The sequence below is a fragment of the Prionailurus viverrinus genome, chromosome A1 (assembly GCF_022837055.1).
Source record: "Prionailurus viverrinus isolate Anna chromosome A1, UM_Priviv_1.0, whole genome shotgun sequence".
Taxonomy (NCBI): domain Eukaryota; kingdom Metazoa; phylum Chordata; class Mammalia; order Carnivora; family Felidae; genus Prionailurus; species Prionailurus viverrinus.
Window position 1 is genome coordinate 236,045,451 of NC_062561.1, and position 69,697 is coordinate 236,115,147.

The 69,697-nt window shown below is 51.5% G+C and overlaps 2 protein-coding genes across 5 annotated transcripts; one reads left to right on the forward strand and one right to left on the reverse strand.

Moving 5' to 3' along the window:
- Positions 1 to 659: 659 nt before the first annotated feature.
- On the reverse strand, positions 660 to 26,550 carry SRD5A1 (steroid 5 alpha-reductase 1). 4 transcript variants are annotated; one of them, XM_047853511.1, is made up of 5 exons: positions 26,067 to 26,550; positions 14,076 to 14,242; positions 9,891 to 9,992; positions 8,272 to 8,422; positions 660 to 2,386 (listed from the first exon to the last, which is right to left on the reverse strand). In XM_047853511.1, the coding sequence occupies exons 1-5, from the start codon at positions 26,345 to 26,347 to the stop codon at positions 2,305 to 2,307; spliced, it is 783 nt and encodes a 260-aa protein (XP_047709467.1). In that variant the 5' UTR covers positions 26,348 to 26,550; the 3' UTR covers positions 660 to 2,304. The 4 variants fall into 4 exon arrangements, with proteins under 4 accessions (XP_047709467.1, XP_047709474.1, XP_047709460.1 ...); XM_047853518.1 differs by having other exon boundaries at positions 660 to 2,564; XM_047853504.1 differs by lacking the exon at positions 660 to 2,386 and adding an exon at positions 2,577 to 3,425.
- Positions 26,551 to 26,615: 65 nt separating this feature from the next.
- Positions 26,616 to 54,414, forward strand: NSUN2 (NOP2/Sun RNA methyltransferase 2). The gene is made up of 19 exons (XM_047853490.1): positions 26,616 to 26,950; positions 27,068 to 27,225; positions 27,819 to 27,923; positions 33,000 to 33,105; positions 35,436 to 35,507; positions 36,248 to 36,332; positions 37,430 to 37,622; positions 39,569 to 39,643; positions 40,711 to 40,841; positions 42,912 to 42,985; positions 43,570 to 43,700; positions 44,325 to 44,421; positions 46,830 to 46,981; positions 47,234 to 47,326; positions 48,080 to 48,215; positions 48,894 to 48,974; positions 49,229 to 49,367; positions 50,453 to 50,492; positions 53,660 to 54,414. The coding sequence occupies exons 1-19, from the start codon at positions 26,861 to 26,863 to the stop codon at positions 53,934 to 53,936; spliced, it is 2,235 nt and encodes a 744-aa protein (XP_047709446.1). The 5' UTR covers positions 26,616 to 26,860; the 3' UTR covers positions 53,937 to 54,414.
- Positions 54,415 to 69,697: the final 15,283 nt, after the last annotated feature.

Here is a 69,697-nt window from a genome sequence, read left to right on the forward strand (position 1 = left end):
CAAGAGAAATATTGCAGATTTTTTTTTTAAAGCAAAGAAACAATTCCATTGGCTCCAGTAGAAAACAGACCAATGACCAAGTAAGAAAATAAAAGAGACGTTCTAAACCGTAATCTCACAGAAAGGCACTGCTGTTAAAATCGCACAAGAATCCTGACAATCCCCTTTATTATTCAGCATTGTTCTCGAATTTCTTGTTACTATAGGAAGCAAGCGACAGCAGAAACAGCAGCCTCAAGTACCGCTAAACAAGAACGTGACAGGTTTGCGGATGGTGGGACGGTGATGCTCCAGAACCGGAGCTTAACCGGAGAGAATGGCAGGGATGCACAAAATGCCCCCAGAGGCTGGGCTGGCAGGACAAACACGTGAACACCGATGGTGCTCATTTATCCTCGTTACAAAACGTGCTTGGGGACGCACTGTCATCCACAATGAGCAAACCGTCAGATACCGAAGAACTACCTGAACAGGCAGGCACGGCATTTACAGAGTGTCCCTCAGCTCTGCCGAGGACCAGAGACGCGTCATCATATCTGACACGATGGAATGGGGACATTGAGGAGAAGCAGGTGTCCGGGCTCAGCACAACGATACGGCGTGAGTTTGTGGAGTGAAGACGTGCCGAGACACTGCAGTAACCCTGAACACAAAACGACTGGGCTTGAAGTAATTTTATTAATCTCCTTGTTATGATTAACACAGTAATTGATGACAATTTGCTAAGTGGCAGTTTTTAGGAAATGGATGGAGGGCGGAGAGACAAGATGGAAGATTTGTTCCTATCAATCGTCCACCCAGTGCGGGCGGGTGAAAGCATGAACCACACATCAAAGCCTGAGTCAACCCAAGCATTCCTTCGCTCGGGCCGTTCACAAAAGGAGAAAAACATCACAGCGAGCTTCTCCGGCTCTCAGACTAGCATCCTTCTCCCGGCCACGTGCGCCTTCCAGAGCACAGCAGCCCAAATCCATCGTGACTTGCTTGGACTTTTGAGTTTTCCCGAGGAGATCCAAAATATTTATTGCTTCGTGTTCTCAAGTAATTGGAAAAGGCTCAGAAAAAGGAACGAAGTGCATTGAATACCAAAATTTCTCTTCAAAAACGTCTGTCCCCAGTTACAATGAAGCATAGCTCCATCGGAGACGTTGGCTGCGTAATTCTGAAATCAAACGAAAACTCCACAAATCACTAACACCGAGAACATGGCTCCTACATAAAACCTCGAGAGGGGCGAGACCGTGGCTGCGAAGGTCAGCCAGGAGAGGGGTCGGGGAGCCCATGGGGGGCTCTGGGGCCGCACATGCTCTGGATGCCCCCAGCCACCCACCTAGCAGGTCAGCAGATCAGCGTGAACAGTCTCCTCCTTCCTCCCCTGCTCCTGCAGATTCTGGCTCCACAGACGCGGTGGCCACTGAGGCACTGCCGCCACAGCCAGGAGGGGACCTCCGCCACCGGTCCCATCAGAGCTTCACAGAGCGGCCCAGAGATTTAGTAGCCTTCTGTTAGATTTCTTTTACAAATTCTCAGCCTTCTGAGCTATCTTTTACATATCAGGCAGTATGTGGTCCATTTTATTCCTATGATTTACCTCCGCGGACCTCTCAAGGGCATCTAGAGTAAGACATTCTGTTTCAAGACACTGTTTTGGGATACTGAGGGTACTGAGAAAAAAGTGCTTTAAAACTTGCTAGTTCTACCTGGAAGGAAGAAAAATCATCTTAAACCAGAGACTGCTGGTGCCTGTGGTGATCAGCACAAGGGGGCTCCCTGCTCCCACCAGGGCCTCCAAGAAGTCCTCTCAGTGGGGGACAGAGCGCCTTACCCCTCACATGAGTGCACACAGCCCCCTGCCCTGTAGTCTAGTCACCCGGGGAGCCAGGGTGCCGCAGGTGCCGGAGGCCTCTTGTCCAGGCCTCAGCTGGTCCCGTGTCTCCTCTCTCTGCCCCCGAGTTCTCTGCTGCACAGCACCCCAGTGAGAGCCTGGACGTTTCCCTGGGGCTGGGACCACTCTGGGTGCCCCCCTGGCCTCGCTGACCCAGCGGGGTGAGCGGGACCATGGAGACAGTTCTGCCTTTATCAGGGGAGGGGGCGACATCACCTCCGGCCTTGAACTGATGGTTGGAATGGGTAGGTACAGGGGCAGTGACATGTTTCGGTCCACGGAGGCCGTCAGAAATGGCTCGTATTCCTGGTCTTGTGCTCACTTAGCTGTATGCAGCCAAAAGAGGAGACTCCAAAATCCGAGAAGTGGTCAGCGGGAATGACCCAGAGCTGCAGATTCTCGAGCCGGCGTGCAACCCGCTACTCCAGCCTGCATTTCAGTCTCATTAGCTTGGTGTTAGGCAGCTTATGCACTTGCCAGGAACACATTCCTAGAGCAAATCTTGAAACAGATGAAGGAACAGGAAAATGACAGAAAGCAATTCATTTACACGATCCCTAGAGAAACATCACTGAAACGCGGCAAGTCGGAGACCATCCACTGACAACAAATTTACAACAAAAACGGGATTATAATTTTCCTGAACTTTGGATAATCTTCAAATTTCTCAAGGTACCACCTAAAATCAGACAAAAAAGAAAACACACTAAGAAAAGGAAATGATTTTGTCACTTTTCATTATGCAGGAGTACAGAGATTTTTAAAAGTAGTAATAAAAAGTTCGGCATTTCAGGTGCACAGTTTGATTCTGCCTGTGTCGCGAAAGCAGGATTCATGCTGGCCACGAAGGTTACTGGCGTGTGAGGGTGCCGATCAATGCAGCGGAGGGGGGGGGGGGGGGGCAAGGTCTGCAGACCCCGGGAGCATGCAGACTGGGGCAGAGGACCGGCACTTGTGGTGACTCAGATTCCCGCAGGAAGTCTCCCCAGGAGAGGACCGTGCCTCCAGACCGGGGTGGGGGAGATGTGCGCCCAGCCACGCACCCGGGAGCTCTCAGACAAAGCTGGGAGAACGCAAAGGGACCCTGCACTCGGAACAAACAGGTATTTTCAGTTTTGGTATGAAGGACACCAGCCAGGCTGACACCCGTTGGTTCCGAGGTACTGGCTGGCTGGGGAGGGCGGCGGCTAAGTGGATGGAGTGAAAACTTCAAGTAACTTGAGGAGATGGAGAAATGGGCAGAAGAGAAGGAGTTTCCATAAGCACAACAGATAAACTCATGGTGGAAAGCGACTGTTTGTTTACAGGGCAGAAACAGGTGGCAACAGCCAGCGGCCAGGGAATCGGCAAAATCTGCCGGTTTCAGGTAAGTTTCACAGTCAGTCTGCGAATGGGGAGCCCCAGCGTGTCTGCCTGCTGGGTGCGCTTCCAACGGCCGGAAAGCCACCGAGTGGGAAGCTGGTGGGTGGACTCTGGAGCAAGCGTCACTTCTGTCGCGAGGCCACGGTCACAGCCCTTCTCTTCCACATCAGTGACCTGCCTGGAGACAAGGGCGCCTGCCTCTCAGCGTGGGACGCTCACGACTGCAACGCCAAGTACGGGAAAAGGTGCCGCATGCTCTCTGGTTACCCTCAAATTCATATGTTGTGGCAGTATTAGGGGGTGGGGCCTTTGGGAGGTGGAGCCTTCAGGAATGGGATCCTGTCCTCCGGTCCGATAAAAAAGCCCCCCACCACCCACCCCCATCACGTGAGGGCACAGAGGGACGGTACCCTCCGCAACCCAGAGTGGCCTTCACCAGAACTCCACCATCCTGGCCCCTGACCCCAGACCTCTGGCCTCTAGATCTGCGAGAAATCTACGTTATTTAGAAGCCAAACGGACCACGCCTGCTAGGACCTGGGACCTTCAGCAGCGCCACGCACTGCGCACGGGAGCAAAGGGCAGTTCAAAATCCGCGAAACCAGGGCAGCGAGGCCCACGCACGCCCACGGGATTGTCGCATGAGCGGCTGAGCTCCGTATGACGTCGGACTGCGTCAGACTTTTCTCCCCCGATGAGGACGGGCGGGTTTGTCAAATGTGTTAAATTCATCTCACAGAAACCAACATATAGAAATAAAATTTACTTTTAATTCAGCTTCTCTCATTCGCGTACATCCCTGGGATCTTAAATCCACCTCGAGAGACTGTATCTTAAGATACATAGACGTGCGTATGTATCAGTCTTTTTAAAGGGAGGGCAACACCATTTCTACTCTTTTTCTCCCTTGTTGTTCTGTCCCTAGAATCGAAGGTGTCGCTTAGGTGACACCGACATGAATTTTTTGTCTTGATTTTATTCTCGCGGAGCCCGAACTAGGGTGGAAAGTGAGATGCCCCTGACGAACGGATGCCCACTGCATCACATTTGGCGTCTACTAAGTTATTCTTTAAAGCATTGACTGTTTTTCCGGCTCACAAACAGCCAAAGTGTCCCCAAGCTCCTCTCGAACAAGTCTTCCCCTGGTGGACATAGGCCACTGACAAGACAAGAAGCGTCCTCCAAGTGCTCACAAGTCATGTCTTCTGTTAAAGTCTGGTGATGGGAGCTGTGAGAGAGGAAGTCTTTCATAAACATATTCTGGTGTGTCCTTGTATGTTTAGGTCATTATGTCATCTGTCATAGTGTCTTGAAGACGTGCTGACTTCATTTTTCTAAGTGACATTAAATTTAATGGGATGAGGGCACCTGGGCGGCTCAAAGTCCAACTTCGACTCAGGTCATGATCTCACAGCTCGTGGGTTCGAGCCCTGAGTTGGGCTCTGTGCTGACAGCTCGAAGCCTGGAGCCTGCTTTGGATTCTGTGCCTCCCTCTTGCTCTGTCCCTCCCCTGTTTGCAGTCTCTCTCTCTCTCTCTCAAAAATAAATAAATATTAAAAAAAAAAAAAAACGTACTGGGGAAACACTGCATATTTCTTTATTTTATTTCAACAGAGTCCCTTCTCCAAGGCTGCCCTCGACGGCTGGCCTCCAACTTGCAGGACTTTGGTGTGAACAAGCAAACATCTGCACACAGGCTAGCACACTTGGCGGGACGCGGCAGAAGCTTGGGCACCAAGAACGTCGCTCCACTAATGAGCACGGCTGCTAGGGGCTGGAGGGGACGAGAACGGTATGAAAACAGTCGTCTTTCTAATTCCTCGACATTTTGCCCTCAAAACAGTTTGCTAGCAACTCGGCACAGCTGACCCGATGTTTCCAACCTAGAGCTTAATTATCGGTAAATTATCTGTGAATTTAAATCCCTCACATCTAATTATAGAAATAAATTCGTTTAGTAAAATACTGCTTTGAGAACATTATAATAAGTCAAATACAGTGCTCGGAAGGGCCCCATGGATTGTTTTCTTTTAGTTTAATTAGCTGGGTTCATTGGATTATTAAAGGAAAAAAAAGGATGGCTTTTATTTTGTCCTCAGCTTATAAATCCAACATTTCTGAACATACTGCCACTAAGCTGAATTCATTAGTTTTTCAGCAATTAAAATCGGGTTTGCACTGACATCAATATAAGTAAGTAGCGAATGAATGAAAAAGAGCCCTTTCAACTCATGAAGCTTTCCGCCAAGAATACATTTGGGTTTTTAGTACCCTAGACTCTCATTTGGAAAATGAAATGATTTATTTCTGTTTCTATATGTTTCCTATTCAAATGTTGAAGAGAGATTTTCCTGTTTTCATTTGAGAAAACATCTTTACAACTGACTTGGCATGCTCTTTGTTCAATCTTCCTCTGATCCAATTTCTTAAAATATCAGTATTATCTCATGTGCTTCTACTATTAGAAACTAGCCAATATTTGCTTCTTACTGTCTAATGTAACAAACATTCAAGAATAGCATCTTCCTCCAGAGGTGATGCTGCTCATGAGAAGGTGGTCTCGGGCCCCTGCCAGGGGAGAAGGAGGGAGGGGAGGAGGGGGAGAAGGGGGGGAGGAGGAGGAAGGGGAGGAGGAGGAGCGGGAGGAGGAGGAGCGGGAGGAGGAGGAGGGGAAGGAGTGGAGGAGAAGGGGGAGCAGAGTGGGGAGGAGGGATAGGAGGAGGGGGGAGGAGGGAGGAGGAAGAGGAGGAGGAAGGGAAGAGGAGGAGGAAGGAGGAGGGGAGGGGGGAAGAGGAGGAACAAGGAGGGGCGGAGGGGCGGAGGGGCGGAGGGGCGGAGGGGAGGAGAGGTCCCCAGCAACACAGGACCATCAGGCTGGGCCAAGATCCACTGACTGTTGTGGTCACTGTTATTTTTGTACGAAATGCTTTCTACGAAAGACGCATTCTGCATCAGCACGAGATCTGAAGGCATCCTGGTGTGGCATCATCGGCAGAGGAGGAAGGAGGGCTTCAGAACTCATACGTGTTGCCTTCAGTTCTGGCCCAATTGATTTTAAATGGCTGAAAGGCTGGTGTCCCATTTCCTGGGGCTTCTGTAACAAAGGACCACACCCTGGGGGGCTTCAAGCAACAGGAATGTATTCTCTCCCAGGTCCGGAGGCCAGAAGTCTGAGGTGGAGCGGTGGGCAGGACTGTCCTCCCTCCCAAGCTCTGCCTCTTCCAGCTTCCGGCTTCTGGCAGCCTCGGTTCGTGGTGTCAGCGCATCCCCTGCCTGCACCCTCCCACGGCCGTCCACATGTCTTCACGTGACCTGTGTGCGTGTCCTGACTTCCCTCCTGGTAAAGTCACCAGTCCTACTCCAGTGTGACCTCCCCTTAATGAATTACATCTGTGACGACCCCTATTGCCAAATAAGGTCACTTTCGTGGGTTAGGATGGCAACCTATTTCGGGGAGGGGGACACACCACTCAAGCCATCATAGCAAATCATCCTGTTTTCGGCCACTTTTCACAGTGCGTCCCCCTCCTGAGCCCTCCATGGTGGGGGCTCTTCTCTGCCCCCGTCCTTCTCAGCAGCTCTGGATGAAGACGGGTCCTGGGCCCAGGTCCCTGCTGTCGGTATGGGGCACAACGGAGCACCTGGCCACGTGGGGTAGTGCTCCTACGATCTCAACTCGCATGCTTCTGGGGTAATGTCCACAAATATTAGCTAAACCGACAGTCCGGTTCTGCCCGTTCTCGTCAGTGTCTCCAGTAATAATCCTCTGCATCTTTAAATACGTGGTGAGCCTGGAAAGAAACCTGGGAATTCTGGCTCTAAAAAGTCTGTGTGTTTTCCACTATGCCATGATACCAATCTATTCTTCTGTTGGCTTTTTCCTTCTTCCTCATTCCCAAGCGGTGACAAACGCCATGAAGGAAGACAACATTGCATCTCTATGGATGACTGCCAGCATCAAAGGCCTCCAGGAAATGTTTTTGGGTGAATGAAGCCAGGGAAGCAGGGCAGCGCCCTGTCTAGCTCGGAGGGCACGAGCGATCGACGTGGGCACCAGGGTGAGTACCTGTGCCATATTTCCATCATCGCTGTGGCATCAGGGGAAGGCCTGAGATCTCTCCCTTCTAATCTTTTGTTTTGTTTTGTTGAGAGAGAGAGAGCATGAACAGAGAAGAGGGGCAAAGGGCGGGGGAGGGAGAGAGAGAGAGAGAGAGAGAGAGAGGGAGAGAACCTCAAGCAGGCTCCACACTCAGTGCAGAGCTGGACATGGGGCTCAATCCCATGACCCTGGGATCCTGACCTGAAATCAAGAGTCGGATGCTCAACCAGCTGAGCCAACCAGGCGCCCCCTGAGATGTCTCCCTTCCAAGAAGCCTGAGGCTTCGTTCACGGAGCCTCATCTCTTCACGTGTTGGATGGGCAAGGCTCTCCCTAAGTTCACGTCAGCTTTAACAGCCTTAGACTGTTTTATATGCATTCCTGTTGGTCAAATGGTGACAGGCCCTTCTGGGGACTGGATAGAGGTTATGGCCCTGCACTTTGGAAAACCACGTGATTTCGAGGGTGCACAGAGCCCGGGAGCCTGACAGGGACCGCGGGGCTGCAGGGCACAGGACGCTTGCATGAAGGAGCCGGGTGCATGGCCAAGTCAGGCTTCCTGAGCACGGCACTCCTCTGCGCCCTGTCCCTGGCGGTCAGCATTCTCTACCGTAAACCGCGGGTTCCCAGTCAGACCACGGGTCCCCTGCCTGACATTTCACTTGACTATCAGGCCCAGCGGCAAAAATTCGAGGAGGCTCAGAGTAGGGGCGGAGCAAATAATGATGCTGACGTGTACCTGTCGGTCCCTCGGAACAGGTTATTCTTGGGACGTGTGCGTGGTTTTGCGCTTGGTCGGCTAACCCACGGTATACGCTAGGCTTTGGCAATTCAAACGCACATTAACATTTCAAAGATGGAACTGAAAATTGTTAGAATGAGGCCCGAGAACAGACGCAATGTGCCAAGAGTGTTTTAGAACTTACTGGTGGTGCTGCTGTGCTCGGGAGACTAAAATACAGAAGGTAAAGGCCGCGAAGGCCCCGCCTTGAACGGACCAGCTGGCCAGGGCGTAGCCACACCACTCGACCACCTCCCCAAAGTAGTTGGCTGCTGTTACGTATTCAAATAAGCCTCCTGCAAAGACACACAGGCAAGTGGGGCGTTTCCGACAACGTGATACGTTACTGACCTACGAGGCAGCAGTGGATACGTACCTGGAGAACATAAATCCAACTCCGGGAAAAACAACTCAGAGAATTTGAGTGAATGAAACACCCAACATTACTAGTTTTACTGTCTCATACCACACTCTCTGGTGGCATAAACCTGTATGAATAGCTATGCATTTATCTGAATATAAAAAACTACCCTTTTAAAATCCCTTCACTAGTTCATGAATCACACTGGTAACACCCAAGTAAACACAGAGAACACAGGATAACAATTAACGAACCAGCTTAAGAAGACGGACCTGTACAGGGCCCTGGACCCAAAGTGGAAGAAAATAATAATTTTCAAGGGCAGACTCCTTCCTTCCGTCCTTCGTTCATTCCCTCCTCAATGTTCACAGACCCTTCAATCTACATCACAGACCAGGCCCTGCTCTAGGTGCTCGGGGTGAACTGGGACAAGACCCTGCCTCCCGTTCTAGAACATTAAACCCCAACGTGATGCACAAGGAAAGCGTGGCATACAGCAGGAGGTGGGCCGTGAGGAGGACCAGAGCAGGTGAGAGGGGCCAGAAGTCAGACTGGGGGTGGAGACAGTCCTGGTCATGGGCCCTTGGCATTTTAGTTTTACCTCCTGAGTATTTAACATTTTTCAGTTTCAGAAGCTGTCTTGCTTTCTGTCTTGTATCTACTTAGTTCTTTCTATCGTATATTACTCCTTTTCTCATAAGGTCAATCCCTCTTAGTTATTAAACGATTAGGTAATCACTTTATGATCTGTTTCTATTAACTCTAAGATCTCGTGGTAGCACATGTTCTCGTGGGTTCTGCCACTTTTGAGTGTGGCCCTTACTGTGTGGCATGTGGTCCATCGGGCTCCCTGAGGCCTGGGTTAAAGGCAGGTCCCCTGAGGGATCTGGGCTTGTACAGGCTATGTGCATGAGGCACCACCTCCCTAGGGTCACGTGGGTCCTAATTCACGGCTTGAGGTGCACGTTTGGGCCACAAACCTACGTGAGGGCCGCTGGTGGGTATGGACTCTCACGAGATGTGCCCTGGCCTCCGACATTCACCCAGGTTTTGCCCTCTCGATGATTATGACTTCCTTTCTACCATCCTACCGCGTGGATGCATTTTAAAAGATGAAAAAAACACCGTTACCCAATGATTTTAATTGTTTGCGGAGAGAGGACTGGTTGTCTATAGTCTATGCTGTCGCACAGATAGGACTAGTTTCCTTTTTCCTTAATAACCGTTCAGTTCGCCAGAATCTGATAAAACAACGGTCACAGCGATTGCCATCAATACTTGTGACTCATGTCAAAAACCTGCAGCCAATACTATGCTTTAGTTATTGGATCCTGACAAAACTGCAACAGCGAGGCATCGTGTGAAATGACTTGAGAACCAGTTCTCCATTTTTCAGTACGTACCCCTTGGTATTTTATATCCAGTCTCCCCTGGTTTCCGGAGATTCCTCAGGATATGGTCGGAATGGATGTTTATGAGCATGCCTATTAACCATAAGCAGAAACCTAAAGATAAGAAAATACGCAAGAGTATTATGATCAATAAACTACGAAATTCACAAACCCAAGCCTGAATGAACGGTGTTACTATAATCTGTTCTATTCACTATTAGCAAACCACGTTAGCCACAAATGACAGTAAAAATCATTATAATTAATATGATGTTTCATTTAGAAAAATAATTTACACAGCACTGCTGTTAGGTCTGCTAAATAGAGTTCTGTTTTTCCTTAAAAAAATTTTTTTAACATTTATTTATTTGTGAGAGACAGAGAGAGAGCAAGAGTTGGGAAGGGGCAGAGAGAGAGGGAGACACAGAATCCGAAGCAGGCTCCAGGCTCTGAGCTGCCGGCACAGAGCCCGACGCGGGGCTCGAACTCACGAACTGCGAGATCATGACCTGAGCCGAGGTCAGACCCTCAACCGACGGAGCCACCCAGGTGCCCCTAGAGGTCTGTTTTTCTAATACCACTACTGTGTAATCGAACCTGCCCTAAACACGAGGACCTCGTGGCCCACGTCTAAGGGCTGGCATGCTTGGACATGACCTAGGACCCCGGCACAGGGCTCCTTTCCAGGGAGAGGTAGCGTCGCCATCCGTGGGGCGGCCCACAAGATTCACTAGGTCCTCGCGGAAAACACGCGCGGTGTGGCCGGCCTCCTCGTGTGGCACACGCCGCCCCCGCCCCCGACGGGCTAGCTGCACACGGGCTCCCGGGGTGGTGGTTCCTGGTAGCTCATTTCCAGCACTCCACTTTTCTTTCTCTATAGCCCTGTTGGAACAGGTTCCTGCACATCCACGGCCTCGCCTGCCACCCACCTGCCCACTCGCCAGTCACACCCCCTGCTCCCCACAGCATCCTCTGCTGCTGGCTCCACGGCTACTCTGGACATCCAGTAGCGTCCTGGGTGTTTCCTCGCTGGCTCTGAAAAGCCTTCAGAGGTTGTTCATCACTTAAAAAGGAGATTTATTGGGGCGCCTGGGTGGCTCAGTCGGTTAGGCGTCTGAGTTCGGCTCAGGTCATGATCTCGCGGTCCGTGGGTTCAAGCCCCACGTCAGGCTCTGTGCTGACAGCTCGGAGCCCGGAGCCTGCTTCGGATTCTGCGTGTCCCTCTCTCTCTGCTCCTCCCTGACTCATGCTGTCTCTCTCTGTCTCTCAAAAATAAAATAAAAACATTAAAAACAATTTAAAAAAAGGAGATTTATTAGTATCACGTGTCTTCATTCCAACAAGAAGAGGTAAAATGCCCAATAGTGTTTTAGAAAAGGAATAACTTGGGGCGCCTGGGTAGCTCAGTCGGTTAAGCGGCCGACTTCGGCTCAGGTCACGATCTCGCGGTCTGCGAGTTCGAGCCCCGCGTCGGGCTCTGGGCTGATGGCTCAGAGCCTGGAGCCTGCTTCCGATTCTGTGTCTCCGTCTCTCTCTGCCCCTCCCCCGTTCATGCTCTGTCTCTCTCTGTCTCAAAAATAAATAAAAGTTAAAAAAAAAATTTTAGAAAAGGAATAACTTGACTTAGTTTGATCACTCTCTGACACTAGAGAAATGCGAAGGTGGGACGGTGCTTATTGGTGGAGTTCAAGTCATTGTCAAGGAAACATACAACTGGAGTAGCCTGGTCAGTAATGAGTCCCCAGTCATCCTAGTGGCATGGAATCATCTGTCAGTTACAACAGGGACACGTGACACATTCTGGTCCACAGCCAGGACCAGAACATTTCTGGAATTTTCTGGAAAATTTCTTCCTTCCGATTGCACCAATTGTAGGCAGGTTTTTCTTTTTTTTTTTTTTTTTTAACATTTATTTATTTTTGAGACAGAGAGAGACAGAGCATGAACGGGGGAGGGTCAGAGAGAGAGGGAGACACAGAATCTGAAACAGGCTCTAGGCTCTGAGCTGTCAGCACAGAGCCCAACGCGGGGCTCGAACTCACGGACCGTGAGATCATGACCTGAGCCGAAGTCGGACGCTTAACCGACTGAGCCACCCAGGCGCCCCTGTAGGCAGGTTTTTCTATGGAGTTCATACCAAATTTTGCAATATGTATTATAAGTCACTTACTAGATCCATAAATTTGTAGTCGATTCGATACCTGTCTTGCATTTCAGTATGTCACCTCCAGGTGACCTGTCCCACAGTTTGTGGTTCCAGGAAGAATTATGTTCTCACAATTCCATGTTTGACTATATTTCTCTTCTCGGAGATAAGCTCCCTTTATCACCCAGGTTGTTAAGAAAGCTAGTATTTGCGCTCATCTAAGCTACACATTGAACTGTTTTTAGGAATCGTAAAGTCTTGGTATGTAATCTTTTACGTTAACCACTTTCACTGCTCTGAAAAACTTTTTGTTAGGATATTACTATTATTGCTATTTGCTTAGTTCTTCATGGTAAGAATCATAAATGCTGCTAAATATTCACGTCATTTCATGTTTATCTCCTTACAAAAACTATAAACTCTATGAAATAAATAGAACACCAAAAAAGTAGCCCTGTTTGTTTCCCAACCGTTACATATATTTTTTTCATTTCTGATTCCTTCTGTTCAACGGTAGAGAAGCTGAGAGGTTTGCATACAATTTAGTGGAGTCTTTAATTTTAGACCAGCTTCGGCGACACCTGCAGGTGACGGGGTCTGTCTGCCCTGCTATTGCAAACGACACTGAAATTCACATACCAAGAGGATTCTTTGCTTTGCCGTGGTTCATCAAAAGTAGCCAAACAACTCATCACAGAAATGATTTGTGGGAGAAACTCAAATAAACGTTTGAGTATCCCTTTGTTAAAACTTCCCTACCCTTGTCCCTCACCGCCTGCTCTGGGGGCACCAGGACAGTGAAATGGCTGAACCCCGGGCTCCGCTATTTACTCAGTTTAGATCTTGAGCAGGTGTTTAGCCATCGGATCGTCCCTGTGCGTGTGAAAGGACCCTAATCTCTGCCCTTTCAGGAACGTGGGGCGGCAGGAAGCATGTGTGTGGCTCCTGGCAGAGAACAGGATCTTCTCCACAGGGCGACCACAGCCCATTCTTCCTCCTTCTCTTGCTGGTTGGGCAGAAGGAAATCAGGTAGTCAAACGGTGGGTGAGGAAAGCAAGCATCTGGGGGCACTGCACCCACAACATAACGTGGGTCTGGCATTTCGTGGAGGCACAGGCTTGTGGAGCTGCCGAGCCCCTCGGGGACTCTCTTGCCCATCCTTCATCTGGCGGGGTTGGGGGGGGGGGGCACACGCCCACGGCCATGATGCCCAGGCATGATGAGCGAGAATTTCAACTCACAGAAAAAAATATGATCGAGAAACATAAACACGCCTCGTCATCAACAAAGCAGCACCCCAGCGTGAGGCTCTCCATGATCAGACATTCACGCAGAGGCCAGTGGACAGGGAAGGCCGTGTCACGGGGCTGGAGCCGGGAGCCACGGGGCGCTCTGAAACTTAGAAGCAATCTCCTTATACACAAGGGCCTCGAGAGGACGTATTCTTTCACACGCTTGCCAATCTTTTTGACTGCTGCTGTTTTATTTTCCTTTTGGCTCAGAACTTACGAGGTTATAATTAGGACTTGAAAATGTACGGTAATTTACATTCACCGATAAGGACGGTAAAAAATTGAAAACTTCGCAAACCTAAGAGTTTATTCAAGTTAGTATAATCAGAAAACTCTTCCTGCCTCGTTGGAAGGCGACCCGGTCTGACTTCTTCTCGTGTTTTGGAGGAAACCGTGGGAGGCTTGATTTGACGACTCTGTTGGATGACATGGCCAGTTAGCGTCCACGCCCCACAGTCGTAGTCTGCTGTTCTCTCTGCTGGAGCCTGTTGCCCGCTGCTATTTTCAGGCTCGCTTTAGGGACAGGTATCTGTGCTTTTAGTGCCGAGAGGGCGATGGTACCAGGCATTTGTGTCACATGCTGCTGCTGGGACCGCCTGACTCTCCCTCCGGCGCTCGGCCTCCTTGCCGCCAGGTCATGGACCGTCACAGACTTTTCTCTCGCTCAACAGGCGTGGGCTTTCTATCTAGGAGCCACCGGGACGTTACAATCCGAGTTATGACTCGAACGACAGAATGCATCACCGGGGCGACACTCACCTACTAGAAATCGGGGATCAGTGACCCAGTCATGCGCATACACCGCATACTGACTCAAATATCTGCTCTGCAAGTAGCCGTTATAGACACAGAACGTGAACGCCAACATACACGTGTACAGGGGCATCGGCTTTCCTCCTCGGATGAGAAACGGGAAAATCAAGGACCTTAGGAAACATGAAACAGAAACAAATTTAAATAAAACACAGACCGATGGTCCAGAACATCATTTCCGCAATTCTCTTTAAAGTCTTGGGTTTTTCATCTTGCTTCCTTCCTTGTACATAAGTCATCGTCAGTACTACTGGTCCTCATTTACTATGTTCAAAGCAGAATTCCTCAATCAAGAGTTCACCATGTTCCAGTAATGCTCATCACGGTGCGCAAACTCAGGATTCTAATGATACAGAATGGGAAACAGACACGCTGAGAGAGAACCGAAGGCTTCCAGAGGCTCTCGCAATGTGCACGATCCTCCCTTGCTCTAGTCTGAGCAGTGGGATGTGGGGACACCATCATGTCATCAGTCAGCACATTGGCTGTATTCACTGAGCACTCACCACCTCACTCACAGCACTCAGAGACACCCGCACAGGAAACACCATTACACCTTCTTGGTGGGGGCGGGGGGAGGGTAGGGAGATAGAACGGACTCACAGCGGTTAAGCAATCGGTCCGAGGTCACAGAGCTCAAGTGTAAACCCAGGTAACTCAAAGGCCACATTCCTCTGTTCCAGCACACTACTGAAAGTTTAGGGAGAGAAAACGTAAGGACAAGAAAGTGACCCTTGTGAAGAAAAGAGGAGGCGATACTGGAGTGTGAATTCCTTCTGTAACATCAATACGTAATACACCGAAAGGGGCCGTCACTACACATCCCATGGGCCTTAAGAGGATAGTAAAGAACTGTCATCTACAACTTTATGCCAATAAATGTGACAATCTGGACAGCATACACAAAATCCTTAAAAGGCACAGGCGACCAAAGCTGACCCAAGGAGAAACCGACAGGCTGAATAGCCATCTCTTAAGGAAAGAAACGGAAGCAGACTTAGGAAGTTGTAACAGGCACATCTGGAGTCAGGGGAGGGGGATGGCTTCGGAAAGGCACGGGGACATTGACGGGAACGCAGCCGTTCTGTATCTTGAATGTGGCGATGATTACACGCGGTCTACAATCCTCAAAATTGACCAAACCACAACATGGCCACGGTCACTTGCTTGGGTCCTGCCTGGGGCTGCTCACCAGCTAGGCCTGCAGACCCGGGGACGGGGGGCGGGGCTGGGGGGGGGGGCACGCGGTCTGTGGTGCGGCGTCTCAAGCCTCACCTGTCCGCGTCCCTGCTCGGAGCGCCGCAAACCACCGTGTGGCGGCATTCTGAGCGCCGCCTGTGTCCCTGTACCCCGCACCTTATTCTCTTACCGGCGCACACGTGTCCCGCACAGACAGGGAAGCGGGCTCTTCGTGCTCGGGAGGTACGGCGGAGTGTGGCTAAGTTTATTACTGCTCTGGACAGCAAAGTGGTGTGGTTCACAATGACGCCTGGGCTCCTCTGGGAGACCCCGCCAGAGGTTGGCACGACGGGACTAAGAGGTCACTGCCGCGTTGTCCCCGACACGCGGGAAAGCGACGGTCAGAAAAAAACGGAGAACTGGAAACGGAAACGCGTGACACAATTTTACAGAAGAAATGCAAATGAGGCCGCAAGCACCGAAGCTGCCCGGTGCCCCTTCGGTTAGCCGAGGAAAGCCGCGTGCCAGCCCCGAGCTCGCCGCCTGCGGCCAAGAAGCACGTTCAGATGGCAGAACGGCGTGCAGCGTGGGCTCGCCCTTCGGTGAGGACGGCAGCTCCAGGAGTCTGGACGCCAGGAGTGAAGTTCAGCAAACCGTCCAAAATCAAGGCCCACGTTTGAGCGAGCCGTCTTCCTGGTCCCGGGTGTTGCCTGTACTGCTGAGCGGTGGGGGCCGAGGCCGAGTTGGCTCTAAATGGTCCTCGAGCAGCAACTGAGGGTGACAGTGTCTCCGCCATTGAGGAAACACTGACTCGGTACAACCCGTGGTGGGATCCGCTGGGGTGTTGTAGCTGCTGGGGGTGGAAACGAACTTGGCAGACTTACACAGCCCGTGCCAATGTCAGGTGTTGAAAGCCACCCTCTGGATCAGCAGGTACTTTGCCTCCCCCCCCCCCCCCCCCCCCCCCAGCCTCCCGGCAAACTCTATTGCGTGTGACTGAATTAACAGTGTCAGCAGCGAACCTGATGGTCCCTCCCTGGACCTAACCACCATTTTCAGTTCAGAGCCAAGACTGAACGTTTTCTTTATGAGAAAAATGGCCCTCGACCACTATTACTGCGTTTCGAAGGGCTCTGGAAATTAGCCTTTTTTGCTGCAGAGTTGATAGTGTTCCTCAGGGAATTCGACCTAAAATTATAAGGCAAAATATCACTTTTGTGCAAAACCTATGCTATGTTAGTCACTTCAGCAAAAACGGATGTTGTCTGAACCACAGGTCATGCCAGACTACTTTCTGTGCTGTTGAAATCAAAACCGGCAGCGAGATCTCCATTCTCACAGAAACTTGAAATGGATGTGATTTCTCAGCTCAAACCAGAGCTTAGAAATCCAGTGTGTTTTGAACATTTCAAAACCTGTTTCCCTGTATAATTGAGGAGCTTCCACCAGCCAAGTGGAAGAGACTCATCTACGATGTAATGATGCATGGAAGGACAAACCTCAGCAAAAGAATCTAGAATTCGGAAGGACAACCCTCGGCAGAAGAATCTAGAATTCGGAAGGACAACCCTCGGCAGAAGAGTCTAGAATTCCAGAGATGCCTTTCGAGCAATCTGAATATGTTAAATTAAAATCAGAAACTTGGGGCGCCTGGGTGGCGCAGTCGGTTAAGCGTCCGACTTCGGCTCAGGTCACAATCTCGCGGTCTGTGAGTTCGAGCCCCGCGTCGGGCTCTGTGCTGACAGCTCGGAGCCTGGAGCCTGCTTCTGATTCTGTCTCCCTCTCTCTCTGCCCCTCCCCCGTTCATGCTCTGTCTCTCTCTGTCCCCAAAATAAATAAACGTTGAAAAAAAAAAATTTTTTTAAATAAAATCGGAAACTTGTCGGGGCACCTGGGTGGCTCAGTCAGGTAAGTGTGATTTCGCCTCTTGATTTTGTCTCAGGTCAGGATCTCATGGTCATGGGATCGAGTCCCGTGTCGGGCTCCATGCTGAGCGTGGAACCTGCTTAAGATTCTCCCCCTCCCTCTCTCTATGCCCCTCTCCCCCCTGCTCGTGTGCACTCACTCTCTAAATAAATAAATAAAGTGAGAAACTTGTGGACTGAAATTAATATTTGGTAGAACCCACACACGTGAAGACATTTTCAAAGCTAGTCTCATTGCCCATCAGCAGTAAGGGGTGAATGCTTACTGTGGGTATTGGGAAGCATGCACACTGACTCTGAGGCCAAAAAAGGGAATGTGACCCCTCCCCCCCACCAAATAAAGAATTCCATGCTCCCCATCACACCTGTGTTACAAAAATCACACTAAGGTAACAGAGCGTGAATTTTACAAGTATACGTCTTGTGAAATATCTCTTTCTCAATATCCCTTACTTTGTCCCTTGGTCCATAAAGCTTAGAAAAAGCACTATCTGGCCCTTTCCAAAAAAGCAGTTTTGACCTCCAACTGAAATGAAAATAGGAGTTACACTCTGGAAACGTCACTTTGCCTTCCTCAGAAAGCTCGCTTCCTCCACACCCCAGGACTCAGGTTGCAGGCAGCCAGCCCCTTGGGTCTGGGGTCCGTCTGGGCCACGAGGTGGGGACAGCACGCCTGTGTCCTCAGCTACGCATTGGGAGAGAGAGTCGCACTGATCTGCTCCAGAGAGTGTCCTGGGGGAGCCCAGAAAGGACGTGCGTAAAGGACCCGGGGAGAGGATTCACTTCTCTCTAGTCTCAAAGAAGGTGAATTTCAGAAAAGTGGCAAGGACTGGAAATAGGGCCTCAGAAAGGTCGACACAGACCTCTTCTGTTTCTCTTATCTCTGCCCTTGAGGGGACAGCAGTGACCCGGACGTCCACAGGCCTGGCCATAAAACCACCGAGGTCAGGAGAACACGTTGGCTCAGGCGATGCGGCCTATGCCTTCAGACCTCAAGCGGGGAGATAACATCTCCCCCCCCACCCCCGCCTTCCGAAAGGCTCCGTGCACCAGCGTGGGTCAAGTGCTCCTGGCCCTGAGGTCTTCAGATGCAACGCACCTTCCCAGGCGAACCACTCTGCTCGATCTTGGTAGTTTTTGGATTGTCTTTCTCCTTTTAGGCTATTCCTTTCAGCTCTACTTCTTTTGCCTCGGAAGTCCATGCAGCATGTCAGAAAGGGTTTCCTTTGTTTTTGTTTTAAATAAATGTTTATTCATTTTTGAAGTGGGGAGCAGAGGATCTGAAGCAGGCTCTGCACTGTCAGCACAGGGTCCGATGTAGGACTCAAAGTCATGAACCACGAGATCATGACCTGAGCCAAAGTCAGACGCTTAGCCAACTGAGCCACCCAGGGGCCCCTAAAGGGTTTCTTTGAATTGGGCCCACTAGGAACCAAAATGGTGGGTGGGTGTGGGGGCTTCTGGGCATGAATTTTACCTGAACCTTCATCTAGTCTCTAGAGGGACAAGGGCAAACCAAGGGTTGCAGTGGACCCCAGGCATAGGATCTCTTTAAGATGCGGGGCCGGGCTCAGTGAGGAAGGTGGACACGTGTGCTGGAGCCACAAGGCACTTGTCGCGAGCCGGTGCTCTGGAGCCCAGGCCGCCTCGGTGATGACAGGCCCGCGTGTCAACAGCCCCTCTCACACATCTCATCTGCGCACACAAGCACCCTTCCGCACGGAACCGTGGGGAATGAACACTACCCCTCTTCGAGAAGAGGTATGAAGTCAGAAATTGAAAATCCCCGAACACCGAAATCATCTGCAAGACAAACTGTGACGTGCTCAGACTTAAAAATACTTTATTTTGGTGATGTGTTACACAAATCCACGTTCAGTTCTGATAATGAGCTGAAGGATATGAAACGGTAAGGTCCCAGGGAGCTACAAAGAGATGCTGTTTTCCAACTCGTCAGATGGAGTGTGGGACTGAATCTGATGCTTTGTTCTCCACCATGTAACAATATCCTATTTATTTTCTTTCTTTCTGTCCCGTGTAAAGAAACAGTACTTACTTTCCATCAAGTTGTGTTTAGCCACGGAAACGTGCACATCTCTGTGGCTGTCGGGCCACCAGGGCTGTGGGACACGTCTGACGAGGGGGCTGGACAGGGAGCTTTCAGAATCTCTGTGGGGCTCCTGTCTGTCTCCCACTCGGGCGAGTTTACAGGCTTGGGCACAGAGCATGATGTACGTGTTTCTCACTGTTCCCGGTGAAACGTTCCTAGTAACTCCTAATCCTATACAACATGGTTTTGTTTTTTTTTGTTTTTTTTTTTTGTTTTTTTTTTTTAACACTTCAAACCTGTTACTATTACCCTATTTAACAGATCGGGACCCGGGGGGGCTCAGAGGAGCACGGTGACTTTGGTGACAGACCCACTCAGGCAATGTCACCTTCCCAGGTGTTCTATCTACTGCATCCACAGGACACACTGAGAAGCAGGACTGGGGTGCCAGGGCCGTCCTTGCCTGGCCACCCCACGGCACATGACACGGTCGTTTTCGTTAAGTGTTTCTACTGAGCCAGAAGGACACTGCTGTTATTATACTGATTGACAAAGGGAGGGGGTAACAAGATTGTGCGTTTATGCCTGTATACATCCTTACTGCTTTGAAAAGACAACCCCAAACCTCCTAAAGACAATGGCAGACGGGGGAAAAGGATACACTAGAATTCTGTCAGCATTTTAAGTGATGCAATTTCAAGTGGTTTTTATTTATTTATTTGTTTATTTATTTATTTATTTATAAAAATTTTTTTTTCAATGTTTTTATTTATTTTTGGGACAGAGAGAGACAGAGCATGAACGGGGGAGGGGCAGAGAGAGAGGGAGACATAGAATCGGAAGCAGGCTCCAGGCTCCGAGCCATCAGCCCAGAGCCCGACGCGGGGCTCGAACTCACGGACCGCGAGATCGTGACCTGGCTGAAGTCGGACGCTTAACCGACTGCGCCACCCAGGCGCCCCTCAAGTGGTTTTTAATCGCTTCCTTCGATTCTAAGTCTTCTACAAGGAGCACATACTTCGACTGCAGGTTTATTTGCATGTGATACCAGCATGGATTGCAAGTCCTGGCCCCTCATACGTTTGGAACAGACCAGAGGAGTAAGAGGGAGAGAAATGAGGCTTCCCAGGCTGAAGGTCTGTGATCGCCATCGGAAGAGCTCAGGGAGGATCGGGCAAAATTAACTACAAGTAGACACGCAGAGTGTCTGCAGGTAAGTTCCCGGATGTTAAGGAAAACAGAAAGTATTCTGTAAACACCTGGGAAGGGAAATGGATTACCAACAAGAACAAAGGTCACCAAAGCTAGCCTGTGTCACTGTGCTTGCTGCACAGTGGTGACCAGAGCTCCGTGCTCCTCGCCCTCTCAAGCCCTGTGCTGCATGGAGTGTTTTCTTGGGCTACAAGCCAGAGAGACTGATGCCGTACAAAACCCAACTCACTGGTCAGTAACTCCACGCCCGTGTGCTAGGTGTGGTCTGCTCGGAGGGAGAAATACCTGAGGGAAAGCATCCCCATCAGACGTCAACACTTGGGCAACAACTTGGAATCACGATCCTTTAAACTTTTAAGGTACGATTTTCAGGTTTCTAAAATGTTAAATGTTTCTTTTCGGACATAGTTATTTACTATTTTAATAGTTTTAAAGTTTTATTGATTTGTTCATTTGTAGAGAGAGAGAATCCCAAGCAGACTCTGTGCTGCCAGCCGGGAGCCCGACGGGGGTCTCGAACCCACAAAACTTGAGATCATGACCCGAGCCAAAATCAAGAGTCAGACGCTTAACTGATGGAGCCACCGGGGCGCCCCTGATTTTCAGGTTTCCGAATCCAGATATGAGCTGTGGGACCACGTAATTCACAAACTGAACTATGAGAATTATCTCCTGAATGTTTTCCCAGCAAACTAGAATAACAGCATGTAGTTATTTTTGCAAAGAGAAACAGCATGTTCATCCAGCAAGTGATTTGACTCTCGAAATAAAAGCAATTGGACATCATGTCCCAGGTACAATAAAACACCCCTTTTGGTGATTTGGCAGCCATTTAGGTAACAGTCGACTTAATCATTTTAGACGTTTAAAACTGAGAATGGTTGTTCATTTTAATAACAGGCTGTCACCACTTTTTTTTCTCAACAATTCGACGTCACTGAATTCTACAGCACCTCCAAGATGTGGATCAGTTCCTGTTTGGGTTTTTTTTTTCCCCCTCTGGAACACTCTTTTGCAACAAACTGCACAGATCCCTATAAGGCCACATACTTAATTAAGCTCTGTGCGCTTTTAAGGCAAGGTTACAGACACGATGAATATTTCACTACCTGTAATTCTATACTTTTGTATAAAAGGTTTTTTTCTCTCAAATTATTTGCGTCCACAAGGCAAGGGCCAGGGGTTCGGTGTATCCCCCACCTCCAGTGTTTTCTGACATCTTCTAACATCACACACGCCGTATGCCACGTTTATTTACTTATTTTTTAAATGTGTATTTATTTTTGAGAAAGAGAGACAGAGTGCCAGCTGGGGAGGCCAGGGAGAGAGAGGGAGACACAGAATCTGAAGCAGGCTCCAGGCTCTGAGCTGTCAGCACAGAGCCCGATGCGGGGCTCGAACCCACAAACCATAAGATCATGACCTGAGCCAAAGCTGGATGCTTAACCGACTGAATCACCCAGGTGCCCCAGCATATGCCACATTTAAAAGTGAGGCTAGGGCCTGGCTCTCCCCAAGGGGCCACCAGCAGAACAGAACAGGAGAAAGGATGAGTCGATGTAGGGGAGATTCTTTGGGGATCACAATCAGGGGTTAACAACAGAATCAAGGTCCTGCAAGGTCACAGATCTGGCTGGGCACAGACCTTGGGATGGGTGTTAGGATGACGAGGGCCTTGTGGGCATCTGAAAGTCTGCCCTCCGGGGGCCATCCAGCTCTCTCCCTCTGCCTCAGGGTAAAGGTGGTCACTGGGGCCTCGGTGGTAACCAGCGCCATGTGCTCAAGTGGGACTTCCTGACAACGGTTAAACGGGCAAGCGAATGAATAAATCCAGCAACTCCCTCATTCACTAACTCACTGCCTGGTGGGAAGCAGAAGTTCATGAGCAAGGGCAGCCTTCGGCTCAGTGAATACTGAAAAAACCTGCTTGGCAGGAGAGAGAGCAGCAGAACAGGAGGGCGGAGGGCAGTCTAGGGAGCCATACCGAGGGACTCTGCAGACGCACGGATGCTTGGTGAGTGCCCGCAGGGAACCACTGCCAATGGCCAGCGCGCGCTTGCCTGCAGGACCCCAGGCACCGCTCCACGCACAGCAAAACCAAGGGTGGTGTGAGAAGATACCACCCGAGCCCTCAAGGACCCAGAAGCCCTGTGATCGGCGTGGGAGCTCAGTGCAGACGGGATTCAGGTGCACACTGTAACCATCCAGGGCTGTGGGACTGTGCTGTCTGCCAAGGATTAAAAATGCGCCTACAAATGTCCTTTCCTGCCTATGGGGGAAGTGCTCAGGGCCGCGGGACGTTCTTCCCCACACCTATCCCCTCTCCCCCTCCTTCTCTGACTCTTCTGCCAAGAAGATCCTGTAGATTCTTCTGTCTTGCGTTCCTGCACTCCTTAAGGAAGTATCTTGTCTCTACATCCCCAGTAATGAGTATAGTGCCAGGTATGTTAATCAATCGTCAGAAACGTGTGCCGAATAAATGCATGAAGACACATGGGCTGCCCCTCTCCTGTAAGCAAACACCCCCTTTCCCATTGACGGTGGGAAAGCCTCTGCACCTGCCTTTGGTCCTCCCCACTCCTTCAGGTGGCTAAAACTTCCCTGGGGCAGGGCCCTGCCTCACTCCTGGGTGATCTCAGAGCTCAGCATAGGGCCTCCGCAGCTCACAGTGTCTGGTCTTCCTCAGTCCTGTGTCCTGGGCAGGGCCCCATGCAAATGGCGGGGTTGCACAAATGCTGGCTGGGTTGGCCAGATGCTTTACAAGTGCTAAATGCTGTTTGCGTTTCTGTTCCGAGCTCTCGCTTAGGTCAAATGACCGTTTAATAAATTAGTTGCTTGAGTAGAATGGAAAACAAATGTCCCTAAACCCACAGGCTATAGATGTACTATAACATGTAGGACTTGAAAATATGGGCTCTGTGCTGACAGCTCAGAGCCTGGAGCCTGCTTCAGATTCTGTGTCTCCCTCTCTCTGCCCTTCCCTGGCTCGTGCTCGCTCTCTCTCTCTCTCTCTCTCTCTCTCAAATAAACATAAAAACAAAGTCGGGGGGTGGGGGGGTCGGGGTGTGCCCAGGAGGCTCAGTCAGTTAAGCATCTGACTTCAGCTCAGGTCATGATCTCACTGCTCATGAGTTCGAGTCCCGCATCGGGCTCTGTACTGACAGCTCAGAGCCTGGAGCCTGCTTAGGATTCTGTGTCTCCCTCTCTCTCTGCCCCTCCCCAGCTCACTCTCTCTCTCTCTCTCTCTCTCAAAAATAAATGAACTTTAGAAAGAAAAGAAAAAAAGAAAAAGAAATAGCCCAGCCGGTTAAAAACCCATGCCTGACCTAGCAAATTCTCTGGAGTCGTTTTTAAAACCATTGGAATCAGGGCTTAGTCTCAACACCCTCTTGTCCAATAGCCTCCGGTAAAACACCCAAATTCTGAGTCTCAGTGGCCTCCCCTATCTGAATGGTCTAGTCAAGCTCTGTCATGCTCAAGGTGACTCTGGCCCCAGGGGACGCTGCATTCAACCAGTCTCCCACTACAGTGAGCTCAGAAACAATTAAACATAATGTTTTAAGTTAAAAAGCTCAACACAGGCTTTCAAAGTTCTGTAAAGTGTTCCCTTTACACATTTTCAGTGTCACGTCTTCAGAAACTTCTTGTTGGTACTTGAGACTGGCCGCAGGCATCCACGAACAATATCTGGAGTACATGTACATGTGCCCATCTGCAGTGATATGGAACGGGGTTGCTAACTGTCTACTGAGCATTTAGATTTGCCAGCACTGTGCAGGCATTTTATGGAGTTGTCTTTATTTAAATGCATGCCGGTCCCGCGGGCTGGCACCATCACTGTGCCCATTTCATTGATGGGAAACCTGGTGCAGAACAGCTTTGTAACTTATCCCATGTCCCCCGGTGATGTGGTTGGGATCTGACCCGACCACATAGCAGTCTGACCCCAGAACTTGCTTTTGGCCATTAGAAAAACGGACGGACACGTGTTCCAGCATGTTTATGGAGAAACGTAGGCAGACATGAGAACTGTACCGACGTTCAAACTGCAATAATGCTCAAACATGTTACAAAAGAAAACTAGCAGTCGGACGACAATTTTGCTTACGGGAATAATCGTGGAGAGTCAGGAACACAGGACTCAGAAAGCCTCTGTTGAACATTTGACTCTGCCTGTTTAAAGCACCTGCATAAACGCAGATGGAGAACACACTGAACCAGGGACTCCTGAAGCGAGAACAGTCCGGAAGATGGGCACACACGGATGCTTCCTTTTTCCTATTTATCAAGTGGGTGTTGTGAGGTGGGACCCAAAATCAGAGAGGTCAAGTCAACTGCCCCCAGTTACAGAGTAAGTGAACCCAGCTCTCTCAGATGCCGAGAACATCCTTTTAAACTGTGCAGCTGTTTGAAGTCTGAATGAAAATTAAAAAAAAAATGTTTATTTTTGAGAGAGAGAGAGGGAGAGATCGTGAGTGGGTGACGAATAGGGAGAGGGGGAGACACGGAATCCGAAGCAGGCTCCAGGCTCTGAGCTGTCAGCCCCAACGTGGGGCTCGAACTCATGGACCGTGATCATGACCTGAGCCGAAGTTGGACGCTCAACCGAGACACCCAGGTGCCCCTGAATGAAAAATTTTAAATTTTGAGTTGAAACTTTTGTTCAGCCATTTGTTTTAGCTGTGTAAAAGTCAACACTTAAGAGCTGGAGAGAGCCCCAACTTACTGGGAGACCTGAAGATTTCAGGCACGGCCATTTTAAATTACCAAAACATTTGGAAATCTCCTTACAGATTTTACGTCTTTAAGGTCATTGGCTGGAAAGCTACTCCCACAGTCTTGGGACCCCTTGCACAATGTAGGAGTGAAGGTCCCTGCACAGGATGCCTTCAAGTGCATGCAGTCCATGTATGGTAAAGGGGGTACCACCAAGCGTGCAGTTCTAGAAAACTAGGCTTCCAGCTCGCAGGTGATCACTTGGCTGGATAAAAACAGCTCCACCCACTACAATGAGACCAAAATGGAAAAAGCACAAAAAGGAGCCAAAAACCATTGCCTAAGATAATTGGAGGTCATCTGCATTCACCTTTGGGTCAGAGAATCTCGTCTTCATAGAAGAGAACACGGACCAGTCTTACCGTGTAACACACCCATTTCTCGACCAAAGTTTGGCAAAACCAAAACCAAAAGCAAAAAAAGCCCTTCTCTTCTTTCCAGTCCTCTTCCCTTTCCAGTCCTCTCTACCCGTCTCCCCGACTCTCCCAGACTAACAGCGCTAAAGGAACCGTCCGCACGCACCGGGGAAGGAGCTGCAAGATGCGGGGTAGAGGGCGAGGGCAGCAGGGACGGAGAGGGGGTCCAGGCGCCCGAGAGGACACCGGGGGGGAGGGGACAGCAGGGAGACAGCACGGGAGGGCGAGCGGAGAGGTGCGGCAGGGAGGGTCGGGGAAGGAGGCACCGGGCGGAGGAAGGAAGGGACGGGGACCAGTGAGGAGGGGACCCCGGGAGAGGGCGCCGGGGCTGGCACAGGCGGCGAGCCGGGCGGAGGGGCGCGGGCCGGTCCGCGGTTACCGTTGCGCGTAGTGGACGAGGAACATGGCCAGGAGGACGCGGTTGGGCGCGTGGCGGAGGCGCTCGGCAGCCGTGCGGGCGCACACCCAGAGCGGCACGGCCAGCGAGGGCAGCTCCTGCAGCGCCCAGGCGGCCCGCGCCGGCAGGCGGCAGGCGGGGCGCGGAGACGCGTAGCGCCCGTAGGCCGAGCGCACCAGCTTCAGCAGCACGGAGCCCAGCAAGCCCAGCGCGCACTCCAGGTAGGCGAGCGCGTCCAGGTGGGAGCCCTCGGCCGGCTCCATCGCGGGGGACAGCGGGCGCGCCCCATGGCCCGGCGTCCGCACCGGGCAACTTATAGGGCGGCGGCGAGGGGGCGGGAGGTGCGGTTACCTGAGGCCGGCGCGGGCCGCAGACGCCGGGCGCCGAGCCCCACCTCCGCCCCCCGCGGCCCCGAGGGCAGGCGCCCCGCGCGGGCGGGTGGGACTCGACGCACCGCGCCCGACGGGCCCCGCCCCCGCGGCCGGCTCCCCGCCCCTCGCCGCTCTGCGCACGCGCGACCGCGGGCTGTCCGCGAAGCTGCCGGAGCCGGGACTCGCACCCTGGGGGCTGCGGTTCGGAGGCGCCTCCCCCTCCCCCTAGCTCGCGGCTCTCCGGGAACCCGGGGACCGGCGCTTTGCGCTTCGGCCCCGCAGGCCCCCGCAGGCCCGGGGGCGGCGCAGGCGCGGAGCCGGGGTCCTCGCGCCCCAGCCCGGAAGTCCGCGCGGCCGACGGTGGCGGGGCGCTGTGTGCGGGCGGCGTGCGCGGCCGCGTGGGCCATGGGTCGGCGGGCGCGGGGCCGGCGGCTCCAGCCGCGGCCGCAGGGAGCGGAGGACGGCGCCGAGGGCGGCGGGAAGCGCCGTGAGGCGGTAGGAGTCGGGGCGAGGGCGGGCCGGGTCCCCCGTCCGCCGCCCGGCCCCCGAGGCCCGCGGGACGGCGCGGGGCGGCTCCTCCGGCCCTGAGTAGACCCCTCTTTCGTTCCTCAGGGCTGGGAAGGCGGGTACCCCGAGATCGTCAAGGAGAACAAGCTCTTCGAGCACTACTACCAGGAGCTCAAGATCGTGCCCGAGGGAGAGTGGGACCAGTTCATGGAAGCTCTCAGGGAGCCCCTCCCCGCCACCCTACGAATTACTGGCTACAAGAGGTAAGGGGCCGCGCCCAGCCTTCCTGTGCCGGGGGAGTTGGGGCTGGCTAGAGACACGGGCGCCCCCGTCACCCCGATAAGTGCTGCGGTGCTGGAGAGCTGCTGCTCGTCGGCGCTGTGGACCCGAGGGTCTGCAAACATAGCACGGAGGAGGGAGCACGAGGGTCGGACCGAACAGGCCGAGGAGGTGTTGCAAGGTGGGAGGCTAGGATCAGACGTGAAAGTGCGATCCGAGAGGGATTCGTGAGCTGAGGACGCCTCCCCCTTTGCAAGGCGTGAACGTTAGTGGCGTTCCAGAGTTCCTGTGAAACTCCGCGTCTCTGTCCGTTGCATCTTTCCGAGAGGAGTTGCAAGCAAATGAGAACCTGTGGGAATGTTTAGGAGGGAAGGAATGCAGGTAGTAGTCCCTTTAGCTTATCGGTTAGCCAAGGAGCAGCTCGGATTGTTTAAACTCTGAAGGAAGAGGAAAAGGCCAGGATGCAAGAATGTCTTCGGCGCTAAGATGGTTTTTGTTTTAAAACACTTGTCATCTTAGATTCATTCATAGTAGTCTTTCCGATGGGTTTGAAACTTACTTTTTTTTTTTTAAATAGCCATGCAAAAGAGATTCTCCATTGCTTAAAGAACAAGTATTTCAAGGAACTGGAGGACCTGGAGGTGGACGGTCAGAAAGTTGAAGTTCCCCAGCCCCTGAGTTGGTAGGTAAAACAAGTCTTCATCCTGTTGGATGTTTCTTTGGGATTTTAGTCTTTGTCGTTTGGCTGCGTCTTTTCTGGGCAACGTGTTTGTTAGGAACGTGCGAGAATCTGAAGGTACTTTATAGACACCCTTGTGTTCTTTTTACGCGGTACTTTCTATCCGTGTTACTTTATACTGGAGTATATAGCTTTTCACGCGTGATTTGCAGCTGTCCCGGAGTCATTCAGTTCAGTTAATTTTTCCAAGTGCATCAGCCTCTGTCCTTCCATGATGGACACTTCTACCTATTTTCACCTGCACCCCTTGTTTTCTCACGTCAGAACTGCTGCTGTGTGGTTTCTACCTTCAGCAGAAGGATACAGTCCACCTGACCAGGGTCGCCACGGACCAGTCCAGCTGATTGTGGATTTCTGCTGTGTCCAGCGCTGGTGGGGACTCCTGCCCTCCGTGCTGACCCTTTCTTTACTTGCCCTGGAAGTATCCTGTGGATTATTTGCTCCTCATGGCCTAGTTCAGGTCTCAGTGAAGTGAAGGCAGTCCCAAAAGTCTTGGAAGGTGCCTGGAGTATTCATGCACAGACTCCAGAGGCGCCAAGCCCAGGGTAATCTGTAAACATAAAAGTCATTGAATTGTTAGAGTTCCACATTTCGGATTATCAACTTTGAGGCATTGTGAGTCCTCCCAAAGCGATGATTTTAAATGATTGCTGTAAAAAGCTGAATTTTCTCTTCCAGGGGTCATACGGGTTTTCCAGTGGCCATATCACAGATGTGTGCAGCACACACAGTTGGAGTGAATGCAGACTGGCCAAACGTTTAAGTCTGCATTCAGCCAAGCTCAAGAGCAGATACACCATTATAGAATGCACTTCTTGGATATGAAAATAAATCTATGGTTTTAAGCCAAAAAAATACCATGATGGATTTTGTACGAAGATTTTAAAAGCTCAAATGTTCTAATGCAGGAAATGACTTGAGTGGTTACTAGATGCATGGACCCCTGTACTGAGGTCATTAGAAAAGGAATGTTTTTCCAACTGCTGTACCTGTGACATTGCTAGGTCACCTCGCCTTCGCATAATCCAGCTTCCTCTGCTGTCTTAGTAACCAGGTTACAGACTTAACTCCCCCCAGTGCCTTGGTTTGGAGATTGGACTGATGTTACTGGTGTTTGTAGCAGGGGCCATCTGATATTTTCAGAAGTGGGTTTAAGGTTGTGTTTGTGTACGTTTCTAATAGTTCTGCATGTGTTGACTGCTTCACATAATCACCTGAAAACATTTGTTCCTTCAGCCTTACATTTAGAAATGAAGTTTTTTGGAAGAGCAAGTCTGGCCCGTAGGAGGAGCTGAAAAGCGTGCATCCTGTAAGGGAAGAAGTGCTTCTGGGTGGGTCATTGTGGGACTTCTCTTCTGCAGGTTCCAAAAGATCTATGAGAATTAGTCTTGCTATTTTTATCGTTTACTGGAAACTACAGTTAAAATTTTGTTTGATTAGCCCTTTTAACATTTTTTTTTTTAACGTGTATTCATTTTTGAGAGACAGAGTGCAAACAGAAATGGGGCAGAGAGAGAGGGAGACACAGAATCCGAAACAGGATCCCAGGTTCCGAGCTCTCAGCACAGAGCCCGATGCGAGGCTCGAACTCAGACCATGAGATCGTGTCCTGAGCCACCCCAGTCGCCCTGCCCTTTTAACATTTGACAGACACTTTTCCATCTTGATTGTTGAAGAATGGCGATGGGTACCTGAAAAGGCAGATCTCCAACATCTGAGAAAGGTCCTGTGGGTTGTTTGGTTGAAGGATGAACGGGAGTGATTCTAGTAACTACCAGTCATTCTCCACTTTCATCTGAGCACACAGCTAAAGGGTGTAAACAACTCAAATACTGCCCTATGTGGGTTCCTAATGGTCAGCTTTTCCATGATCTGTGACAGTTACATGACAAGTTGTACTGTACAAACGTTCAGTCACAGTCACTCGTCAGGTGTAGGCTACCCATAGATCTCTCAGCAAGCAAGCAAAGAAGACACTTCTGGTGGTTTTCTGTATGGCTCGAAAAACAAGTAGGTCGTAAAATATTCTAAATTTTTTGGTATATGGTAGAATTAAATTTAGGAAAGCGTTTTGGGGAGTCATGATATTTTTTTTATTTTTTTTTTTATTAAAAAAAAATTTTTTTAATGTTTATTTTTGAGAGAAAGAGTGAGCAGGGGAGGGTCAGAGAGAGGGAGACACAGAGTTGGAAGCAGGCTCCAGGCTCTGAGCTGTCAGCACAGAGCCCAATGCAGGGCTCGAAGTCATGGACCACGAGATCATGACCTGAGCTGAAGCCGGACGCCCGACCAACTGAGCCACCCAGGTGCCCCGGGGAGTCATGATATTTTAAATGATTTATTAACAAATTTATTTGAGAGAGAGACACAGGACGGTCAGAGAGAGAGGGAGGGAGAGAATCCCAAGCAGGCTCCACACCGTCAGCGCAGAGCCCAACTTAGGGTTTGGACTCACAAACCATGAGATCGTGACCTAAGCCAAAACCCGAGAGTCGGGACGCTTGACCAACTGAACCACCAGGCACCCCAAGGGAGCCATGCTTTTCTTGAAGGAATATTAAGTATAGGACGCATAGCTCGGACTGATTTCTTTTTTACCTTTTTGTAGACTCAGAACTGTAAGGAATTATCCCAAAGTATTTTTATAAAAGCCTCTTTTTGATGATCAGTTGTTGAGAATACACCTTATTGTCATTCTGTTTGTGTCCTTTTCAGTGTCTGGATTGAAGGTGACTTCTCGTAAATGTTACTTTTCCCTTGTAAGAATTCACGAGGCATAAAGATGACAGTGGTGCTTTTACTTTATCCTCAGAAGACACAACAAATTTCCAAATAGGACTTTAAAGACTGAGGAGTTACAGTCAAATTGTGTTAACTAAAAACTATATTAGTGCTTTAAAGATATTTTATTTGATGTTAAAATCTACAGAGGTTTTTTTTTTTTTTTTTAAATGGTTTTATTTGTTTTTGATAGTGTGCAGGAGAGGTTGCAGAGAGAGAGGGAGACAGAGAATCCGAAGCAGCTCCAGGGTCCAAGCTGTCAGCACAGAGCCGGATGCAGGGCTTGAACCCATGAACTGTGAGATCATGACCTGAGCCGAAGTCAGACGCTTAACCGACTGAGCCACCCTGGTGCCCCTTAAGTATTTTTTTTGTGACATTAGTAGCTTTCACGACCTTAACCACTTGGAGAAGAATTTTGACCTTAGTAAACTTAACGTTTTTTAACTATTGGAAATTCAGTCTAAAAGGCACGTAAGGAAATGTTTGCTCTGGCTCTATCTGGACTGTTGACCTATATTTGAAAATGAAAATTCAGCTATTGACGAATAATTATGGCGTGTGGCATTCAAATTTATGATGTGTTGGTGATTTGCTATGGCAGTCCCTTGCAAAATTCACTGTCTCTGATAGCAGGCAGTTCAGGGTTGCAAGGAATTATATAAAACGAAGTGTCTGGCTCTCCAGTCTTGGAAGGGTTGCGTTGGAACAGCAGAACTTGCAGACCCTGCAGGGGAAGGCACATTTGAATGTGTTCCGCGCTTCACCTCCAAGGAGGCCAAAGGGAAGAGTTCAGAGTAAACGCTTTAATTGCCGAGTAAGTATGATTGTGTTTTGGTTTTAGGTTTTTGAAGCAGGTTAAATACTGAAGAAGGAAGCAGGCATAGGAAATAGAGACAAGGTGCTGAGACACTTGGGGGGTGGCCACAGAGAGATTCAGCCAGTTTAATCTTTATTACCTGGTGGAAAGTACTTCTCAAGACATGTCCCGTAATCTGACAGTTGGGTCATGTCTTAAAATCTCAAGGCCTGAGTTTCTTTCAAGTAATCACTCTGCTTCATGGGAGTCAGATGTATTGTTTTGCCAGTGTTCTCATTTCACTTTCATGGCTGTCACCTTAGCTGCAACTGACACGTGGAAATATTGTCATCCTGCATTGTTAAATTGAGCTGGTTGTTCCCTTGAGACTGAGCTGTAAGTACTAAGACCGCAGTGAGACCACCGAGTACCATGTTGTGTGTAGCTTGGGCCTGGGTCCTTGGAGCAAGGCTCTGTGTCACAGCAGTGTGCCTCCCGGAGCCGTTGGAGCTCAGTGATCAGGGCTGAGCCACGTTTGAAGAGGTCTGTGTCCTGGGGCGCCTGGATGGCCCAGTCGGTTAAGCGTCTGACTGCGGCTCAGGTCTTGATCTCGCGGTTCGTGGGTTCGAGCCCCGCGTTGGGCCCTCTGCTGACAGCTCAGAGCCTGGAGTCTGCTTTGGATTCTATATCTCCTTCTCTCTGTCCCTCCCCCGATTGCATGCACACACACGGTGTCTCCCCCCCCCCCCTCGCGCGCGCTAAAAAATAAACGTTAAAAAAGAGACCTATTAATCAGCGATGTCATCATCACAGAAAGTTTAAACGCGTGTATGGAAACGGCAGGAGAAGTTTCTTCATTCTCGGGTGTGTGTAAATAACAGCCTGGCCGTGCTGGTCAACACAGTGGCGCTAAGGTTTTCTGGTGTATAAGACAGTTGAGTACGTTATCGGGCTGTTTTGTTTTAGACGTGGTGAGAGATACAGCGGGAAAGGTTGCAATTACGTGTTCGCCAGGCCTTCTGATGGGTCCTCGACTGCATTCTTTGATGGTGTGATGTGCGTTTCTTCAATTCGTTACGTCTCTTCCGACAGCCTCTCTACCGTCGTTAACATCGGCGGCGGAGAGCAGAGCAGCTCTTTGTCGTTTCCTCTTGCACGTTCGTCATCGTGGGTCCATGGTGATGTTGTACACATCTCTCTCAAAGCCGTCAGCTCTGCTTTTACTGCCTGGGCCATGATAAGGTTACAGCCGGGCCTCCTATGGCCTAGGGGGCCCCGTGCCGTGCTCGCTGGTGGCCTGCGAAGACCACCAAAGTGAGGAACCGAGCAGAATTGGGTGTCTCTGGTTGCAGGATCTGTGTGAGCAAGGGGTTGTCAAGAGAGCACTTTGATAGATTTAAGCCGTAAACGCTTGCTTTTCCTTCTTTTTGTTTGGTCAGGTATCCAGAAGAACTGGCCTGGCACACAAACTTAAGTCGAAAAATCTTGAGAAAGTCTCCACAGTTGGAAAAGTTTCACCAGTTCCTGGTTAGCGAAACCGAATCTGTGAGTAGATTTCTTTACATCTGTTGGTTTCCTTAAAGCCTTAGCCGCACGTGACTGTCACGGGTATGTTTTCTCCGCACGCGTTCCTGGGAGCGATGAGGTAGATGGGGCACACAGAGAAGCGTGTTTGTCGCCGTTCGTTTCCAGTGATCCACACAGTTGCTCCCTGGTTTGGCTCGTGTCCCGGTGGAACGTAGGGAGGACGTTAGGGAGGACGTCAGGGACGCTTGTCCGCTGGGCGTCCTGTCTTCCTGCCTCTCTGGGGTTTTGGCTGCCACCCAAGCGGACAGAGCACGGCCCTCCGCGCAGTAAGGTGTCCTTCTGGAGACAGCTGTCGGTCTGCTCTCGGTGTATCATCTCTGTTCCTTCCTTGCTCCTGTCTGTACCCCACCTTTGCCCCAAAAAACAGGACCTGAATTTGACGACTCAGGTTCTCCTGTGTGATACCGTGCCCTCGCCCAGTCTCTTTGCCATCCCGAGTCCCTCGATTGTGGGTCAGTGTGTGGACTCACCCTCAGCATCAGACCTCCTCTCCCAAAGTAACTGTGCCCCTCCTGCCCTACGTGATTAAACAGACACCCCTGGGTTTGGCTGTTGTAAGACGAGCTGCTTCCATCTTGGTTTTGGGAATCGTTACTCTCCTGTTTGAAACCAGGGTTCCCCCTTCCTGTCCTCTAGTCTGCTTTCTCTAGCCAAGGAACCCTCTGTGTTTCCCCACATGACGTTTAGTTTTGTTCACTCTGAGCTTCTGGGAACACTGGCAGGACCCCTGTGCTTCCCACGTGTCTCCCCTTGAAGCCGTGATCAGTCTAGAAGCTCTTCACCTTGCCCAGTCCTGACCTCTGCTCCACCTGCAGCTCTTAACTGCCACCCTGGCACTCTGTCCGAGGAGGAAACCCGCTGCCCAGGCTTGTGTTGGCCAGGCTTTCCCCCCACCCCCGTAAGGGAAAAAAACAGGTGCTGCCACATTCTTGGCTCTTCCCTTGCGTGGGTACAAGCAGGGACCGTCTGGCTCTACTTTCGACCTGGGTGGAATGTCAGGTGAGGAGAAACTCAGAACAGTTCCAGTGTGAACGTCAGCAGAGCAGAGGGTTTGTGGGGAGGTGGGTGTCGAGTGTGGGTGGCGTATACGGACCGTAGGGACCCAGTATGGATTTTGGGCCGGGAGTCCGTAGGGTGAGATTGTGCTGGGGTATTCAAAGCTGCCCGCAAACCGCTTCCAAACGTGTATGGAAGAAGTGACTGACTGCCAGGCTGTCTGGTCGGGGACTGTGTGTCCCCATACTACTCAGATGCTTTGAACGAAGACTTGGATGAGGACAGGGCAGACTTACCAGTATCGTACGTATAACCTGGAGCCAGGAGTCCGCATGCCTTGCGAGTGATGGGGAGTCAGATTGTCTTCAGAGACCCCTTGCTGGCCAGAAGATCGGGTTCGGTTGTGAGTCTGTATTTAGGTTCGGACAGATGCTAAGTGTGGGGTAAGTGAAGGCTGCTTGGATGGCTGTTCCGGTACAGAAGACCCAGGTTGTAATGGAGCCCAAGTCTCCCGGCAGCCGAAGTTTCACTGCTTCTTAAAGTACTGTTATCTTCGAGGCGTTCAGTCTTCAGGCTGTTAAAATAGAGTGGTGATTGAGGCGAGTGCTGGACTCCGTCGTGAACGTTTGTCTGAACGTGGAGGGGTCGTCACAGGTCCCCTGAGCCACCAGCAAAGACCTAGAGGACCGTTGGCGTCGTGAGAATGGTAGATCCTGTGTATCTTCGAGGCGGGGAGATGGGAGCGCCGGTCACTGTGTCCATCTTTTTGAGGGGCAGTTAGTTCTCAGGAGTAGAAAGCAGACACGGGCTGTTCCTAAAACCAGATGAGGACTAGAATGGAAGGTACAGGTTTAGCTGAGAGGGAAGGCCCTGCTGGGTGGCTCTCTGTCCTGTGCTTGCAGGGATCGCTCTCTCTGTTGCTGCCGGTGCCTTAGCGCCATTGTCCACCTTTGAGAGTTGCTACCCCCAGCTTCCATTCTTGATGGCGCGTTAGGACCATGTCAGCTTAAATCCTCATTCCTTATAAAATTGAGTATTACACCTGCCTTTCTGATGTCCTAATGGTAAGTTTTGCCATAAACGGCCCTTCTTTGGCCTTGAAATAGCAACCATTTACCCACTAGTATGAAAATATGTCCTGATTACATCATGTGCTGTGTGATAGTATTAGCTGTTTTGTTTCACGTGTGGTGAATAAATGGTCTTTTTTTGTTGCGTATGAAATAATGCCCAATATTGAAATTTTTCTGCCTTTTTAAACATTCTGGTTTTTTTTTTTTTAATTTTCTAAGGGAAATATCAGTCGTCAAGAAGCCGTTAGCATGATTCCACCGCTGTTACTTAATGCTCACCCTCACCATAAGGTATTGTGGATTAGATAGAAAGCACCTTTGTTTATTGACACTTTTTTTTTCTTCATATAATCTTCGGATTTTTCCCGTTTACTTTTGATAGAGAACGCTGTGTATTTTGTTTCAGGTTCTGTTTTTGCATTTTTGTCATATTTAAAATTTACAACCCATAACTTTTCTCCTGTTTTAAGATTTGCTCCCTCATTTACTTACTGCACTGTTTATCTTCAGTGGCCTTGACTGAGTCCATCAGCTTGAAGATCGTAATGGGCACGTACTGAGAACTTGTTACAGGCCAAGCGCTGCTCTGCGCTCTTCTTGTGGATTAATTCATTTTGTTATCTGCACGTCCCTGTGAGGGTAGATGCTGTCACTTTCCTGTTTTTCCAGATGAGGGGAAGGAGGCAAAGGAAAACCAAAGCAATTAGCTCAGGGTCCTGGGGCCAGAAGGGGCCAGGCGGAGATTTGAGGCCGGGTAGTTCTGTCCCTTAGCAGGCTGTCAACAGAAGTGCTGCTTGCACTTTGTGGCCTTGTCCGTTCACCCCTGAATTTATTGCTCCCACTGGTTTCTAGTGCCGTTCTATGCCTGTGATCCCCGGAGGTTCAGTATATCACATTGTAGATTCGTTCTATAAAGAAACGTATTTAGATCTTAGAAATTAAAATACTAGAATGACTCATAAGATTGTTTTAAAGTGAGCGTAGAGTATTTGATATCTTAAAGACGTCAGCCATTTCTTGCTTTTTCATAGATCTTAGATATGTGTGCAGCGCCCGGATCAAAGACCACACAGCTCATTGAGATGTTACACGCCGACATGAACGTCCCTTTCCCAGGTACGCGCTGGGCTGCCCCAGAGGGTCAGTGTGCTCCTGGGCTGGGGTAGGTGAGGTAGAGTGGTGACGTCACTTGTGGGTGGGGTCCTGAAGCCTCCTGTGACAAGCTGATGGCTTTCTGTCTCTGAAACATTTTGCACGCCACTGTGACCAGTTCCCAAGCCACCGTGCTCATATGTGGGGGTGGGACGGTGGCTTCACTTGAGAATTCTGTGTGTCCTCTGAAAGCAGGTGGTGTTTCTCCATTAACTCAGTAGTAGGTAGATTGCAGTTTGAGTTTCCGGTGGTAACATTGTCACGTTGGGTTTTTGTTTCGGTGGGTTTTGTGATGACTCCTCGGCCTCACGAGAGGCTGTAGAGCGTAGTTAGGAGCCGCTATCAGCTGCCCGAGCTTCCCGCCCCCCGCGGCATAGGTGACAGTGTTAGCCCTCGCGCGTCACGTGGGCGTCAGGCCCGGACTCGTGGCTGTTCTGAGCCCTCGGAGTGCTCAGGCCGTTGTAGCATTGCTGGGGCTCCTTCCCCGCGGCTGAGGAATGCTGTCGTTAACTCTCGTGCCGTTTTACGTCCCTCCCTCCCGGCCTTCCCCCTTTCGTGCAAGCCCCCTGCTCCCGCTCTGCTCTAGTGGGCCTGCTTGCTTAGCTTTGTCCTAGGCGTTCTCTTCTCTGACTAATCGCTTTGCTAAAAGGGCTTCCGATTCACAGGGTCTGCAGTGGGGACCCAGCATACAGGTGCAGTATTTTGAACACTTGTCGGGTGATTCTTTTGTTTTCTACAGCTTTGTCTCTCCCCTCAGCCTCCATTTTAGTTGTTAGTGAAGATAATGGAAAAGATGCTTTTGGCATGATAACTGGTACAAAATGAATAGTTGTTGAATAATCGGAAAAATAAATCTTGCGGTTTGGGAATCCTAGGTGACTGTAAAAATCTACGCTGAGCCACCGTTTTGGAGTGCTCAGATAATTCTGGCAAATCTTAAGCTTGGGTGTTACGTTTTGGTGGATTGCTGCTTCTCACCGGCCAACCAGGAGGTTGAGTATTGTAGAAAATTATCCTGCGGGTGCTACATTTCGCCTGACACTATCATTTCATGTTCTCAGAGGGGTTTGTCATTGCGAACGATGTGGACAACAAGCGTTGCTATCTGCTCGTGCATCAGGCCAAAAGGCTGAGCAGCCCCTGCATCATGGTGGTGAACCACGACGCGTCCAGCATACCTCGGCTCACGATAGATGTGAACGGGAAGAAAGAGATTCTCTTCTATGATCGCATTCTGTGTGATGTCCCTTGCAGGTATTTGTGTTATTAAGAGGCCAGAAAGCCGGAAATCCACTAAGGAGATCACATGAGGTGTGGCCTAGATTAACTTGGACACGCGCGCGCACACACACACAATTGTAGGCGCCGTTCTCGGGGCAGCTGGGAGGAGGACAGAGACTCTGTGGCCCTGGACCGTATCCTCACGGTTTTAGTGATGGACAGCACAGCAGAGATAGGGTCCCAAACAAGGAGGTACAAGGCGGGACGGTTGTACAGTCTTCGCAAGAGTTAAACTCCCCGAGAGAATGACAGCAGTGACTCTCGCCGTGGTGGATGTCAGGAATGATTTGTTTGACCCCGTCACTCCTCTTCACACGAGCGGTGACTATGTAAAGCAGTTCGTTGAGGAGCCATACCTAATCAGGTTGGGTTTTTATGGCAAGTCTTAACGTCCTTCGGCACGCTGCAGTTCAGGAGTTGACGCCTTGGAGAAACTTACTGTAATTGCGTGTGTACAGTTGTGTTTGTGCACTGAAGCCATCTTTTAAGTTCCCAGAGTCAGTGACGTAGGTGTTTAAGACTCTGAACACATGGATTTGTCTGTCGGAAAACTCCGTCGGCCCAGAACGCAGTGTTTTGAGTACAATGGCCGATCTCAAACTCTCTCCTTTGAACCGCGGCAGACTGCCTGCCTGTGGCAGAGCTCGTTGTGGAAGCTGTGGTTGGGCATACTGAGTGTGAGTGCGCTTTCAAATCCCGGAAAGGATGCCCCTGTGAAGGGAAGTTTAACACGGGTCACGAGCCACAGTTGTCTGATTTTCCTTTGGGTCAGTGTTTTCCCATCCCTGTGCTCTTCTGGTCAGACACCTAGAATTCCTTGGGGCACCTGGGTGGCTCAGTCAGTTAAGCGTCCGACTTCGGCTCAGGTCATGATCTTGCGGTCTCTGAGTTCGAGCCCCGCGTCGGGCTCTGTGCTGACGGCACGGAGCCTGGATCCTGCTTCGGATTCTTTGTCTCCCTCTCTCTCTGCCCCTCCCCTGTTCACTCTCTGTCTGTTAATAATAAATAAACATTAAAAAAAGAAAGAAAGAAAAGAAACCTAGAATTCCTGTCTCGTGTCATCTTAGGAGAATGTGGTAACCTGAGCACTGAGGCGTAAGCTGAGGAAATCTCTAAACATTACGGCAGAATTTGAAGCCACCACTGTGCAGGCAAGGGATGTCATTTGAAAGCCATTAGGTCTCTCGGGATGTTTTCTCCCCGCGGCCCCTTCCCCTCAAGACAGATACCTAGATGTCCAAGGGACAGTCAACTTTACACAGAAAGCCAGCAGCTCCAGGAATTACCCTGGGAAAAAATGGGTAGATAAAGTTAGATGTGGACAGAAAGATTAATTCATCAGGTCTGTATTGTAAAATTAACATAGAAGTAATTTCTATTAAATAAAAGTAGAAAGTCAAAAATATTTAACTGCTACGCAGAAAGCTCTTGATAAAGAAGTTCCATTGGCTTAATTGAATCCACTGTGGAAAATCCCTGTGAGCGCAAGTTTGTTGTTACTCATGTAAATCTGATTAAAATGCCACCGTTGATTCACCGAATTGTTAAGTAACAGGATCCACACGTCTTCTGTATATTCACGGTTCCATGTCCTGGTCTCAAAATTAGTTTTGCTAGTATTTCTGTCACACGGAAGCGTATGTTTACCTCTTTAAGTTTTGAATGAGGTTTTCTGTTCAAATCTGTTATTTCCTTACTTAATTGCAAATTCAAGTATAACTTAAAAGTTTAATGTAATTAGAGTGGCCCCGAAAGCAGAAATAGAAAGTTGATTGTAGTCTGTGAGAGTTTAGCTGTTCTGGTTGGTGTTTATAATAACAATAACCTGTTTTGTAATTTAGCTGGAATAGGACATAATTGATAAATTCGAATCGTCTACCTGAACAGACCTGTAAGTTCTTAAATACTTTCCTTTCCAGTGGGGATGGCACTATGAGAAAAAACATTGATGTTTGGAAAAAGTGGACGACCTTGAACAGCCTGCAGCTGCACGGGTGAGTCCGGCGTCCCACAGGCAGGGTCGGGAAGGGTTATCGCCCAGTTTCGTAACTCGGTGCCCGGATCTTGAGTTCACCGGACTCTAAGGGCCAATTAATGGTCGTCTTTGAGAGAGTTTGCTTACGTATCAGAAGCGGTTGTTTTTGGAACATTTTCGGAGTAGTAAACTGAAGACCATATGCATTTCAGGTACACATTTGTTTAAAATGCTTTTTGGGACCATTTCCTGTAATATATCAAACCTCTGTTTTCCACAAAATAACCTAACTTAGTGTCTCACTCATCTTCTCTCTGCTTTCTGTTCTTTTGTGTTGAATTATTTGGCTTAACATTTTGATCTCAAATATTTATTGACTGTCTTTAAAGAAAATTTGGAAAAATTCTTAAAAGTAGAAGGAAAAAGAACATCTCATAAGTCAAAGATAACTTCTGTAATGTCTGACGCCTTTCAGTGGTTTTTCTGTGTGTAGGGATGTTAGCCACACCAGTTTGGATTATATTGTCTACAGGACTATGTCCTTTTTTCCTTTTAACATTAAAATTACACATTCGTAATTGTAGACTTGTGGGCGGTCTGCAGTGTCCTAATGAGTATTCACCGTAAATAATGCCGGCGGGAGATGGTTTCTCTGTTAAATAGTTTATTGCTTTTGTGAAGTAGGTATTAGGATTAGAAAGTGCTAAGGGTTATGAGTTGTTCGTAGAAAGAAAAGTCACATATCTGCACAGGTACGGAGGCCTCTTCACAGTGAAACTCCCGTAATGTGTTGCTTTCAGTCATTAGCTTCGTGCTTTGCTCGTTGGCATGTTGGGAAAGGCTAACAGAATAGCAAACGTGTTGTTTAGACGGACACATGCTGATTTGGTGAACACGAACCACCTCCTGTGGGTTTACTCTAACTTCATTTGCAGCCTTAAAGAGTTCTTTTCCTCGGGGTTGTTTTGTAATTTGTCATAAGTCTGTCATGACAATGTGTAACGAACACGTGGTATGGTAGGTGCCTGCGCTCTGTGGGCCACACGGACACGTTCGGTCCCAGGGTGACCTGGTGTCCACCCTTAGCTTACAGCTGCGGATCGCCACGCGTGGTGCTGAGCAGCTGGTGGAGGGCGGTCGCATGGTGTACTCCACGTGCTCGCTGAACCCCATCGAAGACGAGGCGGTCATAGCGTCTTTGCTGGAGAAAAGTGAAGGTAAGAGTCTATATTCTCGTGGACCTTTCCCTGGGCATTTGCTAAATTAGACTCTAAACCCTACGGTGAGGTGCCCTGACTTAAAAACACGCTTATGTGGCGGATGTGTCGTAGTTAATGAATTTCGAGGATTGTCTGTTTCATATGTTTCGTTATCTCTCGAGTTTGAAAGACGATGTCCGTCCTTACCACGATGGTTTTTTTGAAAGAATTGTAGTTGTGGTAAAACACTCGCAACTTGAAGTTTTACCACCTTAACTGTTTTAAAGCCTACGTTTCCGTCGCGTTAGGAACACGTTGTCGCGTAGCCGGTCTCCAGAGCTCTTGGTCTTGCAAAACTGGAATTATGGACCCGTGAAACCAGTCCCCACTTTCCTGTTTGCGGTCTCGAGTCTGTCTAGGGATCGCTAGGGATCTCCCTGTGGGATCATGCTGTATCTGTGACTGGCGTAGCTCACCCAGCACACTGTCCTCGGGGTTCATCCACGCTGTAGCAGGTGACAGAATTCCCTTCCTTCAGCCTTCAAGGCTGAACATCTCCCACGTCAGGCCTACACCACATTTTGTTGACCCCATTCATCTGTCCATGGACGCGAGTTGCTTCCTCGGTTTAGCTGTTGGGCATAGTGCGTCTGTGACCCCAGCTGTACACGCAGCTCAGGACCCTGCTTTCAGTTTTCTTGGTGAGTATCTTCTGGAATTGCTGGATGATGATGATTCACTGCTCAGTTTGGAGGGCATTCCCGCCGACGGTGCATAGATCCTGACTTCTCCACGTCCTCACCAGCCCTTGTTATTTTCCGTGTTTGTGGCGGTAGGCGTCCTAACGGGTGTGAGGTCTTACCACACTGCTGGATACGGACAAACTGGACAAGTGCCTAAAATGTTTTTAAACCAGTTTTCACAACGTCTTGTCGTAAAATATTTCTTCCTTTGTGTAAGCTTTTACTGAAATGTTAGCTTTTCCCGTCATCTTGTCCTTAAAGGAAATAACGAGGAGTTTCAAACTAACTACGATCCAGAATAAGACACTTCCAAACTTACCACATGCACGTGTATGAAGTAGCTTGAAACCTGACTGAAAGCCAACTGTCTAGGCTTCCAGTTACCTTGTTCTCAGTGCCTGGTTGACCCGTGCCGTGGGTCTGCCCTTAGTTGTTCACCCCTTCGGAGTCCTCTCGATTGGAATTTTGTGTGTTTGGTTTCCTCAAACCTGCACTAGAATTTGGTGTTTGCTTTTAACAAAGTAAGAATATTCAGACAGCATAGTAGAAGTCAGGGCCGTGCTTTTGTGGGGGGTTTCGTACCGTTCCACCTCGGCCTTGAGGATTCTTTTGCTTCGTTTTTACGATCATGTGCGTTTTCACAGCTTCCGTGGAGCTTTGTTGGACGTTCCCTCTCTGTGAGGCTGTCCAATCTGTATCCACGATCTGTGGATGGAGGTTTATTTGAAAGGATCCCCGGAATGGCCCCATCTTACAACCTCTTGTAATGTTACCGTAGACACGATGCCCTGCTGGCCATTTTTAGGAAACTGGCTTGGGCCTGACACAGAACGTTTACAGATGTTCACAGTTCCCTTTATATGTTGCTTTCTGGTTCTGGGGTGTGTGTTAGACACGAGGGCACGAAGACCGTGTCCTCTAACTGGCGTGTGTGTGTCTAGAAGCCGGGGGTGGAGCGGGCACGGTTGCCGTGGGCTCCCCTGGGACACGGGCGGGACCCTGCCACCACCTCGTTTCTGAAGCTCCGTTTTGCTGTGATGCACACGCCTCAGCGTCCCCCGTTGTAAGGGTACGACTAGTGACCTCACACGCGCATAGTCCTCCCTGCGGTCCGGTCCCCGGCCGTTTCGGTCCCCTGCGCGCCCCCCCCCCCCCCCCCCCCCCCAAGGAGAGCTGCCCGCGTGTGGTCACTGGCTGTGCGGCCCGCACCCCCGACCCACTGAGGTGCTGTGTGTATGGAATTGCCCTCCCTGGGCATTTTGTAGAAATAAATCACACGGTGTGTGATCTCGTGCGTCCGGCTTCTTTGGGTATAAGGTGAAAAGGTTTTATTTTTGGTCCCCAGGTGCCTTGGAGCTCGCTGACGTGTCTTCTGAGCTGCCGGGACTGAAATGGATGCCTGGAATCACACAGTGGAAGGTGATGTTTCTGGGAGGAGCCTGGTTGTGGGAGCACGTACCGCTGAGCAAGCAGGCGCTTTGAGAGAGTCCATATTTGGGTGACTTCCATAAACGCTGCTTTTAGTTACGCGGTCAGTTTTGATGTAGAATTAACTTCAAAACTAGATATAATGACAAATGGTACACAATTATACAAGTATTTTTCTCTGGCAGTGGAAAGGTTTCCCTGTCTTTATTCTGCAGTTAGAAATCAGCTATTTATTCTTATCCCTGTAAGTGTAGCTGTGCTTTATTTTTGTTATTAGCTGGGGTTCAAACTTCATTTCCAATATGAAACAATTCACTCTTCAGTTTTAAACCAGAAACACTCTGAGGCTTGTTAAAAAAAAAAAAAAAGTCTACACGGAAAATGCTGTTTTATAAAACGATCATCGTGTTTTACGGAACACGAGATTATCGCATTTTTACGTGCACACACAGTCTCAGCTTCAGAGAGAAATGAGACTCGCCATTTATTGTGTGGACAGCATTTACATTAGCGCCGTGTGATTTCTTACCGTTGGATAGTGCTGGTAATGCAGAATTCCGCCATCGTGTCCGTAGGTGATGACAAAAGATGGACAGTGGTTTTCAGAGTGGGAGGCTGTTCCTCACGGCAGACACACCCAGATCCGGCCCACCATGTTCCCACCAAAGGACCCGGAGCAGTTACAGGCGATGCATCTGGAGCGGTGGTGGGTTTGTGGGGCTCTCAGAGGCTTGGGGAGGTGGGGACTTCGGGCCCCCGACATTCCTGCGAGGCCTGGGCTATGCCCGTGGCTGACCCCAGGCATGTGAACTTCCCAGCAAGAAAGAAGTTCCCATTTCCTATTGGCTGCTGGCATTGAGCATTTATAAATAACAGAAGCGGAAAGAACTTACACGGTCGTGCTCTGCAAACCGCACGAACTTTCTACACATTACATGCTGGCCGTTCCACATGTGAGGGGGGTGTGAATATTTGCAGGGAGACGTGACTTCTCTGTCACAGATCACCTTTGCAGCTTTTGTCTTAGTACTAGAAGAACGTATTTTCTTTTTTTAATTTTTTTTTTTTTAACATTTATTCATCTTTGAGAGACAGAGCGTGAGTGGGGGAGGAGCAGAGAGAGAGGGAGACAAAGAATCTGCAGCAGGCTTCAGGCTCCGAGCTGTCAGCACAGAGCCAGATGTGGGGCTCGAACTCACAAACTGTGAGATCGTGACCTGAGCCGAAGTCGGACGCTCAACCAACTGAGCCACCCAAGTGCCCCTAAGAGAATGTATTTCCGGTTAAAAAGTTTGCACTGTGTTTTGTTGTTTTTTTTTTTTTTTTTTAGTCTTAGAATATTACCACATCATCAGAATACCGGCGGGTTCTTTGTGGCAGTATTGGTGAAAAAGTCTTCGATGCCGTGGAATAAGCGTCCACCAAAGGCAAGTGACACAGCGCATTACGAGCTCTTTTCGTGTGTTCAAGGCAGGACCATGCTGACCGTGGTCACTGGGGTAGTTTTCGGGTGTGGAGAGCAGCTGTCCATGAGCGTGTGTGTGGCAGGGCCAGGGATTCATCTAAATTTTTACTTTGCAGAAAAGCGGCAGCGTCATAAAGGGATAGGTCCCTGGAGGAGGCAGAGTTGGGCGAATACGCTCCTTCTGCATCTCAAATGCAGATCGAAAAGACACCATGACTGCTCTGTGGCTCAGAGTGCGAGCCCCCCGAGCTGGCTGCGGTGCAGTGTCCCCCGAGAATCCGAGCCCCCCGAGCTGGCTGCGGTGCAGTGTCCCCAGAGGTTGCTTCCGTTCAGCCTGTTGCAGGTTGATAGAGCTCTGCAGCCTCAAGCCGGCCTGTCTTCAACGGTGGCCGTGAGACTTTGTCCAGGCCTGGCTGAAAAGGAGATCGAGTAGGCCCGGCCTGTCTTCCTGAGTCCCCTGCCTCCTGGATGCTGTAGGAGGCCCCGAAGCAGGGAGGTCGGTGAGAGGGCGGTCTTTCGAGTCTTGCAGCGTGGTGTCCGCTCTTCTCTGTATCGACATGACCTCTCTCCGTTAGTGCGTACCTCAGCCTGCGTCGTGTCAGCACGTGGCGGGAATCACAGTCTGAAGGTCAGCATTTCCTTCAGATCAGAGCTTACAGACGTGGACGAATGATGCTTAGCCTTCGGAGAAGCAGAGAGGAGACCGTCCCTGGGTCGTGGCTGATCCAGATGACCTTGTGCACGTAGAGCCCGGCACGGGGGGGGAACCCGCACCTCTGGGCACCACTGTGCTGCCCGAGTCAGAGGCTCGAGGGCAATGCTCGTGGAGCTCGTCTTCTGGACTCCAGGCCCCCCGAGTCCCAGGGCAGGAGCTCTGATCACTGCCCTCTCAGACCTGGAGCGCCAGCTACACGTGTAACTTCCACATTCTTGCAGCTGCTTTGAGACGTGCAAAAACCAAAGCGAAAGTAATTTTAGTAATATTTTATTTATCCCAGCATAAAGGTTTACTGTGTGGTAATCATACAACAAACTATGAATGAGTTATTTTACATGCTTTTGTGCGGTTTTTAAAACCGTGTGAACTTACACTCTGAGATGCCTCTTCCCTGCCCTGGTCACCTCTGAAGTGGTGAGAAAGTGTGCGTGGTGCAGAGCCTGTCGTGTGACACGGTACATCGCCTCGCCACGTGCCGCGTGGACACTCTTGTCCCGGCGCAGCCTACGTGGATGGGCGTCGAACTTGCCTCCAATCCGCCTGCTCCGGCGTGGCGTCACTTGCTTGTTTAGCGTTACTACTGTTTTCCTTTTCTGTTGTTTTTTCAGTTCCTTTTTCCTTTTCATTGAGTCGCTGTGTTTCGGTCACCTGCCCTGCACACGAGCACAGCTCAGCACTGCTGGGGCCGTGCTGAGGACTCCAGTGCCTCGTCCTCAGGATGCCCTGGTGTAGAAGTGAGGCCCGTAAACACGGCTGGAATCCCAGCCAGGGCAGGTGTGCTGGCCAAGTGAGGTTCGACTCGAGCGTTGACAGTGTGCAGAGGTGGCCCGTGGGGAAGGGGCACTTGAGACAGGCTGTGAAGGGCAGGGCCGCATTTCCAGGAGCCCAACAGGGGTGGGCAGGGCATAGGCAGCCTGGGCAGGGGGTTTGGGTGGCTGTTTTTTACTTTTTTTATTTTTTATTTTTTTTAACGTTTATTTATTTTTGACAGAGAGAGACAGAGCATGTGTGGGGGAGTGGCAGAGAGAGAGGGAGACACAGAATCCGAAGCAGGCTCCAGGCTCTGGGCTGTCAGCACAGAACCTGACGCAGGGCTTGAACCCACGAACTGTGAGATAATGACCTGAGCTGAAGTCAGATGCTTAACCGACTGAGCTATCCTGGCGCCCTTGTTTTTTACTTTTAAATTAAACATTTTCTGGGAGGCAGTGTTGCACAGCATGAGTCCCACCAGCTCGTCTGCTTTAGAGCTTCGTGAATTTGGGGGGCATGTTTTTTAAATTATTTTATTTTTTTTAATGTTTTTGTTTATTTTTGAGAGACAGCAAGAGAGAGTGCAAGCAGAGGAGGGACAGAGGGAGACACAATACAAAGCAGGCTCCAGGCTCCCCACTGTCAGCGTAGAGCCTGATGCAGGGTTTGAACCCACAAACCATGAGATCACGACCTGAGCCCAAGTCAGAACTTCGAAAGAAACCATGCCCGTGAATTCTGTTCATCATAGCAAATAGATTTCAGATAGTTGCAAAAATTCTCTTGTCTTTTACGTATAAAATGCTGTAGAAAAACAGGATGCACCTCGGGTGCCGAGGTCCTGTGGCAGTGCAGAGTGGCTTGCTCTCGGAGCGTAAACACACTTGTTCCCGTTGCAGCTGCAGGGCGAGCCCAGAGAGCCTGTGCGGTCGGGCCCCACGGACCCCGCCGAGCTGGAGAGTAAACCGGTCGGTGGAATTGACGACACAGAGATCGCGGAAAGAGCTGAGAACCTAGAGGACAACGGAAGAAAGAAAGACGGAGTGTGTGGGTAAGAAGAGGCCATCCGCCTGGTCCCTGGCGTCCTCGTGTCTTCCGGCCCCTTGGCTCACGTGGCCTCCTGGAGGAGGTGCGGTGTGGGCTCCGCTGTGCCGGACGGGGTGCGGTCCCTGCAGAGCCTGTGTGCGGGGGGCCCGTGCTGCGCAGGCTGAGGAGGAGGGCTGGGCGGGGGGTGGAGAGTGGGCTGCTGGCATCCGATGCTCCCCTCCGACCTGGGCGATGTTTCTCCTGCCTCTGTCTTTAGCCCTCCTCCATCCAAGAAGATGAAGTTGTTTGGGTTTAAAGAAGACCCGTTCGTGTTTATTCCTGAAGACGACCCGTTATTTCCACCGATCCAGTAAGAATTAATTCAGGCTTCTAAATTCTCATCATGAGTGTGTAACTGATCGCATTTCATCATGCCTTGTATTTAGTCGCGTGTAGTATCTCCTTCCACGTAACCGCACGCTAGAGCCGGGTGAAATCCTAGGGAGTGTTCACCACGCACTTCAGTGTAGGCGGCCAGCGACCGAGAAGTGCCCGGGGCCAGGGGGTGGGGGGCACTGTGGCCCCGAATGTCCGTGACCCAGCTGAGCTTCCAGATCGGGGGGCTGCCTGCCTGGGCGCCCGTGTGGGAAGGGGAGAAGAGTGGGTCTGGGTGGGAGGTTGGGGACCCTGATTGGAAACCTCCAAGCGGAACAGAGAGGAAGGTTGAGGGTAAGCAGCTCCCGCCGTTCATCTTCCCGTCAGTATACATTTCCCACGGTGGGCACTTGTGCTGCATGTGGGTGACTGGTCCTTCTCTCGGGTCTGCCCCTTAGGGCGTTTCTCAAGTAGCAGAGGTGTTCTCTCAGGTCCTGGTCACTGGAGCAGCAGGTGACGGAGAGGCCTCGCACTCGTCTGCCCACGTCCCTGGTCTAGTTGTGCCGCAAGTAAAACTTGCCTGGGGTTTTGGGTGAACTCGATCGAGCTTAGGAGACGGGACCGCGCAGCAGAGCGGGTGCCGTAAGCCACAGTCTTGAAACCGAATTCTGTGGGGGAAGAGCGTCCTGCTTGGAGACCATCTGTCACACTTGAACCGAACTCGTCAGCAGCTCTGTCTTGTGCGTAGGAAATTTTACGCGTTGGATCCTTCATTCCCAAAGAGGAATTTGTTGACTCGAACCACAGAAGGGAAGAAAAGGCAACTCTACATGGTCTCCAAGGAGCTGAGGAACGTCCTGCTGAATAACAGCGAGAGGGTGAAGGTACGCCGTGCGTGGGACTGCCGGACGGCCCGGCTGGGTGCGCTTCCGGGGTGGCTCGCACAGGGGCCCTGAGCCCCGCCCAGCAGGTGCGGGCTGCGCTCGGCGGGCGTGTCCGGAGGACGGAACGGGGCGTCCACAGCTCCGGCTGCTGCTCCTGGGCGCTCTTGCTGTTACGGGCCCTTCTGTTCTCCTTCGTTTCTCTGCCCCTAGGCCCTGCCTTCATTGCTCTGCTCTTTTCCCAACTGCTTCCTCCCTGGCAGATCTCCAGGTGTGGTCTGGAGGTGCACGACATCTAAATTGTTTCCGAACCAATGCTGAGACCTCATTTCCGCCCCTTCTGCTCTGCTCGCTTGGGTGTCTCCTAGTGTTTTCCAGGGCGACGGCCTCCTTGCTCTTGACGGCCCACGGAATGTGTGTGTCGTGTCCCTGCGTCTTCAGAGCTTTCCTGGTTTTAATGTCTGTTGTGGTGATTGTTAGTCGATCTAAGCCACCTAAAGCCAACGCCGTTTGAGAGCGTCAGGCTAGGAGAACCCCTGCTCCGATCCCACGACTTCCACAGCTTTGCCGTCTCTTCTGTCAGCACGTCCTCGCGGCTCTGCCTTGTGGTGGAAGGGAGTATTTTAATCGACTGTTTGCCTTTTGGTCATAACGTGTTTCGTCTTGTGTCTTCACCGACAGGTTATAAACACTGGGATAAAAGTCTGGTGTCGGAATAACAGTGGCGAAGAGTTTGATTGTGCTTTTCGGTTAGCGCAGGAGGTAATTTGGGAAAGAGACTTGGGGTAGCAGCAGCCGTGAGCTGACCTGCCATGCTCTGTGGCTGTTGCTGAGCTAGTCCGAGGGTCCGGGCGAATAGAGCCCTGCCGGCTTCTTTGACTCCCCTGGGCACGCTCGCTTACACATTCTCCAGGGGCTGTGGTGAGGGGAGGGTTGGGCGTGGCATGTGGAAAGGCCCTGGGGACAGTGGGTGATTGTTACAGTTCATAATGGTGGCGTCTCTTTATTCCCCGCAGGGAATATACACGTTGTATCCATTTATTAATTCAAGAATTATCACTGTGTCAATGGAAGATGTTAAGATTCTGTTAACCCAGGAAAACCCATTTTTTAGAAAACTTAGCAGTGAGACCTACAGCCAAGCCAAGGACTTGGGTAAGCAGTTTAACTTGCATAGAAGCATAATTTGCTCTTATAAAGACAGTGAGGATGTCGGTGTTCAAGCTGCTTAGATCTTCTTCCGTCTTACGTTTAATACAGCATGGCTTTCTTTTTACTGTCATTTTCCAGAGGGCTTTGTGGAAATGGGATTGGTGTCTTAGCACGCTGAGGGTCAGAGGCATCCATTACATTGCCCTGCTTCCCAGGCCTTCGTGGGGGGAGGGGGGGTGCTCTGTGGGTGCTGGGGCCTGGGCGTCCTGTGCGGAGGCACAGGGCACTCACCAGCACAGGCCGTCAGGTTCGTTTGGCATTGAATCAGCCAGCTTGAAGCAGGCTGCTTTCCTAGCCCGCCAAAAAAGGTTGTTGGTCATGTTGTTTGGGTGTTTCATAAACTTTCCACTTCAAGTTATTCTGGTGATGTTTTCACCTAAGAATAAAAATAATCCCACCAGAGGTGGTAAGTTTTCTTTTCATTCTTGTTGTTTACTACGTGTTCACTGTTTCTGGCTCAGTTTGCACACACACTGCACCCACGAAGCTACTGTGGGTCTGTGTTTTCTGTTCGGAACGGAAGGGCGTAAAGCGTGCTGGGTGGACGCGGTGTCCCGTGGTCCCGGCAGGAGCCGCACCTGAAGTAGGCACGATCGCAGGGACGAGGGCACCGTCTCGTTTCCTTCTTCGTCTTCATCCTGCAGGGGGGTGGTGGCGGTCTCGTTGTTGACGGTTCTCACGTGTGTGTCATGCTGTTTCTGGAAGTTGGAGCACTTACGTGTTTCGTCTCAAATTTTGAGGATTCACCCGTAGTTTTCCCCATCCCCCTGCTGCTGAGAGTGACGGAGAGGCTTCCCAGAAATGCCTGAGGGTCCCACCCATCCTCTGCCAGGCTGCGTGGACCGCCCACTCGGTGCCGGGCTTGCCAGAGGCTCTGCGTGTCCGGGTACAAAGAGTCCCCATCCCCGCACGGAGGTCCTCGAGGCCAGGAGTGCAGGCTGTGTGTTGCTGGCCGTCCACAGTGCCGGACACGCAGACGGCGTCCGTTGACCGGCAGCCTGGCCCATGCTTGTCTGTCTCTTTTCCAGCCAAGGGGAGCATCGTCCTGAAGTACGAGCCGGACCCCACGTAAGTGCGGGCGCTCCTGTCAGCGGAGGGTGGGGGGGTCTGTGGGTGGCCGTGGGGCCTGTCGGGAACGTGCTCCTGAAGATGGCCTTGTGGGAACTTGAGGACAAGCGTTCCGGTACATCATCTTCTCCTAGAATGTTCAGCTTCTACCTAGAGAATTAAACGTATAGAACTTTCTCCCTGTGCCTGGGAAATCTAGCTCTGATTTCTGTCTCCCTCAGAAGGAGCATACAGGTTGAACAGTCAGGAGACGTGGAGTCCTGTCTCTACCGAGGGGTCGGCCAGTGTCCGTGGGTTTCTTGTCATGCGTCAGGCAGCGTTGTTCGAAGGCAGGGTGTGGGGTTTCGCTGAAGCAGACAGACAGCTCACTCACTGACCGCTGTTCCTTGGCGGCCCTCGCGTGCCCACGGACACTAGGTCCCGTGGGCAGCACTTGCTGGAAGCAGGGCAAGGAGCCCAGGGGGCGTGGCCAGTGCACCCCGCTAGGTAGAGGGGAGTGAGGATTTGCACCCAGGGCCACTTTCTCAAGTAAAACCCCTCTTCCGGGAGGAGGAAGAACACGGGGCTGGAGAGGGGTTTGCAGGAGAGCTTAGGTGGGGCCACGGGCCGTGTTCGGGGAGGTGTGTTTGGCCTGACTCTGGGTGGTGACGAGGAAGCTGAGAAGCACCTGTCCGGGGGATGGAACGGGCCGGAAGGCAGCCTGGGTGGAGCTTGTGGAGGTGGGGCAGGCCCCAGCACCCTGCACGGTCTCCACGGCCTCCGGCTGCTGTGAAGACGGTGGCCCAAGCTGTGCGGCATCGGGCAGCAGGGGAGGTGGGAGGCGGGAGCCAGGGACCAAGGGTTGGTGCGTCTGGGGCTGGTGCAGACAAGGTAGGTTGTGGGGGTGAAGGCACGGGAGCTCGTGGGTCGGCTTCTGGCTTTTGACTGGGCAGGTGTCGTCTGATGAAGGGGGAAGCGAGGGCAGAGCTCCCCTGCTGGGTCGGAACGTGCTGGAGACGCTGGCAGGCCGCCGCTCACACGCTTTGGGAAGCGAGGGGACTCGGAGTCCCAGGTGTGGACCTTCGGGGCCCGAGCGTGTCGATGCCGCGTCCACCACAAGCACGGTGCCGGAGCTCCGGAGGGCGGTGTAGACGGGAACCAGGGTTCGCGGGCTCTTGGGCCAGCATCCGAGGTCCGCATCTGTGAAACGGGCACAAAAGGGAGGGGCACGAAGCAGGACAGAGGAGACCCAGGCACACGCCGAGCCGCGGAGCGCCCGTGTCGACCTCACTTGCCGGGTGTCTTCTGTGCACAACGGAGACGGGCTTTCCTGGCGCAGCCGGGCCAGGCGGTGGTTTAGGTGGGGGATGCCTCGCCCGCTCCCGGACCCCCGGAAGGTCCACGTAAAGGAAAAAGGAAGGGCCAGTGGTGTCGGGAACAGGGGGCGGTTTCGCAGAACCGCTCAGACAAGGACCCGGATGTGGTCTTTAGCAATAGTGATGCCAGGTGCTTCTCCCGTGCTGACCTGTTGTACGAGCGGAAAGACAGCTGCGGGGATTACTGGGGAGAAAGCACAGAAAAAGCAAGTGGGAGTTTGGGAATTCCGGTCGATTCCTCTCATCCTTCTTACCAACGTGCTGTCCACGTTTCCCCGCCCCCCGCCCCCCGCCACCCCCCTGGAGAGACGGACACGGGTGTCCTTCCCTCTCTTGGTAGTGGCTTGTTTCTCGTGTTGGTTCAGCCCCTTTTTCTGTTTGTTTTTATTTATTTTTCATTGTTAATTTTTGAGAGACAGAGCACGAGCAGGGGAGGGGCAGAGAGGGAGGGAGACACAGAATCCGAAGCAGGCTCCAGGCTCCGAGCTGTCCGCGCAGAGCCTGACGTGGGGCTCGAACCTACGAGCAGTGAGACCATGACCTGAGCTGAAGTCAGATGCTTAACTGGCTGAGCCACCCAGGCGCCCCTAAAATTTTTTTGTTTTAATGTTTATTTATTCTTTGAGAGAGAGAGAGCACAAGCAGGGGAGGGGCAGAGAGAGAGGGAGACACAGAATCCAAAGCAGGCTCCAGGCTCTTGAGCTGTCAGCACAGGGCCTGACGTGGCTTGAATTCACTAGAGCTGTGAGATCATGACCTGAGCTGAAGTCGGACGCTTAATCGACTAAGTCACCCAGGTGCCCAATATTTATTTTTGAGAGAGAGGGAGAGTGAGCGAGCAGGGGAGGGGCAGAGAGGGAGGGAGACACAGAATCTGAAGCAGGCTCCAGGCTCTGAGCTGTCAGCCCAGAACCCAACGCGGGGCTTGAACTCACGGACCGCGAGATCATGACCTGAGCCCAAGTTGGACGCTCAACGGATCGAGCCACCCGGGAGCCTCCCTGTTTGCTTTTTTAACCTAGAGTGTGTTCCTCTCTCCGCCCACGTCACTGATGCCTGGCGTCGCACGGCGGTGGGACGTGGGGTTAATGGAGCGGGGCTTTAGGAGCCCCAAAACCAGACCGGAGTCTGGTTTGAAAGGCGGCGATGATTGCGTAGTGCTCGTCAGGGACACGGGGGCGGGACAGTCACTGCCACGCCAGCCGAGGAAAGGCCAGCGGGTGGGCAGGGGTCTGAGGCGGATCCCCGGACCGCGGGAGGCGGTGACCCAGCGGGCTGGAAACAAGTGAGCACGGTGCGTGGGGGCCCCGCGCTGCTCTGCGGGGGGGGGGGGGGGCCAAGGAGACTCGGGGTCACCCGGACCGAGGTAGGGGAAGCACTGGGGGTGGCGAGGAAGGGCTGTGCGGCTCCAGGCCCGGCTCTGCAACCTGCAGGGAGCCTCGTCCCCGACGATGGGCGGGGAGGCCCTGGGCAGCCGTGCCTGTTGTCGGTGGTGTGAGGTGTGACCCGTGTTCGCATTTGAGCAGCTGGAAGAAGCTAGAGATTCTGGCACCGGCGGTGTGTGTGAACTCTGGATTTGGGGCTTATTCCACTGGGAGCTTGTAGAAAGAAAAACCGGCCAACGCGAGGATGTCGAGGATAGTTTAGGACGTGAGGAAGTTGCTGATCGGCCTTTGAGAAAACCTTCCGTAGGATCACAGACTGACATGCGCCCCCGGGGTTTGGGCATGTTGTTTCTGGAGAGGTTGCGTGTTCCCCTCTCTAGATGAAGGGAGGACGCTTAACGCTCACGCACAGCCATCTTGTTCGTAGGAAACCGGACACCCTCCAGTGTCCCATCGTGTTATGTGGATGGCGGGGAAAGGCCTCCATTCGGACTTTCGTGCCCAAGAACGAACGGCTTCATTATCTCAGGATGATGGGGCTGGAGGTGCTGGCGGAGAAGAAGAAGGAAGGGGCCGTCCTGGCGCCTGAGAGCGAGGGCGGCTCGGGGCCGCCGGAGGCCGAACGCGGCGTGGAGCCGGCCGCCAGCGCCAGTGTGGACGCGGCCCCGGGCCCCGACCCGGCCGAGGGCGCCCTGCCCCGGTGAGGAGGCCTCCACCTTGGTGCCCAGAGCCAAACCCGGAGCTTCTGACCCACAAAGTGCATATTTTTGGAAACTGGTGGAAATGATAGAACAGTCTGTAAATGACCTCAGTGCTGCTTTCACGATACTCTTTTAGCCCGTTTACGGTTTCTTTGGCGAAGCTGGTCCGTGGTGCGTGTTTCAGGCAGTCGTAGACTTTCACCGTTAAGGTCTTAAACTTCTATCGAGAAACAAAACTGCCCTTGAAGGAATTTTCAGGTCCCTTTTGTTACGCCTCTATTGGGCTTAATTATTGTTTTAATTATTATTTATAGAAAGAATCTAACTCCTGAATCGTCGGAAGACCGTTTTGTAAACCTTAATAGCTGTGAACTTGCACGTTAACAGTGTGACGTTCACATGCGGTGGGCTAATATCTGAAGCCTCGGATGACTTGTGTGCCTTCGTAATAAAAGTCAAATAAACTTTTCTCAGAGGAAGAGCTGTCTCGTGGGCTGTGGTACTTTGAGAGTTTTGTGTGCTTTTATTGAATGGGGGATGTTGCGGTTTTAGTCTTTAAATGGGGTTGGGATCTTTGGAACTAAGTTTAAATAAATTGTTGACGACGATGTGTATGTGCGAATGACCCGTTTCGGTCTTCAGGAGGCGGAAGGACTAAACTTCCTTTTGGGCAAATGGAAATGGTAGAATTCACGCATTCTTAGCTGGTCAAAGGACTTTTAGCGTGAAGGTGTCACAAAGCGTTCCTGTGGGCTTCGCCCTCCTTGTGCCGGAGGGGAGGGTCCAGTCCGTCGGGTCACAGGAGGTGTGGGCTTGGCTGGGGGCTCACCTGGGCCCCTGGGGCACCGTGGTTCCCAGCCTGCAGGTGATACACTTCAGGCAGGCGCTGCAGGGGACCCTTTCCCTCAGTCGCTTCCTGAGTTCCTGCCACGTGCCAGGCAAGGTCCTGGGGCTGGTGGCGAGGGTTTTCCAGAAGTGTGATGGTTGTGAGAAAGGAGAGTGCGGTGTGGAGAACCGTCAGGCCCCTGCCCCCTCGCTGGCCCAGTTGTTACCATCTTAGTATATCAGAGCCCCTGCTGATTCCCCTCCCCCCCCCCCCCCCACCTCTTTGAATCACAACTCGAAGATGAGGACCTTTTTTCTCTGTGGCAAATGGCCCCGCGTCCTCCTGCGGCACCTGGTAGGTGGTTGCAGCATAAATGTTAGCGTTGACGTTGACGTCAGATGACCCTCAGTCCTGGGCCCCCATCCCTCCTGTCGGCCCGGTCCAGCTGTCCCGCCTTTCGAGTCCCTTCCGATGCGGAGCAGCTGTCTGTCCTCCGTGATCGTGACATTTTCGGGGGTCACAGGTCAGTTACCTTGTGGACTGCTTCGGTTTTGGTCTGTGTCCTGTGTTCAGCAAGAATACCGCAGAGGAGCTCCGCTCGCTCACTGGGACGTGGGACGAGGCCCTCGTGGACTTGTCCACCTCCTGGTAGGTTGCCCATGGTTTCCCGTGGTTTGCGTGGCGTGTGCTGGCCTCATGTCCCCACGAGAAGGTCCCACACTCTGCCGGGAGACGCCGCAGGACTGCGTGCACCTGTTCCGTACCAAGCTTCCCGGCTGCAGCGTCTCCGGGCGGTCTGTCCCCCGCCGCTCTGCCACGTTACTGGTTTGTCCTCAACGTTCCTTGTTCCTCCTCCTCCTCCTCCGGTCACTTCACGTTCATTTATGTATATCCCTGATGTTGTTTTGCCCACCTTTTCCCCCAAATGGCTGCTGGGAGCCGCTTGCACTTGGTCCCCCTGGCCTTGCACACGCACCCGTCATGCTGCTTTCTCATACGGTGAGATGCCAGGTCCTGGAGTCACCCTGGGGAGCCCCCGCTTTCACGGAGCACAGTGGTTGGAAACCAAGATCCGGAGGTAGGTGTGTGCATAGCTACTGAGGCGTCATTTCTTTTTTATTTAAAAAAAATTTTTTTTTTTAATGTTTACTTGATTTTGAGAGAGAGACAGAGAGCGAGGGGGAGAGGAGCAGAGAGAGGGGAAGACGGAATCCGAAGCAGCCTCCAGGTTCTGAGCCGTCAGCACCGAGCCTGATGTGGGGCTTGAACTCACAGACTGTGACCTGAGCCGGAGTCAGATGCTCAACCGACAGAGAGCCTCCCAGGCGCCCCACGAGGGGTCGTTTCTTACGAACCACACAGAACTAGGAATTAAGTGTGTCTGTGGACACACGCCCTGCACGCATACAAACGCACACACGTCACACCAGTACAGCAGATGTCAGCCCCACACCCGGGCTTCTACTGTCTGAGTGCGTCGCTCCCAATGGAGAAGCCCCGGGACCCAGGGCACCACAGCCCAAGGACACAAGGCCAGCTTCCTGCGGGGTCTCTCTGGTGCCCCCTACAGACCCAGTGCAGCGCGGGGCCAGCTGGCAAAGAGCATTTCAAGGGCGCAGACCTTTGGATGGAGGGCAGTGACTGGCGTAGAGCCCTGAGACCCAAAGTGATTACTAATTCGTGGCTCATTTAATCCAACAACCTAATAGAGGTGGAGGGGTGTGACTAACCTTACTTACAGGTAAGAAAACTGAAGCAGTAATGTCACAGGAGAAGTGACAGAAGACAGGACTGCAGTTTTTAAAGAAGTCTTGGCCAGCAGGAGTAGAGCCAGTTGGTCTGTACGTGGGGGTCTCTGCCTTGAATTACATCCCTTTTAACAGGCCGTCCACAGTGCAGCAGCCACGCTGTCGTGACTTTCAAGATTTTAGCCGCTTTTCGAAATTGCCAGAAATGAAGGAATCTGCAGAGGGACAAGTGTCCTATTTATATATGTATGGTTTTGTTTTGTTTTTTAATTAAGGCTATTTAAAATCTCTAAGTTTTTTTTGGTCGCATGTAAACTTCACTTTCATCAAAGCACAGAATAATTAGGGTCTGTCTGGGTTGAGATGTGAATTGAATCCACACGTATAATTTTGCTGCTTCCCAAACCCGAGGACAACTACACGAACGGAATTAAACGCAGGGAAGGGGAGTGCGGCACGGTGCGGTTCGGGAAGCTGGCAAGCAGATGGGCAGGCGGTTCCGCAGAAGCAAGGGCAGAGCCCCGGAGAGGCGGTCCTGCGTCCCACAGAGTTCTAAGTGTCAGACCCGGCCGGGTTTGCGAGCGGCCGGTTCCGGGGGTCCCTCCTCCGCACTGCTGGCCTGGGGGCGAGCGGCTGTCTGCACGCCCCTCTTCCCTCCACTCCCAGCATGCTTCGGGCAGCCAGAACCTCGCTTTCCCAGCTGACATCATTGGAAGACGCTGTTCTGGAACCTGTCCAGCTCCAGAGAAAAGACCTAAAGATAGTGGCCTCCCTGCCGCATCTCTCAAGGTACAGCCTGTCACGTCCCCGCAGAGAGGACGGGTTGTTCCAACTCAGTGCTGCTCATCCCGGATGGCACGGAGGCCCCCTCTTCCAGGGGCAGACGGCCGGGATCGGGGACACCTGGCAGCAGCTGCTGGCACCGAATACGGGGATCAGAGCAAACAGGGAAAAGCAGCTAGGAAGAGGCACAGACGTGCAGGGAGCAGGAACGTTTTTAAAAATCCCTGTTACTTAGGGGCGCCTGGGTGGCTCAGTCGGTTAAGCATCCGACTTCAGCTCAGGTCACGATCTCGTGGTTCATGAGTTCAAGCCCCGCATTGGGCTCTGTGCTGACAGCTCGGAGCCTGGAGCCTGTTTCCAATTCTGTGTCTCCCTCTCTCTCTGCCCTGCTCATTCTCTCTCTCTCTCTCTCTCTCTCTCTCTCTAAAATAAATAAACATTGGGGCGCCTGGGTGGCGCAGTCGGTTAAGCGTCCGACTTCAGCCAGGTCACGATCTCGCGGTCCATGAGTTCGAGCCCCGCGTCGGGCTCTGGGCTGATGGCTCAGAGCCTGGAGCCTGTTTCCGATTCTGTGTCTCCCTCTCTCTCTGCCCCTCCCCCGTTCATGCTCTGTCTCTCTCTGTCCCAAAAATAAAATAAACGTTGAAAAAAAAAAAAAACAACAAAAATTAAAAAAAATAAAATAAAATAAACATTAAAAATTTTTTTTTTTAATTTAAAATCCCTGTTACTGAAAAATAAGCTGGACGAAGCCTGATGAGACCCTTTAAAAAAAAAAGGTGTAGGGGCGCCTGGGTGGCTCGGTTGGTTGAGCATCCGACTTCGGCTCGGGTCATGATCTCGCAGTCCGTGAGTTCGAGCCCCGCGTCGGGCTTTGTGCTGACAGCTCGGAGCCTGGAGCCTGTTTCAGATTCTGTGTCTCCCTCTCTCTCTGACCTTCCCCCATTCATGCTCTGTCTCCGTCTTAGAGGTGAATAAACATTAAAAAAAAAAATTTTAAAGAAAAAATAAAAAAAATAAATAAAATTAAAAAAAAGGTGTTGCTGACATGAACAATTACACTGAAGGTTTTTCCTCCAATTTTAATCCACCACGTGGCAGCACGGCTTCTCCCAAAGAAGGCATTGCAGGTGGCAGATGTGGCTGAAGAAGGGCTGTCGTCCATGGACCGCCAGGTTGCGCGGGCCTGGGACGCCTCTGGATGGACCCACGGGCCAGGGGATCGCTGTTCTTGCAGGTGGGCTGGAGGACAGATTTTTCACTGAGGACCTTCTGTGCCCTTTGAACTTTGGAATCCCGATTGAGACGAATAAAAGAAATTTCCTATGGGGCGCCTGGGTGGCGCAGTCGGTTGAGTGTCTGACTTCAGCTCAGGTCACGATCTCGCGGTCCGTGAGTTCGAGCCCCGAGTCGGGCTCTGGGCTGATGGCTCAGAGCCTGGAGCCTGTTTCCGATTCTGTGTCTCCCTCTCTCTCTGCCCCTCCCCCGTTCATGCTCTGTCTCTCTCTGTCCCAAAAATAAATAAACGTTGAAAAAAAAATTAAAAAAAAAAAAAAAAAAGAAATTTCCTAGAAAAGGACGGCGAATGTGCAACATGTGACCCCAGTGCCATCTGCTGCGACATCGTTCACGGTAGCAGAGAACCAGGAAGACCCTGGATTCCACGAGGGGCTCTGGTGAAATGAGCATGGCGTCGCCACCACTGGGCACGCGCTAGAGACGAAGGGGTCGCCAAGAGACGCAAGAGACAAAGGCCGGGTGCGCGAGGTGTGTTTACTCCACCGCCGTTTGTGTGAGCAGGAAGAAACGCGCTTACGCACGCTCGAACTTCGGAAAGTGTGTCAGCTGACTCGGGAAGGGTACGGAGGAAGTTGACCGTTCTGGTTGCCTTGCGGGAGGGGATCTAGGTGGGCCGAGGCCCAAGGTCAGGATGGAGATTTTGAACGCTGAACCATGGGAGTGTTGGGCACGTTCAGAAAACGAATTTAAGGGGGCGAGTGGGTGGCTCAGTTAAGTGAGTGTCCGACTTCGGCTCAGGTCATGATTTCACAGTTCGTGGGTTCGAGCCCCGCGTCGGGCTCTGTGCTGACAGCTCGGAGCCTGGAGCCTGCTTCCGATTCTGTGTCCCCCCTCTCTCGCTGCCCCTTCCCTGCTCTCTCGCTCTTTCAAGAATAGACATTTAAAAATGTTTTTTTGTCAATAAATTTAAGTGACGCAGAAAGGGTGCCGTGCCTATGAGTCCAGAGGGCGCCCGTGACCCGTGGGTCGTGTTTCACACCAGAAAATCCAATTCCGTCCTCAGCACTTCTCAGGAAACAGATCTCCAGCTGCCCTTCTGGGTATCTGTGGCACGTGGTGAGTGGCGTGGCGTGGAGGGTGGGCCCCTGGAGGCAGTCGTTCACGTTGAATCCTGTCTCCGCCGCCCACCCCCGGGGGTAACCGCTTCCCAGACTGCCCCCCGTGATCCCACCCCCGGCACCCCCTCTGTGTGCTCAGGCTGGACCTGGTGAGTGGCTTCCAAGTCAGGACGGATGGCACACGTACTTCTAACGTAAGGTTTTAGAGGCGGTGGCTTCTGTCCTGCTAGAACTCTCCCTGGCGGAGTCCAGAGTCCCAAGACCATTCTTAGGTTCCATGGTTCCCCAGGACTCAGACTGTGGTTGGGCTCCCAGCCCCGATTCGTACCGGGTAGGAGTACAGACTCAGAGGGAAGGGGGCGCGGGGTGACCTCCAGGAGAAACCAGGCCCCACGGTGCAAGAGCCCCGGCCCAGGGGAGTCGCGCAGCACACGCTTGGCTCACCCAGCAGGACGGGACGGCGTGTGTGAAATGTCTACCGGGGAAGCTCACGAGAGACTCCACACGTGGGGCCGCACAGGCACGTGGAAAGCTCCAGAGCTCCACCAGGAAAGCAGGTGCCCTGTGTATCTTCAGCATGAGCGGTTCGGGCACAGAGAACCCTCCTTATCCATTAGGGTGGGGAGACACTCCCCAAATCCACATTTCCAGATGCCGACCAACGTGGATTAGGGTAATTCCTGGAAGTACTACTTGTTGGTCAAGGAGGATGTGCGTTTTTAATTATAATAGGTATTACGTGTATCAATATTAATATCAAATAAAATGGAGTTTGTAGCAAGACACATTAAATGGGAAAAACACGAATACTTTATAGGTTTTATACCAATGAATTGTAGAACGTATTTTGTAAGAACATACAACAGACTTTAACCTTAAAGCAAAATACCGAAAACAAAGAAATGTTACCAACAGAAGAAATTGGCAAGTCTACATTTATATTAAGAAATTTTGGGAAAAAAAATTTGGGGGGTGCCTGGGTGGTTCATTCGGTTAAGCTTCCGACTTCGGCTCAGGTCATGATCTCACGGTTCTCGGAGTTTGAGCCCCGCGTTGGGCTCTGTGCTGACAGCTCAGAGCCTGGAGCCTGCTTCCGATTCTGTCTCCCTCTCTCTGCCCCTCCCCTGCTCACTCTCTGTCTCTCTGTCTCTGTCTCTTTCTCAAAAATAAACATTAAAATTTTTTTTAAAAAACAAGAAATTTTAATAACAGCATCAATCGGAAATTGACAGAGTAGGATAAAGGGTTGTGGGTATCAGTTAACAAATGTGAGTGAACACCAAACAATGAAATAGAAAATATATTTAGGGTGATCAATAATTCGGAAGCTTTTGAAAAGACCGATAAAATAGACAAATCTCAGGTACCTACTCAAGAAAGAAAAAGACCATTACACCACTGGAGAGACTCTCAAGCTTACAAGAACACCACGTGGATGGAACTGGAGAGTGTGATGCTAAGTGAAATAAGCCATACAGAGAAAGACAGATACCATATGGTTTCACTCTTATGTGGATCCTGAGAAACTTAACAGGAACCCATGGGGGAGGGGAAGGACCAAAAAAAAAAAAAAAAAAAAAAAGAGGTTAGAGTGGGAGAGAGCCAAAGCATAAGAGACTCTTAAAAACTGAGAACAAACTGAGGGTTGATGGGGGGTGGGAGGGAGGGGAGGGTGGGTGATGGGTGTTGAGGAGGGCACCTTTTGGGATGAGCACTGGGTGTTGTATGGAAACCAATTTGACAATAAATTTCATATATTGAAAAAAAAAAAACCACCACGTTGCCTTTCGTGCCAACAGTTTGAAAACAGCTGAAATAAAAACACCGAGGAAAGCATAAGTTACCAGCATTATTTCAAGAAGAGGAGAAAAATGTCGGCAGGAATAATAACCATAGAAAGAAGAAACAGTCAGCTGGAGATGTGCCCACGTCCACACCACCCCCAACGTGGACACCGGGCCCAGGGAGATTTTTGAGGTCAGCTTTGCCACATTTCCAGGAAAACACCTCTTTCCTATGTTAAATTCATTTTATAGAAAAAGTCAGAACGTTTCCCCCATTATTCCACGCTGGCATACCCGGGAGGCCCCCTGTGCACAAGGGTCCATACAGAAAAGGAAACGTTGTTGCAAAACCGCTCATGTAAGACTAAGTGAATATTAGCGAAACAGAAGGAGCAGGCAGGTGCAAAATGGATTCATCATTATGTATTCCTGGAGTAAGAGGACTTCTAAACTTCATACGACGCCCTTATTCCATATATCGTAGATAGCATTTATTATATACCCATATTGTAAAATGCATCAGCTATGAACTTACATGGTTTAACACAATTATATAGGAATTATAAATATTAAGAGGATAAAGAACAATTAAAACCTCGGTTTGATAAAATTCAAGACTCATCCCTTGTTTTGAAAAACAACAGCTAAGGATGGAAGGGAAACCTGTTTAACTCGAAGGATATTTGTCAGAAATCCTGTGTCACACAACTGAATAGTATATTTACTGAATAGTAAAATATTAGCGACGGACAGGAACCGGCTAACGCACACTGCTCACTTCACCTCAGCTAGTCCACACTGAAGTCCCCGTCAGTGCAAGGGGACCACAAGAAGAGATCAGGTGTAGCAGGGAGAGAGCTGAGACTAATGCTGCCATTCTGTGCAGGTCAGATCATTATCCATGGGGGGAGACCCCAGAGAATAAACAGGAAAGGTATACAAGCTCATACCCGTCTAGCAATTGCGTGAAGATGAAAGACCAAGGTTTTTAACAAATTGACACATGGGGAGAAAATATTCACCACCTGCGTATATACGCGAAGTAGATGACACATTGTGTCCATATGTAAATAGCCTCCACAAATCAATAAGATGAGCAGTTTGCAAGCAGACAAAGGATGGGAAGAGGTAACTTGCAGAAGACCTACAGTAGACAGCCTGGCGCGTAGATTCCACTTTTCACTCATCAGAGTGACAAAAGTTTAAGGAGTAATAATATCCGGTGATGATGATGGTGTGAGAAAGTGGGCGGCTTCATTCATCGCCATCTGTTTGGAAGGTGGGCTTTCCCCGTGCTCCTGGCTTCACTTCAGGGGAGGTGCCGTTTCTGATGCCACCGTCGTGCCCTCGGGTTAAGTGAGCGTCTGAGCACGTGGGTCACCGTTGCTCTCTCTGGGGCTTGGGTCCCAGGAGCTGCCGAAAGCCAGGAGTCGGATGGATGGGCAGCCTCCTCCCCGCAGCCTCGTCCCTCTCACGGTGCCCAACGGCGGCCGAGCTCGTCTGTGGGCAGCATTTAGTTTCCGTCCTGCTGGCTGTGACACCTCTGAAGGTGACAATCCCAGTGGAGTCCTTCACTAGCGTGAGACACGCAAAGGGTCAAAGCAGAAGCCGTATGGCTGTTCTCCAGTGTCGCCCGAAAGTCGGAGAGCGGAGAGGTCCCCACGCTCTTTGACCAGCTGAACTTCTGAGGCTGCGCCCACTCACTGCAGACCCGCGCGAGCAGCATTGCACCTGTTTGTGGACATGCTGTCCATCGGCTAGTTTGTTTTGCTTCCCGTCAGCCCCCCTCCCTCCAGACAGCCAGCCCCACGAAGACAGTGCCTGGTGCCCAGGGGGCAGTCTGCGAGCCTCTGTTGAGCGAACGTTGGTGAATGAATACCCAGCGGCAGGTGCCCTGTGCGACGGCGGCCTCTCGTGGGGGACACTGAGTTCTCTGTCCTGGTGACAGGTGAGGTGTCTCAGCCTCAGGGGTACAGTTTGGAAGGGAGGAAGTGGGGGCAGTCTCTGCTTCGCCTGCCTCCTGTCACGAGACTCAGGGAGGGGGTGGAGCTTGTCTCAGGCCACCAGGCCACCTGCCCCGGGCCACCAGATCCTCCTCCACTGCAGGAGCTGGCCCTGATTCAGGCAGTGCTTTGTGAAGCTTGTACCTGGCCGGTGATTCCCCACCTGGATCCCCCACTCGTCTCGTTAGCCAGCAAGTGCCGAGTGCCCTTCGCCTCATTTCAACAGAGAAACGTGCTCGGAGGTGGGCCCCGTTACCTGGCACGGTTCAGGATGAGGAAGCTCCCCGGGGGCATGGTCTCCTGCCTCCCGAGGCAGCAGTGGGAACAGACACTCCTTTTGGAGACCTTTGGGCATGTAGTTGAAAAAAACCTATTTATTCAGCTTACGAATATGAATTGTGCATTTGGAAGATGACACCCAAATGTTAAAAAAAACAAACATTAGTTGCAGGAAATGAAGCTCATTACAATCCTCTTGGCTTGTGTACAAGACTTCCCCTTGCACCAAAAACCGTAAAATACCTAGGAATAAATCTCACCAAAGAGGTGAAAAATCTATACACTGAAAACTAGAGAAAGCTGATGAAAGAAACTGAAGAAGACACAAAAAAATGGAAAAAGATTCCATGCTCCTGGATAGGAAGAACAAATATTGTTAGAATGTCGATACTACCCAAAGCAATCTACATATTCTAATGCAATCCCTATCAAAGTAACACCAGCATTCTTCACAGAGCTAGAACCATCCAAAAATGTGTGTGGAACCAGAAAAGACCCCGAATAGCCAAAGCAATCTTGGAAAAGAACACCAAAGCTGGAGGCATCACAATCCCAGACTTCAAGCTATACGACAAAGCTGTAATCATCAAGACAGTATGGTACTGGCACAAGAACAGACACTCAGATCAATGGAACAGAATAGAGAACTCAGAAGTGGACCCACACACGTATGGCCAACTCATCTTTGACAAAGCAGGAAAGAATATCCAATGGAATAAAGACAGTCTCTTCAGCAAGTGGTGCTGGGAAAACTGGACAGCGACATGCAGAAGAACGAACCTGGACCACTTTCTCGCACCATCCACAAAAAGAAACTGAAAATGGATGAAAGACCTCAATGTAAGACAGGAAGCCGTCAAAATCCTTTAGGAGAAAGCAGGCAAAAACCTCTTTGATCTTGCCCGCAGCAACTTCTTACTCAACACGTCTCCAGAGGCAAGGGAAACAAAAGCAAAAATGAACTACTGGGACCTCATCAAAATAAAAATCTTCTGCACAGCGAAGGAAACAATCAGCAAAACTAAAAGGCAACTGACAGAATGGGAGAAGATATTTGCAAATGACATATCAGATAAAGGGTTAGTATCCAAAACCTATAAAGAACTTACCAAACTCAACACCCCAAAAACAAACAATCCAGTGGAGAAATGGACAAAAGACATGAATAGACACTTCTCCAAAGAAGACATCCAGATGGCCAACCGACACATGAAAAACTGCTCAACACCACTCATCATCAGGCAAATACAAATCAAAACCACAATGAGATAACACCTCACACCTGTCAGAACGGCTAACACTAACAACTCAGGCAACAACAGATGTTGGCGAGGATGCGGAGAGAGAGGATCTCTTTTGCATTGTTGGTGGGAATGCAAACTGGTACAGCCACTCTGGAAAACAGTATGGAGGCTCCTCAAAAAACTAAAAATAGAACTACCCTACAACCCAGAAATTGCACTACTAGGCATTTATCCACGGGATACAGGTGTGCTGTTTTGAAGGGGCACATGCAACCCCATGTTTACAGCAGCACTATCAACAGTAGCCAAAGTACGGAAAGAGCCCAAATGTCCATCGATGGATGAATGGAGAAAGAAGATGTGGTCTGTATATACAATGGAGTATTACTCAGCAATCAAAAAGAATGAAATCTTGCCATTTGCAACTACGTGGATGGAACCGGAGGGTATTATGTTAACTGAAATTAGTCAGTCAGAGAAAGACAACAATCATGTGACTTCACTCATATGGGGACTTTAAGAGACAAAACATATGAACATAAGAGAAGGGAAACAAAAATAATATAAAAACAGGGAGGGGGACAAAGCAGAAGAGACTCATAAACATGGAGAACAAACTGAGGGTTACTGGAAGGGGTGTGGGAGGGGGGATGGGCTAAAAGCATAAGGGGCATTAAGGAATCTACTCCTGAATCATTGTTGCACTATATACTAACTTGGATGTAAATTAAAAAATAAATTATTAAAAGAAAACCCCTGCAAATCTAGCAGACAGGGAGCACCTGTCTCTTTCCCGGTAATGTCACAAAGGAGGAGGAGGAGGAGATGGAGATGATTCCCCTTCCACCCCCGGGCGGCTCCCCACCAAACCTCAGGGGCCAAACCTCCAGGGCTGGGGCAGGGGACACAGGCCAGGCCTCCTCTGAAAGGGACAGTAGGGGTTCCTGGAGCCAGACGGCAGGGCCGGGCTGGGCCTGGGGTGGGGCCTCCTGCACCCACGCCCGTCTCACGCTTTGTCATCTGGAGGGGGCACTGCGGCCACCGGCGTCTGAGTCCCGTGGAGCGGTCTGGGGTGTGGCTGGGGCTGCCACCTTCACTGGCCTGCCCTCAGTCAGGGCGCGTGTGCAGCGGGACCAGAGACACCCAATATCAGGAAGAAACGCACCGATACCAGTGGCTGCGGAAGGAAGTGTAGACTGCAGACCATCTGCGTCCCTGGACCCCGTGCCAGGACTTCAGGCTGGCTCTGGTCCCCATGTGTGCGGCCCTTAAGCTGTCAGCTGAGGGACGGCAGGGTGGCTGGGTGGGCTGAAGCAGAGGAAGGACTCACCTGCCAGGTGACCCTCGGCTGGCCCAGGACAGAGGGGGTGGTGGGAGCCGGCCGGGTCCCTGTGCCTCGGGATCGCGGTGTATTCTGTGGCTTCTTCCCGATGACCGGGCGGGATGAGCCTCCGGAGCCTGGGAGCGTGGGCTCCGCTCACAGGGACACCCCGGGGAAGGCCTGGGCGCTGGGGATGGGGGGCTGGTAGGGGCCAGCTCGGCCCTAGGAGGCCACACGGGTACGTGGCCTTTCCACATGTTCTTGTGCGGGGCCTGCACCACAGGCCATGTGGCCCCTGATAAACGTGAATACGAAGATCAGACCAACGGGGGGTGACGATGCCCCTGACCGTCCTCCTTCCCCGCGTGCCCCCACCCCCTCACCTCCAGCCTTCCATCCCATTTTCAACTCTGCCTGGTGGGAACAGCACCAGGGATGCGCTGAGCAGTCTTCCCTCCGTCGCCTGACATCCCCTGACCTGGCTCATAGCAACCAGCTCTGCGTGTGGGGAGTGGTTTGCTGCCTTAACCAGAGGGGGGCCCTGGGCCCACCCTCTAGTCCTGGCCCCAGTGAGTTACAGGGTGGAGCAGAAGGTCACACGGATCTATTTGAGGGCAGGTAGCAGAGGCTTCGACAGCATTGCTGTGATGTAGGGGCACTGGGAAGAGAATGGTCGCCATGGGGTGCACAACGAATGACTCCGTCTTATAGACAAAGAAAGGCATGTCGCACATCAGCCACCCGCCTCCTCCGGGGGTTTCTCATGGACCAAATTAGGTGGCCCGTGGGCTGGATTCCACTCAGCTGCAAACAAGCACCAATTAATCCTCACGAGCCAAAAAGAGCTGCAGTGCCTCCATTCTGCGCACCCCCTCTCCCCCCGAGGGCCGCGGGTGGGGGTGCAAGGTGTGCCCCCTCCTTCCCGAGCTCTCCGTCCTGTACCATTACGTGTCTCACTCTTCCAGGGAGAGCCACGGCCAGGACCAGCTTTCAGGAATGTGTTTTTCTAGTCCCCTGGAGTCACCGATGGCAGAGAGCTCCCAGGCTGACCCCGTTGGCCGCGGTGGCCGCTCTAGCACCCAGGTGGCCAGGAGAGACGAGGCACAACCACCGCACGCATTTTGCTGCAGCGCCTTTCTAGAAACTGCTTTGGAAGGCAGGCAGCATTTTCCCAAAGGAATAACATACGGCAGGAAATGGTTGGGGGCTGCCTGTTGTACCAAAGACCCGGCACCAAATCAGTCATAGCTGAAACCAAAACACGTGTCATGAACACAGAAGCGAGGCGACAGTAAACGTCAGTGATGAAGGGAATGAACATCCGTATCCACGAAGACCCAGAATTTCGGAGCTCCGCTTCACCCTCCGTCCCCGCCTGTAGGTAAGGAAACGGTGTTCCCGGTAGACAAGGGCTCTCATCCAAAGTCACAGAGCCGGACACAGCAGGGCAGGGGCCCGGGGACATGTGGGCGTCCTCCCCCAGAAACGGCACTTTCCACGCAGCACTGCCTTCCGAGTGAAGGGGTGCTGTGCCCAAGGTCAGGGGGCCCACAGGCGACCAGCCGGTGCACCCCACACATGGAAACGTCGCCCCTAGGATCACACATCCCCACCTGCCTGAGACCTATATCCCGGCTCCGCGAAACGAGGAACCCTTCGCTGATCGTATTTCTTACACTTGGGTGTGGACGGGATTTGCGGTGGGGGAGGCGGGGAATTGCCTGGGCAGCCCTGTCTCCTCCACATCATCCAGAATGAGGAGGAACTGACGGCGTGTGAGGTCCCCGTTACTCCTTCGCTAGGATGGCGTCCAGTCCTGTATCCGCGCACCCCGGACAGTCATACGGGCTGGCTCTCGGCCTCAGTTTCTCACCTGTAACAGCAGAGCTCGCATGGTGCTACGGGGGCTGAGAGCTGAAAGCTTCCGGTGACTTCTCGCCCAGTGGTCCCGCACTTAGGGCGGGAGGCTGGAAGACGGGGGTCTTGCCCCCACACGTTCAGAGGGTGACTGAGGGCCCGCTGTGTGTGTCTGCGGTGCAGGGGGCAGCTTGCACCCCAGCTCTCCTGATGCTAGGCAGCTCGCGAAGGCGGGAATGATGTCTGCTCTGCTGGGAACGTCAATTTGTGTTTGCGATGGGCAGTTTCATGTGACACCCTGGCCAAGGGACCACACCAAATCTAGGTATTGCCATGGCGCTGCTTTGTAGTCCAGGAGATTACCCTCCATGGTGTGGGTGGGTCTCATCCAATCAGTTGAAGGCCTTATGAGCAGAACTGAGGTTTCCCTGAGAAAGAAGAGAGTCTATCTCAAGACTGCTGCATCTGCCCCTGCCGAGGGTCTCCAGCCCGCCCTTCCTGCCGGCCTGCCCCACGGCTTCCACACGTGTCAGCCCCACGACCGACCGCAGGAGCTGTTCCTTTAAATTTCTCTCCCGCCCCCTCCCCTCCCTCTGCCCCTCTGTAGATGTTCTGCTGGTTTTCTTCCCCTGTCTGTCTGCAGGAAGCCTGGGTGACAGGTTGCCCTCCCAAACCCTGACCATTCAATTTTCATTTGTAATGCAGCATCCATCCTGTTTATTTCTGATAGGTTTTCCCCTCCAGATTGCTTTTGGAATCCCTTCAGAGGTGAGAAGTAGGGGGAAGGGGAATGTTTTTCCTTTTCACGGTTCTGTGAATCTGAAGCAGATTGAGGAGCAACTGAATGGAGAGAAAGAAACCGACAGGAGACCCTTGAAGGCCAAGGGGGCAAAAGAGATTAGTTTGAGAAGACGCTTTCTTTTCTAACGTCCGATGGCTGAGATCTATGAAAAAACAGTGCCTTTTGGGGTTAGCACTGGGCTCTTCATTTTGACTAATGCTTGTGAGGAACAACATAACTCTGCTTTGGGGAGGTTTGAAATAGCCCCTCCCCGTAGCTGAGGCTTAGGGCCCCCGGTCCACCTGCCTCGTTGTTCGGGGAGGGAGTGGGGGATGGCTTGTCCCCAGGGGGACATAATACTGATCCCAGAAGAGCCCTGGCCCCTCTGCTTTCCAGACCAGGAGGCAGCACCACACCGGGAGCACAGGTCAGGAAGCACAGGTTCCCAATCAGCCTGCGGGGGGGCGGGTGGGGGGAGGGCACTCAGTCTGGAAACCACGGTGGACAAGCTTCTGGTTAGGTGCCAGCTTGCAGGCTCCATCGGCCACCACTGGCCCGTGCCCCTGCCCCAGCACGCTTTTCTGTTGTTTTTTTTAATGTTTATTTTTTGAGAGGGAGAGAGAGAGAGAGCGAGCACGAGCAGGGGAGAGGCAGAGAGAGAGAGAGGGAGAGAGGATCCGAGGCAGGCTCCGTGCTGACAGCAGAGAGCACACTCGGCTTTCTCTGGCTGGTCCTAAGTAGGAAACAGCAAAAAAAAGAAAAGAAAAACAGAAAAACCAAA

Excerpts from the sequence above, each read along its gene's own strand:
- SRD5A1 (XM_047853504.1), bottom strand. The coding sequence starts at position 26,347 with ATGGAGCCGGCCGAGGGCTCCCACCTGGACGCGCTCGCCTACCTGGAG. Across the intron at positions 14,243-26,066 it reads CTCGTCCACTACGCGCAACG|GTCCTTGATTTTCCCGTTTC; the intron begins GTAACCGCGGAC and ends ATGTTTCCTAAG. Across the intron at positions 8,423-9,890 it reads TGGATATAAAATACCAAGGG|GAGGCTTATTTGAATACGTA; the intron begins GTACGTACTGAA and ends GTGTCTTTGCAG.
- NSUN2 (XM_047853490.1), top strand. The coding sequence starts at position 26,861 with ATGGGTCGGCGGGCGCGGGGCCGGCGGCTCCAGCCGCGGCCGCAGGGA. Across the intron at positions 27,924-32,999 it reads GTTCCCCAGCCCCTGAGTTG|GTATCCAGAAGAACTGGCCT; the intron begins GTAGGTAAAACA and ends TTGTTTGGTCAG. Across the intron at positions 42,986-43,569 it reads CTGGAATCACACAGTGGAAG|GTGATGACAAAAGATGGACA; the intron begins GTGATGTTTCTG and ends TCGTGTCCGTAG.